At 41.0% G+C, this 60948-nt stretch overlaps 1 protein-coding gene across 1 annotated transcript; it reads left to right on the top strand.

The window, feature by feature from the left end:
• Positions 1–261: 261 nt before the first annotated feature.
• INO80C (INO80 complex subunit C) lies at positions 262–31955 on the top strand. Its single transcript, XM_074899426.1, has 5 exons — positions 262–496; positions 21569–21679; positions 24607–24718; positions 26424–26491; positions 31242–31955. The coding sequence occupies exons 1-5, from the start codon at positions 362–364 to the stop codon at positions 31371–31373; spliced, it is 558 nt and encodes a 185-aa protein (XP_074755527.1). The 5' UTR covers positions 262–361; the 3' UTR covers positions 31374–31955.
• Positions 31956–60948: the final 28993 nt, after the last annotated feature.

Raw genomic sequence — 60948 nt, 5'->3', positions numbered from 1 at the left:
GAGGAACCAGTGAGCACGCAGGCTGCTTCCTACGAGTTTCACCCCAGCTGCTAAGGCAGCTGGTGCGCACGCCCACGGTGCAAACCCTCACGAGTGGGGCACGAACCGCCGTGACGGCCCCGCCGGCACAGCCCGGTGGCGGAGGGCCGGCTCTCGCAGCTCCGCGGCTCTGCGCATGCCCGCCCGCAGCGCCGCAGCGCCGCTGCCCCGCCGGCCGGCGCACTGCGCCTGCGCCGCGCTGCCCTGGTGCCCGGCCCGGGGTGTGGGGGGGGGGAAGCGCGCTCTCTCTTTCCCTCTCCCGGTTCCGCCCCGCCCCCCCATCGCCGACGTGCTCGGCCCGGGCGCGAAGGGGCTGGGAGAAATGGCGAGTCTGATCCCCGCGGCGGCCTCTTCTCCCGCCGGCGGCCCGTCTCGTAGCAAGAAGCGCCCGGCGAGCCCGGGCACCGGCAGCGGCCCCACTAAGAAAAAGAAAGCGACGGCGCCGGGCGGCTCGCAGGTACTGGGCGCGGGGCGGCCAGCGCGCATGCGCGGCGGGACCGCCTCCTCCTATGGCGCGTGCTTGCGGGAGGCGAGCGAGGGGTGCGCGTGCGCGACGCGGTGCCCGCGAACGGGTCGGTGTGGCCGTTACGTCCCCCCCGCGGTGTGTCGTGTCCCCCGAAGGGGACTGCTGTCCCTCCCGGTACCCCCGGCCGCTCCGCGGCCTTCCGCCGGGCCTCCCACGGACCCCCTGCCTCCTGCTCGCCAGTCCCGCCCGTCCCGCCTGCGGCCGGGCTGGGAGCGGCCGAGCCGCAGGGAAGGGCTAGCCTGGCCGCCGGGGGCCTGCTGCTGAGCCGGGGGGTTGCGGTGGCCCTCGGGTTGGCCGTTTCCTTCCAGGCGTTTGGACGCCGAGTTTCAGGCCTCTTCTTTCATCCCCCTGTAACACGGAGGTTCTGCCCCCCCCCCCCCCGCCCCGTATGTACAGCTAAGCCGGCAGTACAGTTGTCAATGCCGTCTTCATTCGGGTGTGAAAACTAAGGTAAAACTTCACTGAGATTCGGTTACAGGCTGTTGTATGTGTTGGCACTTTCTGATCAAACCGTCTTGCAGTTGTTCATTTTTTCCCATGGCTTGCCTTCAGTAGCTTCCTTTGTACCTGACATTATGCCATACCTGAGCTCTCAGTGTGCACCTACATGCACAAACCTGATTGTGCGTGATGACGATTATAATTTGAGGTAGTTGATCTGTCGTCGAGGAGGGACTAGCACTTGAACGAGTAGAGTTTAACAGCTGCTGGTTCTGTTGTGTGCAGCTCAAATACAATTTTGTTTTACAGCCTCTTGGTTGAGCTAAGTGGACCTGAGCTAAATGTGAAATGAAGATGTAACCTCAGAGCCTGAGTTTTGGGGAACAGGATTGGAGGAGGGAGAGGGGCTATTAATGCGAGTTTTTCCTAACTTTCTACTCCCATTCACAGTGCGTAGTGCAGCCCCTATTTCTGCACTATGTGACACCACCGTGCAGCTGCACAGACGCATCCTCCTGCCCCCCTGATCATGAGGTAGCATCTAATGCTCCAAAACTAAGCCCCGGAAGAGGTTCAGAATCAGTGTGTAGGTGACATCTCTATAGACTTTAGATGCAGTATGTCTTGGATTACTTCTTTTAGAAAGATTTTGGTAGCTGAAGTGATCAAAAAAGAGTTGGAAAAAAATAGTTCCTCCCCAATGATTCTTCTCAGTAGTATTTAATGAACTATCACAGTTCTGTAGCTACAAAGTACGCCCTACTGCTAGTTAGGTTGCTTATTTTCAGAAGAGCTATCAGATTGGAGGAACGTTTCTGCATTTCTAATCAGATCTTGTCTCCAGACAATTAAAAGCCATTGTGCACACACCAGAGCACAGACACAAACCTTTCCTCATTCGGAATGATGCTCTTGTAACCCTGTGGCAGTCACATAGTTGCTTTTCCTTTTCTGGTGGGCTTATCCTTAAGAGAGGGAGTATGAACCATAGTGCTTAATGTAGCTAATAAACTGCACTGCAACTGTGAAAAATTACTGCCTGGCACGATCACATTTGACAACTTTTTCAAGGTCTGCTACAGGTAACAGTCTGGATTTCCCAGGAGGGGACTGCTCTGTGCATGTGTGCCTGTGTGTGTATGTGTATGCAGATATAAAACATTGTATACTTGTATATAATTTAAATGTGTATAAAGTATTTTATATTTAAAAAAAAAAATCCCCAAACCCTTCAGCTTCTAAAACTATTTTCTGAAGTTCACACCAAACTTAAATTTGTGGACAGCTTCCAGTATTACAAGACCATCCATGATTTCTTACTCAAACTGAGTTTTGATAGTCTGTGATAAACAGTTTTCGCAATTCTTCTCATAAGTGATTTCAGTGGAGGAAGAAGTAATTTCTCAACATTATGTCCAAGTCAGCATACGCGTTCACTGATTTCAGCAGTGCAGATCAATTCCATGAGGAAAAGCAAAAAACCCCAAGTCTCAGAAAACATGTAACCTCAGGAATGGGACAAGAAACAGCTCGTTGATCTTCTAGCAATCACATTCAATGTTGCTGACTAGCTCTGGAGCCAGCCAGTTCAAACAGAAATGAAATGGGGGGGTTTGCATTTTTGGAGTTAGAAACGTCGATCATTGGGCACTTTCTTCTACAGTACTTCATTTAATCTTAATCTCTGGAAGTCCTTATAATGGCCTTAGTTAATTGCTGAGTAATGTACTTTTTCTGGATAAGGAAACCTGTGACATAGTGAAATACTCTAGTCTGCTGAGCTCTTCAGAATATAGCCAGTCAACGAGCACTTAACGCTCTATTTTATAACTTAACCAGTCTTTAAGTGGCTCAGCCAATCAGGGACTAGGTCATCCATGAATTTTAAATACTTTTTCTGAATATATTATATATCAAGTATCCAGTCATTGTGGGATTTTTATTTTAGTTTAATTTTTTAACTCCAAACAAGTAACATTCATGTGGCAGTCTGACAGGTACACACCTTTAAATACACACCGCTTTCAGCACAGGTTTGGAGGTAGCACTTGTTACTCCTCTGACTGCTCACTTTCCTAATTAACCCCTCTGATATTTTTAACAGCCTTTTACAGCCTGTTTTCAGCCTTTAAGAAGACAAATATATAGTGCACTAAATCATTCCTATTTTAAGTAAACTGACGTTGTGAAATAAATAGAGAAATAGTGAATTAATTCCTACGTTAACTAGCAAACTATGGGTAAGAGGATCCCTATTGAGAGGTTTGTAACTACTTGGAGGGGTCAGTTTAGGATCTGGGTACTCCCCATTATATTAACCGGTAACTTCTGCCAAGAACCTTGTGCCTGGCCCACATGAAAATACACCTCTCATTGTGCCAACTGTGAACTTATCCACATCTGTGATTCTGTCACCGTGAAATTAAACAAAAAGGGGTTTTTGTAAATTCCACAAATCGTATGGTTTGTTTTTCTTTCACGTTCTTTACGTCACAAGTAGCTATTGCAGTGCTCGCACGGACAGACACCCTGGTCTGGTAAAACTAGATTAAAAAAATGCGATTTATTTTTTTAGATAACAGTTTTGTTGAAGTATAGCAATGTAATCAATTAGTTTCAATAACTGCGTGTATCCTGCAAGAGGGCACAATTATCACACAGCATACAGATTTTTATAAACCCAACTTTGATTATGTTTCTCCAACATATGAATTGGTACTTTCTCTAAGATACACTTTAGGAACATTACCAAAAAACATTCTTCATCATTTGTATGAGTTACTGACCCAAAGGTATTGAGTCATGTTTGTTTTGGAAGCACGTTGCACATAGGGCTTGTCAGTCATGTCTACAGAAGGAGACATGTGCTTATTGGATATAATGCCTGTATTTACCAAATGAGAAATTAAAAGCAAGTTTACAGGAAAGCACGATTGCAAATTGATTACATCACTTTCATTTGCATTACACAATTATTCCTCCCATGCAGTTGTGCCACTGAAAAATACCTCAGTTTTTGCTTCAGCAGAAGATTTTTAACGTTTAGGATTACTGTGTATATTAAATTATAACTTTCATGTAACAAAACCAGTGCAGTTTAGTGGTTTACATAGCACCGTTCAGTGAGGTGTCCTCGCGCTGTGGTTCCCAATAGCAGCTGTGCTGGTTCAGCTCCATCATGGGCTCTTGTGCAGACTTGTCTCCAGGTCTTCCATATTTTTAATTACTATCACTTAACCTGGGATAGAATCTTTGACACTGATCTGAAAATGCCACCAATTCCTCTACCTTAATGTTCATGCCATTATTTTTACACATTATACAGCAACAGGAAGCTTTTAAAAGAGTATATTCTACACCAGGATGTAATTGATGAAACGTAATGCTTGCCCATGACAGCTAGCAAGCTTTAAAGATAAAATTTGCAGAGAATGATTTGGGGGAGGGGGGGAAAAATCTCTGAATTTGTCAGAGGTCAATTAAAGAGAGAAAATATGCTAAATATTATGGTAAGTGTATATTTGCTTACATTACTTGTGAAACAACTTCAGACTTAGGTGATGAAGTAAATGCCTCACTTTGAGAATGACATCAGTCTTGATACCATTCAGAAAACTTCCTCTTCTGCAATGGTATTTAAGAGTCAAATTATTAAATATATTGATTTTATCTTTATTTGTGAATACTGCAGCAGTACTACTTGCAACCTTCATTTTATATAATTTGCTCTCATGTATACTTTACACTTTCTGTATTTCTTGTTCTGTGCTTATAAACAGAAGGTATACAACAATATTAGAAAATGGAGTGGTTTAAAGTTATCGTCCTCTTAAATAAGCTCCTCTCATGAATAACATGAATATAAAAGGAATGACTGATAGGTTTAGAACTCCCATTTTTATTTTAAATATAACTGAACGTTTTATATCATAAACTGACGATCATCAGATTAGAGTTCTGATAGACAGCTGTCAGTTCAATAAGAAGACTTAAATATATACATATTAACATGGTTACTATTATATACTCAGAAGCTGTCCACTAAAGACAGAGAGCTTACCCTAGTACATAAATGGCATGGAACTGGACTCTAAACCATCAGTAAATTTAATAAATTTTCCTGTTATGCTATTTTACCAAGCCCATTACTGTAAGTAGGAAACCATCAAATCAATTTTAAAGTAACTTTGTTTTAAAGAGTCCATTTGATCTGACTGTAATTTCCTGAAAAATGAGGTTAGGGAGAATGAGTTTAACTACAGAATCAGTGAGTACCACTACAACTAGTGAGCTGAACTGCTGCTCTCACCATGTTCTGGGAGAAGTACCTCCTCTAGTGCATCACAGTATAATAATTTTCTGATCTGAAATTAAAAATTGCCTACTTACAAATTCAGACCTTGTTTACTCCAATCAGTATAACACTAAATTTATTCTAATTATTTTAATGCTATTCCATGTAAGACTTTCTATAACAGCAGAGCATTATTTTTCTTTGTAGTTGGAAATGTAATAAACAAGTTGTGTTTCTCATCAGTCCACCTGCCCTGAAAGAGACAGCAGGACCCTTATACAGCATGATAGTAGGGAGATGTAAGTACATATGTATTTGCCAGTTTATTAAAAAACCATCACATCATTATGCTCTAGACTACACTTTTTTTTTTTTTTTTTTTAAATTTCTCAACCCTTAAGGTTATGACAGTAACTGAAAATACATGGTTAAATGAAGCAGTGCCAATCTGAATCTACTGCTTGCCTGGAACAGTATCTTTAAAAGATATAATGTGCTCTCAGGGGTTGTTAACTTAAATCAGACCTAATTAAATTGAAATGACACTTCCATTGGATAAAGTATAGATATCATGATACGGTGCAGTCAGTTGCTAGTTACTGATAAGAACTGCTGAGGTGAGCTCTTCCAGTTCAGCCACTTGTGCACTTATTCATAACCCTACCCAAGAGTTTTGGTTCTTATAAAACTAGCAGCCAGTTTAAAACAAATTGCCATGTCTTAACAAGAGTTTTAGCAGGTAGTGTTCGAATTGCTGTCCCACAGATAGGTAACGTAGTCCGGCATCACACAGCATGTCACCAGACCACAGAGCACTGAAAATCCCCCAAACTTGCAGTTCTTTATATAGAGCACTCAGAGGGTCACGCTTACATCTCCTAATCCTTTCAGACATGGTACTTTCTGCAACAAATCAGACTGTGAACAGCTGAAATATTAAGCATCTCTTCTTCCATGGGGTTTTTGTACTGTTCCAAAAAAAGGGCTTATTTTCAGGCAGTCCACTAATGAGAGCTAGGATTATCCTGAGGTATGAGTTTTTGTCACTTGCACATTTGAAGTCAAATCTGTTAAAGAACCAGAATCCCCTCCATCCCTGATGGAGAAAAATTATAATTAAAAGACAAGTAGCAGATTATGTAGGGAAATCTGGCAAAAGTTATGTGTGTTTTAAGTTTAGCTTTATTAAAAAAAAGGGAATGGCTTTTATAGAGCAATCTAGATTAAAAGGGAAACTGTAAAAACTGAGAGTTAAGAATTTACTTTGCTTGACATTTATCACATATTGAAGGCTGTAGATGATCTGTAATCATAAAAGTATGTGAATTTCCAAACCAGACTATGCCAGTCTCAGAGAATTACCAACCCCCCAACCAAATGTGATTAGATTTTAGATTTAGAGTAAACACAGATGTGTTATGTTGTCAAAAGGCAAAAGCATATGTGTATTGACTTTTACTATGGGTGTCAGTATGCTGGTGTCATGGTTTTTTTACCCTTCTCCCTTATCCTAGTAGAGAATTTCTATTTTTCCTTTAGCTAACAGAAAATGGAGAGTCTTACTATGATCACACTTAATTTCAGGATTCATAATAAACATGCAAGAAATTTAGGAGAGATAATAAAGATGGTTCTCTGCTTCTTTCATAAAGTGATAAAATAGGACAGGTTATTTTTTCAAAGACAAAGAGCAATCTAAAAACTGCACATACATACTTTAGTGTGACATTTTGTCTGAGAGGTAGTGCTCCTAAAAAGAAATCTCAGAATCTAGTTAGTGCATTAAAAGTTTCAGATTAACAAAAGAAAACTTGGAATAATTTAATTGTCTAGATATTCCAGATTTGAAGAGATTTCAGACTGTTTCTCACATTTTTGTAAAGTGTAAGGCTTGTGTTAGGTAATAACTTCAGTTCTTGCTTTAGCAAGGCATTAGCAGTTATATAAAAGTATTAAATTTTGATTAGAATGGCTAATAGAAATATTCATTTGGTAGCTTGTGTGGATTTTGAACACATTTTTTAAGCCTTGCAAGAAAACAGAACAGAGACATTGACAATTTTTTAGACCTGCATAAAGCCATAAAAGTTGTGATACTGTGTTGTGAAATACACCTGGCCCTCAACAGCAGAATTCATATCCATGAACAGCATGTCTTGTCTCACTGCAAAGCACACCTGCGACTTCAAGAGGCTCAATTAGGCAATCTATTAGCTTCTCATGAGGAAAAAGGAATGAGTCCCAGTCTCCTCCTATCTTCTTCACTCCTACCCACCCCCACAAGTCTCAGCTGCATGCTCCTGCTGCCTGCATCAATACTCACTAGACCTGCTCAGCCACTGATAGAGGTCATCAGCCAGAAGACTAATTTACCAAACCTTCTCCCTCTCCCAGGAAGCTCCCTTGTCTCCTGCTGTGCGGGTGAACGGGACTGAAATACAGGGAGATCTAACAGGTATTGGAGGTAGTACGAGGAAGAAACAGGACCATGTGGCAAGGAAAATCACTCTTCCACTACAAGCGAGCTATTTCATGAGTTTCGATACTCTTTAACTGTAGATTTCATTAATTTACTGTAACAAACTAAATGAAAACTGGAGCAGTTCAAGATCTGATTCATTAGTAGATTCGGTGTCCCTGCCTGTGGGAAGACCTGGAAAGAAACAGCTTCAGCTGTCATACTGCTTGTCTGTCAGTGTCTAAGTACCTTAACTGATTCTGTGAACTCCAGCAAGCTCTGTGAGATGCCACCAAAATACGCTAGCAGGAAATACTGTGGACTAGTCCTAGTTCTACTTCTCCCTGAAGATTTAGGCAACTTTTTTTACTTGGAATTCAAAACCATGAATGTCTGCCTTTCTGAAAGCAGATATTAAAAACTTTTCTTTCAAAAGTAGAACAGAAGTCACACTTACGGCACTGATAGTTGCTTTTTATATCATGTGTCCTTGCAAGTGCTTGCTGTGTCCTCCACTTGAAGTTAGTCCTGTTCCTGCCACTGCCTGAGGGGATTCAAACCCTCTGTTTCCCCGCACCCTAACCACCATGCTGGAAGCCAGTCTAGTGTGGTGGGAGGGGAGCGTGGAAATGTTTTCTTCTCTACAGCTGAGGATGGAGGCTCTCTATTCATTCTATTCTATTCTCCATAGCCTGCTACTGAACACATTTGTCAGAACAGTCTGCTTATGTCTTTCAGGTATTTTTTTTCTGTTACATGTTTTGTCTAATGATACTTTCAATGCAAAATACACAGTTGTGCAAACAGGGATCAGAAATCTTTTCCTGCCAAAACCCCTGCCAAAAAGTCATGCCATCTAATAACGTGTTTATGTTGTAATAAAAATGCATCACTTAATTCAAGAAACAAATTTGAAATGGATAGAAGGAAACTATTTTGTGAGTAATATGTAATTAAAATGTAGCAGAGTCCATCATTTTGGGAGGGGTGAATATAGTTACATGGTTTATAATCATCCTGCCCCAGGATGTAAGTGCTGTCTGACTCAGGAAGAAAAATTGTTCTCGCTGATTATAAGACCTTGCTGTGGGTAAGCAGCATTTTGAGGAATTAAAAGAAAATTCCTTCTGTAAAGCATTGCAGGCCCTTGCTAGGATTTACTGCATGGAGACTTCTGGTATCATATCTGTCCTCTTATCATTTATTAAACAGAGAAAAATGATTTAATGTATATCATATGTCCTTAATTTTCATTAAATAGACAAAATACCTCATTTCCTTGTGCTTCAGTGCACAACCTGCCTGATATGTGACTTACATAAAATCTGACATGATTTAAAAAGATACTTCATTTTGCAAACATCTACAGGCCTAGAGGTGAAACCTTCTAAAGAGTTTTAAGCAAGTTAGGTATTTTACTTTTCTGCCCTTACAGTGTTGGCATGCTTGTAGCACCACTTACCCTTGTGTTCGTAAGGATGCAGTGTGCCTATCACAAACAGCCTTATTTACTGCTTCCTTAGATTTATGTGTTTCTGAGTTAGTGAAAGAACGAGAAAGACAGAAAAAGCTGAGATGCCTATGATAATTTCTGCATAATAGACAAGGTTTTATGGTACGATAGTGTCATTTAAATGGTACAGCTGTAAAAATCAAGTAAGTTTTCAAGCATATTTTTTCATATCTGAAAATCTAGCAGCAACTTCCCAAGCTAAATACAGAACAACTGCTTAGAGTTCGGTTAGGTATGTATCAAGTAGACCATCTCTGAAGAAAAGGTTGGTGGCATCCCAGGAGTACAGGGGATGTTAATCAGGGAAGGGAGAGAGTATTATGAAAATACTTACCATCTAGGAGAAAGGAGAGAGTTAAAAACCAGTAGGAAACTGCTTGAAAGCTATCTGCCTTAAAAAGTCATTCTGTTGAGTCAGTGGTGTATTGGTATGCAGTCCATCCCGAAGCTTGTCTTAATTTTCCAGATAAACAGGTACATTTAATAAAAGATGACCCCTCTGCCCTGAAACTTTGTTACATTTATGCCCTGAAACCATCAGGACTACAGCAAAATACTGCTGAAATGGAACATGCAGAAATTAGGGCAGTAATTAATGTGAGTTATATGACTGCTCATGACCAAGAGAGCTTTTTGTTAATAAACCCAGTATTTTCTATTTTATACGATATTGATTTCTAACTAGAGAGATGGAAAGTTCCCCAGAGAGCTGTCGAACCTCTGTCCTTGGTGTTCAACACCACTGGGATAAAGCCCTAAGCAGTCTGGTCCAAGATCAGTTTTGACCTGCTTTGCACAGGAGGTGGGCTGCTGACCTCCCAAGACCCCTTCTGGCCTCAGTGATTCAGTCACCGTGTCTCTTTTCATACAACTGATTTATGTGATTAAGATGGGTGTGTCCTCACCCTAGACAAGTGGTTGTACACTCCTTCCATAGGCAGGTCAGGGAACCTCTGTTGGGTACTTTTCCCCATAGTGTATTTATGAAGCCCAAACCTCAATGACTGTATTGAGACAGTATTGATTCTCCCTACACTGTAATAATGGTTATGTTTTAGTAGAACTGCTTTTCCCTGGGAGGAACAGCACAACGTTCTTACAGCAAAATTAACTCTTAAAATCAACAAACTGGAATAGGAGAAGGCCATTTTTCCTTGGGATGTGCACAATGTGTTCAGGGTCCTCAAACCAAAGTAGTTAGCTGAAAGTTCTTATGCCTTAAGTTGCTTATCTTTGTTTACGTAGTCTAGAACTAGCAATGCTAGTTTGAGTTTCACGTTAATGACCTTAAATTTTCTCAAGTCAGAAATTTCATGTTCTCCTTAATTTTTGTTAAACCTATTTGTGGCAGCCACAGAATTGCCCTTTTTATCCTCCTTCTTTCCATCTGTCCAAAAGGTACTTTTTAATTTGGTAAATAATTCACTGTGGGAAGCCTCTTAAAATAACCTGTTAAATCCATCACAGAATATTAAATACTATGTTTCCTTCTCACCTACAATCGTGGATGTGGTACCAGAACTTCATTAATTCTAATGTAGGGGATGAGTCAAGTCTTTAATAGTTCTGTTCTGTTTCAAGTCCAGCAAAAAGACAGTTGGGATACAAGTTCGTATGCAAAACACTGAACTGTCTGGCGCTTTTCAGATGTGCTGCAGTTCCTCAGCTTCAATATATAGTATCAGGGTGAAGTGTATGGCCACAGAACTTACTATAGTTGAGTAAACAGCCACCTACTTGTACGAATTTTTCTGCAGAAATATTTCAGAAATTTCTCTTGAAATTAGCATTACTATACAACTCTCCTCCCTTTTCCTCCTGAGCAGCCTCAAAGTAGTCTACAGTAGATACTTGTATTACCTTATTTCATCTAAATTAGAATTTGCCCTATGTTTATTTTGGTTCAGTCATCAGGTTTTTTTCAGTATCCAGTTAAATGTAGGTATCCATAGGATAATGCACCTACAATTTTGCTGAGTACAGGAGACCTGGTGTGCTATTCAAAGCAGGAATGGTTGGTATTGAGTTTGCTAGATGAAGGGAATTAGATGTAGTATTCAGGGCATGTACAGACAGATTTTTCTGTCCCATGATATGAGACAAACAATAAAGATGACATTTCTAGTCTGAAGGTTTTTAAAAACTAAAATATAGTTTCTTTTCTTGTCCTCTTTTAAAGACCTTTGGCGCACCTGATACAATTACTGCTCTCTGATATATTATGCCTTTGATAACTTTTTGAAGGTTTGTAGAAAGAATGTTTTTATTCTCGGTTGCTTTAGAAGTGGAATGTTCCATGCGTCGGTGTACCTAACATTTGTCTTTCTGACAGTGTGTTTGGATATGACAGTCTTAAGTACCTGTACACAAATGGAAAAACCTCCTGAGTAACTTTAGACTGCAGCACTAAGGCTTTGCAGTATGACTGCTGGTATTTACTAATGCATCACAGCAGCAGTAGGTGTAGTTAGCAGAAACATAATAGAAATAGAATTTTTATCTACTTAAAGTGACAACTGAGACAGATAGAAGGAAGTGCTAAAATGTACAAAAAAATAGGGAAAATGCAAAAGTAAAGTTTTGTTTTCTTTATTGGTTTACCATTTAGTCCATAACATCTGAAAGTAAAATTTGCCTATTCTAATTCAGGTCTATTTTTCCTAAGAAAAATAAATAGAATAGGACCTCTGGAAGAAAGATAACACCCCGTCTTTACTTGAAACTGATTAATTGCCTTTCCTTGAAGAAATGTTTTGGTTTTGTTTGTTACTCAAATGTTTTTTCCTGTCAAAATGGATAATGTTTTACCGAATAAACTAGAATCAGAAAACTGAGTCTTTTTTGCAGAATGGAATTGCTTTCCCATCAGCCATAGGAGCTGATATCTTTTTGCTTTCCTTGTCCCTGGTTCAATCACATGCAGATGAATGGACTTGGATCCTTCTCCTACCTTGGCTGAAGCCTGTTATTCGACAGAGGGATTTTGATATGCTCCCTGAGCAGCATTACAATGTTAACAGCACTTGAGCACATTGTAAGCCTCCAGTCTTTTCTCCAGAAATACTTTGACCTTAACTCTTCTATATCAAATGAGGTATTGTAAACTTTAAGAAGCCGTTTAGCTGAAGTCCTTGACTGAACTGAATTTTTCTGATAGCGAAAGGAATGCACTGGCAGTTTTTATAAAAATTCAATTATCATTTACTCTGGTCTTTTTGCTAGTATGCTTCTATCCATTTTCAGTCTTAAGGCCCATCAATTTAGGATACTTTTTTTTTCTCTTGGGGAATCAAAATGTTCTGTTGGGCTCAGTTTTACCCTTCATGAAAGTATTAACTATCACATGCTTCTTCATTCCATACATACTGAAATTTTTAGCTCCAGCGCTGCTTAAGCATGCCGTTCAGCTCCTGAATCGGTCCAAGTTACAATTTTCTTAATAAAGAAAACTGTCAAATGTTATAAACAAGGAATAGTCCCAATCCACCAGATGAAATCTAAAAGTAAGAGATCCTTTGCAATTATTTAAGCCGAAGGGAGCTTTGTGGCAAATGCAAATTAAACCAAGCTTTTCTGGGATAGTGTGAAGCTATTCACAGTTGTGTCCCAATTACATTTTATTTGAGGCTTTTCCCCATAGAAAATAGTAATTTTTTTCCTTGAAATATCTGTAAGTTATAAAACTTTGTCTATCATAGTGCTTGAAAGTTTTTAAATGGAAAAACATGTTTGGCATCTGAAATCTCTTGAGAAGAAATCAAAGCTTTTCATTGAAGCTTGTTGGGTCTCTTTCTGGTTTTGAACGTTTAATCATTTTGAAGAGAACAGAGTAAACTTGAGTTTTTCTAGATTGTTTTTTTCCTTAAGTAAGCAGTATCAGTAAGAAAGGATTTCTTGTGTCATGAAATTGCTAGGTCTTTTTCCCCTATGTTTGCAAGAAATGTTTGAGAGGTGGGGCACATAATTAAAATCTTTTCCTCCCTGTGGCTGCATTTTTAATTTTTAATTCAAACCCTCACACAGCGTAATAGAGCTTTGCTTTAGGGTGTTTTATACCTCTATTAAAATGACTAAAATAATTAGTATTTTATACATTTGGTAAGTATTTTGTCACTGGAAGCACCAGTGCAGGTGAATGATAATGGTTTGAAGTTCAGGCAGTGACGGGACCCTAAATGAGAATGTCGCCTTTTAATCAAGAGCACTTGGAGTCTGTGGTATTGAAATGCCCTACAGAGAACATAGGAAAAAAGCCATCCATCACTTTGTGACAGTCCAATCTTTTAGTGCATGAGTAAAATTTTATTCAGCCTTTCTAAGGCAGTTGGAATGTAAGATGTTTTAACTCACCTCAAAACAGCAGTGTGAAAGTTCGAAAGCATAATGTACAGATTGCTTTCTGGACAGCATATGTGTCTTATGTATAATCTTTGTTTATTTAGTTTGCAATTCTCTATGTCCTGCTTCAAACACCTTCCCCTTCCCTACTGTACACCCAACAGGCGAGATTATTTCTAAATTTCAGTCATATGTTTGGAGATAATTGGCATAGCTGATTAACTCTTGATATTCAGCAGAAATACGCAGGAAGTTATTGGGAAAGAACTGCTGCTTTAGGAAGGGCAGATTTTGTGAAGTCTCGCACAGAAAAATAGTTTGACATGTGACTCAGAAGTCCTCTGGGGAATACTTAGAAGAAGCTGACGTACATTTAGTGACATGTACTTGGAATTATAAACTGTTATTATAATAATTCAACAATCTAATCTCAAGATTTGTGTTGTTAACATTTGTTTTTAAGAACCCTCCCTCAACTTTCTTGATAAGTGAAAGCAGCAGCAGCATCTGAGGATAATGTCATAATTTAAACAAAAATATTTTTGTTGTTGGGCATTTGGGAGATGTACTTTTTATGGAAGCAGAAACCTGTACTAGGAACCTTGTCTTTTAAGATGAGTTGGCAATGATGAAACCCATTGATTCAAATGGGTTTACTTCCAATTTGCACTGTATGCATGACTGTCTTGCCCACCCTACTAGCTGCTTGAAATCAAGGACATCGATCTGCACTGTACTTAATACCCATTTTCAGCTGGCTACTACTCAGTGGTTTTGTTTAGTAAATTGAGTTTTTCAGTACCCTGTTGAACAAAATTTGCTGTGAATATGCAAGATTCGTTTTTTTTCCCTGCCTGGCATTTCAACATTTTCAAGCTGAAATATTTTTTTGTCCTACTCCAAAACAAGGTAGGACCTTCTGTGAAGGGAGAATGTTCCTGAAATGCTACCATGTACCCAAATTCTGAGAGAGAAGAGGCAGGGGAACTTGTATTGGGCTTCATTTTAGTGAGTGGAAAGGAAGAGGGAAAAAGTTTTTCCTGCTGAATCCAAGAACAAGTAAAATGCAACCAGATGGGGAAGACATGTTTCTACATGTTACTGAATAAGTCTTTCCGGCAAACCTTTCTGTCACAGACATGGAGAGAGTTAATCTTGTTCAAGGGAGTGCTATTTCTTCAGTCTTACATTGTTATTGAGTCTTCATTGAGTTTGCTTTCAAAAATACACTATGCTAATAATGCTGGTGATGAGAAATTTTTTAGCCATCATTTTAACTTGAGCTTAAGCACGTCTAATTCTGACACCTTTCTCAGTGAATTGTTCCCAGCAATGTAAAGAGCTGCATTTTTGTCTGCCAGACAGTACGTGTTCAAGTTTTAATGACTCCTGTCATGTCATCATGCAAAGTTAAATGAATTAAATATTCAGAATGTGCAAGAGCCTATGACAGGCTTGTTATACAGTGAGAGCTAATATATTAATCAAACAGCTTAATATATGTTCCAGTATAAGCAGTATTAGCTGGGACTCTGTTAAATAGCTGACATTCACAGTCTACTCCAAATTTTGAAAAGTCTGCTTATATCATCGCTGCTGTCATCTAGTGACATTTGTGCTCTGTTTTCACATGGCATTCTCGCTCACTGTAATTGGCTGCTAGTGAAAATACAGGTATTATCTATTTTATAAATTACCATTTTCTTCCATGGCTGTATAGCACAGCTTTATCAGGATGTCATAGAACTTGCAAACAGCTAAAAGCTGAGTAAGTTGCTACGAGTTGGATATTGCTGCTTTAGAAGTAACCTACTACATGCATAATTGGACATATACCGTTATTGAGGCTGAGTTAAAACAACTGTGTTAATGAAATTAAGAATGTCATTGTAGGATTATTGTGATTATGAAAATCAGCTGCCAAAAGTAAGTAAAAACAGTTTAAACTATTTATTGAACTACTTATTGAAGGTTGGAGACAACAGGGTTCCTCAGCAAGCCAAACTGGGTGCTTGGGGCAAAATTATCATCAAGTGTGAGGCCCTGATTTAGAACCAGACCCCTCTTATTACTTATTTTTCAGTAGTGACATACAACCCCCTAGTCATCAGTGTAAGACAAAGCCAGAGTATAGGAAATACTGAACACAGAAATGAAACGAAACCAAAAAACTGTACTCAATATAGTGTTAATACTGACTTACGAATGATTTGCAGAAAACAAAACAGAGAAAGTCGATGTTCACAGTATTGGTTTGGAAGCTCCCTTAAATTAGATACTCCCTTTTCAGTTCTTACAGAATTTACTTATGCATTTAAGTTTTGCTTTACCAACACACTGTTCAGTTTAATTTCTATTTTAAAATTCTGTTTTACCATGTAAGTGGCCACTGCCGATAGTAGTTTACCTCCCGTGATGTGCAAATCCATTTTTTTCCTAAGCCATGACATGCATGCTATGAAGTGATAGAATGCCAGAAAAGCACAAATTTACATCTTTGACTTTTATGACTTCATATTTTTAAATGTTTTTTATACTTTGTAAAAGCCTGTTAGTTTAAAATCATGAAAAAAATACTATAGAATATAATCTAAAAGTAGATAGGTAAGAAATGATACTTCAGCATATATCATTCTGTTCTGCAGTTTTAATTCTAGGTGGGGGAAAAAAAAAAAGCCATGATGACTCAGATGAGCACTTTCATAATAAGCTAATTCCACCTGGTATTTAGTCCCATCATAGATACCCATCCCAAACCCCACAATGCTGATTCTACCTAGAAATAGCCAAAACAAAGAATTCAGCTTCCATGATATACAAATTTTGCTTGTCCTCTCCCTAAATAAAACCAGACAGATGGAGCAATATTTGGAAATCATGTGAAAACCAATACATCTGTGGTAGGGAATTTGGAACAATATATTGAAAAAATTAATAGATCTACCAAAACCTAAAACTGAAAGTAGTTTGTGAATAGTCAGCCTCCCAGTGCATGTTTTCTCCCACTACAAACAGCATATACAGTAGGGTCCAAACTAGGCTCATTCCTGGGGTTTGGCTTTATTCAAAAGAAACTATTGTTAAGGTAGCAAAGCTTAGCTCAGGTCTCTTTCCCAGACTTGGCTGCTCTTACAACAAACCTCTTAGGACTACCAAGTGTTTGCTGCATGTCTTTGCCCTCTCTTGAATTTTTGTTGTCTCCTAACCAACTCCTCAGCCAGCTTCCTCACTCTGTGACGGTCACCTGGTCCTAGTACGTAACAGGGAGGACAGTGTCCCACGCTGGGATGCACTAAATACTCAATAGATGGTCTTGTGAAAAGAAATGCAAAAAAGAAGCAGCATCCCTCACTATTGCTCTTGTCTGTCCCAGGAAGGATAGAGATTGCCAACCTGTCACACTGTGGTTGTAGTTAAAATTCAGCTAAAGCACATAAAGACAGCTTCATAGAGGGAGTAAAAATTGCACAAGTGGTCCTATAAGAAGCCTTTGAACTGCTGTCTAAAACTTTTAAAACATGAAATTCTAGTCAAGGTTGCTCTACGTCTGACTAAGGAGGATACTGGGAGGAGGAGAACAGAGGAAGGTAACATCGGAAAAGGTGGCAGCATGGATTTCTGTGGAGGTTAACAGAGGAAGAGTTGATGGGAAAGGATAAACATAGTTAATGATGGCTTAGCTGCAGTCTTTACTGTTAGGGTTTTTTGTTCTTTGGGGTAAAATTAGTGTAAGCATGTTCAGCTGTACTGAAGTCACACCTTCATTTGCCAGTGCAGATGTACCCTGTAAACATAAAGCCATTCCAAAGTCTTTGTTGTTATTTAACAGCTTATGGAGAGAAATCTATACGGCATAGTGACTATTTTAGCACAAATTTTGTGTAGCCCTAGTTACTGTGGTGGGTTGACACTGGCTGGATGCCAGGTGCCCGCCAAAGCTGCTCTGCCGCTCCCCTCCTCAGCTGGACAGGGGAGAGAAAATACAATGAAAGGCTCATGAGTCGAGATGAGGACAGGGAGAGATCACTCAGCAATTACAGTCACAGGCAAAACAGACTCAACTTGGGGAAACTAGTTTAATTTATTACCGATCAAATCAGAGTAGGATCATGAGAAATAAAACCAAATCTTAAGAACACCATCCCCCCACCCCTCCCTTCTTCCTGGGCTTAACTTCATTCCCAAATTTCTCTGCCTCCTCCACACCAGTGGCACAGAGGGGCAGGGGATGGGGTTGTGGTCAGTTCATCACATGTTGTCTCTGCTGCTCCTTCCTCCTCTTGGAGCTGGCTGGCATTGTCTGTTGGACGTGGGGAAGCTTCTAGCAGCTACTCACAGAAGCCATTTCTGTAGCTGCCCCGCTACCAAAACCTTGGCACACAACCCCAATACAGTTAGATAAACCACCACTTAAAAGACACAATTTATTTATAAGGTGCACATTAAAGGCAACTTCACTTGTCTCCCTCCCTGAAGCATATACTGAGCTCCCCATGAACGACGTTTACATTACAAGATCAGTTAAAAAGAAGTTATCTAGAATTTCAGCTTATGGTTACACTTTCTTTCTAGCCCTACTGCAAAACATTTGGGATTCTCCTAGGACGCTGGGGGTGAGGGAATTAGGTAGGAGACTGGCTGGGTAGAGAAAATGTGCTGGGGGCTGGCTTGGGCAGGAAGGGGAAGTTGCCCACATGTGACTGAGGGTTACAGCACACATTGAGCAGGACGTGTTCCCTGGTGACAGGCGCTTCCTCACTGTACTCACGAGACTGTCATCGCTTCATAGGACTACAAAGAGGATTTGGATTCATTACTATTTGTTTGCCCCAACACATGACAGTGAAGAATGAACTACTTTCCAAACTAAACGACCAAGCAAACAAGCACATTTGTGAGAGATTTGTTCAACTAATGTTAAAAGTTAAGGATTACCTTTACCATACAGTAATTGTTCACTAAGGAATCTTCTTTCAGCCTCTAAATTATGTTTTATATTGTCACTGTCTTATTCATCTTCAGGAAACATAGGTTTTGCAGTAGAAAAGTAGATCCACATTGGTTAAAATTCATTTGGCATCCCCCCCACCACCGCCCCTTAAAAAAGACTTTCAAACCTGAAACATTAAATGATGTTTCTTATGCTTTAGGTCATGGCATTTTAAAACACAGGCTGGACAGATTTGTAGATTGTTGAGACATTTTCAGTTTGTGGCTATAAAACTGCTGAGGATGTCTGCTGAGACTTTTGCAGGCTGCACAGAAAGCATTTCAAAGCTCTGTACTTGCTGAAGTTCTCTCCTCTTTGCAGTAGCATGTTATTCTGGAAGCAGTTTCTACTCAATTCTTTAATGTTTTTCCAGAAAGAAAAGCACATTAGCTGAGTACCTCTCTTCCACAGTGCTACTGCTAAAAATCCGTTTTCATACAAGCAGTGCTGAGTGAGGGAACTGGCATGCCTCTACAGTATGTCCTTATCTCAGTTCCCAGTATTTAACTAGGATCATAATACTCAAGTCTTATTTGCTTCCCAGTCTGTCACAGGGCTCTGAAATCATGGTTTCGATTGCATACCACTATGGTATGCAAGCTGCTTTGCAGTCCTGCACACCAGCCTGCACTCTTTGTCCTGGAGAGGAAACCACTGCTCTCCAATTATCCATGGCAGATCCAGAAGCTACTGCTGGCATTATGTCTCCGTAGGAATGGAGGATGGCTTGGGTGTCTGCATGGCCCAGAAAAGCAGCAGCTGCTGCTCCAGATCCTGCTGCCTCTGCCACTGTGCAAGGAATACTGGCACAAACAAAATTAACATCTGGCCTGTAACATGAGTTATCCCAACTCTTAGCAGCACTAATACCTGAAATCCCTTAGGGGTCAGTCCGGAAAAGAAACGACATGTAGAATTTACATTCAGGAATTGTCCTGCCAGGAACAGTCCTTACTTTCCTTCCCATTGTGCCAGCGAGATTAGCACTGAATCCACACAGAAAAACCCACTGATTTCAGTGAGTGTAATATGTAAGTGTACCCAGCTGCAGAACTTAAGGACTATATGTATAGGGAAGCTTCTTCCCCTTTTTGTGTAACCATTTTTATTTGCTCCATCTCAAAATACTAGATACTGTTTTGAGTTATTGTTGAAATGCTACTCAAAACCTGTTTCATAAACAATGGAATACTTAGAGAACTGCAGGATTGGATTTAAAACCGACCAAATGGTACCAACTAAAAGGAAAGAAAGCTTTGAAGAATAACTGTGTGTGCTGATTCCTCCACTTAGAGAAATTACACTGATAATGAGCAGTATCAGAGATAATTTATTCATAAAAAATAATCTTGCATCTTGTTCACTGCTGAAATCTGAAGTGCTGGAAGTGTGCATGTGCAAGGATATAGTTTGAAACCTAGCAACATTGTATAAAGCCACTTTACTCAGGGTTGCTGAAGATATTTTCTCTGCTCACTGTCACATAATGCACATGTTTCTAAACATCCATCTGTGTTTCTTCTGTTTCTCTGACAGTGACTGCCTTTTAATGTTGTCCGCAAGGGAATAATCAGGTTTAAGCTACAGACTTCAGCGTTGTTTCCACTGATGGCAGTATCCCCTGTACTAGGGGCTTACAGAGGACTGGCTTGTTTTGAAAATAGATAATCTCTATTCATATATTTTACTTTAATAAGACACTAGAAACATGACTATTTTACTTGAATGCTTCTTTATTCCATACTTTGAATATTTAAGACCTCTCTGCTATGTTAAAAACAGGCACTGTTCAACTTGCCTAGTTCCTAATCCTATAATTACGTATGCATGTAGTTAAGAATACAAACACTTCCCTTGTAATCACATGGAGAAGGATATGCTGAATCGTGGCCTTTGCTCTATAGTCCCAGTTTCTAGATGTACTCCCATAATTCACTAACAATAATGATCCTTTTTTCTCCTACTTAAAAGAGTATTGTGTCAGCACAGAAAGTTTTTCAGTGCAGGTTTTCACAGGAAAACATTTTTCTGTTCTAAGATTTATCTGTCTGAAGGCAAAGTAAAGAAACATTTTAACCACCCATTCAGTAAATATTGATTTAGCTTTTAGCCAAGCTTTTTGTTCTTCAAGAAAAAAAGAATGAAGGTATGAAATCCTATTGAGTGAACTGCCAAACTCAATGGTGAAATTCTCATTGACTTCAGTATAGATCAGGATTTCACAAGGATCATTTGGGTATGTAGCATGGGCTAGTTCTGATAGTATGGAGACTTACAGGGCACTCACAAAATAAAAAACAACATAAACTCAACCATGCAGAACTATCAGAAATTGGTTAGACTGCCACATAACTTTTTTAGCTTTCCAATCACACACACACCTTCTCCAACTGTTCTTCCTGCTAAATAAATAAACCATAAAGAAAAGCCTAGAAAACAGCAACTAGTAGCCATGTAGATTTTGTGAGGCTTGTATATAAAAATAATACATAATAAAATATTTTTTTCTCTCAGTCTTCACTCAGGCATGATTGAAGCCAAGATAGAGAATAAACTGATTAATCAATTTTTCTTTAGAACCTTGAAAAAACCCTTTTTATAAATTTTATATATTCCTGTTAATGCTTTAGTACAGAACATTCTGAAATAGATCCAATGTACGTTTCTGCTGGTTTGGGTTTCACATGCTGTCTTGCACTTTACAGAGATAGCTTTCATTAGTACCAAAATAAACACGATGCTGTTTTTGCTCAGTAGGCATTGGCCACTATTCCACTCTATGTGTCAATTGGAAATTGCTTGACAAAGACTCTGTTTCATGATTCCCCACTGCTGACATGCAACATCTTTAAAGATTCAAAACGGATAGGAAAGCTAAAAAGGCAACAGGTAGGCAATACAGCAGACGGCTCCATCTCCAGTTAAACTTGCTCAGAGTAACAAGCAGTAAGATTGTATTTTTTCTTCAGAGTGCAGGTGGAGAGGCCATGAATGAAAACAAATTTTTGAACACAGACTCCAGCACAGGATCGGTGGAAGCAACCATCAAGCCGTTACCATTTAAAGATCCGAACTTCATTGTAAGTATATTATTTTAACAATTTTAAATTCTAAACTCTTCAAATAAAACATTAACTAGGATTCTATTTCACTGTATTGCTCATGTAAATATTAACAAAGTCACCTTAACACCTAAATAAAAGGTCAACAATTTTTAAGAAATTAACCTGAAGTCCATGCCACCTTATGGTCCAGAGAGCATACTCTATTATAACATGAAAACGGTACTGGTCCAGAGGCAGAATGATATTAAATTCTGGAACAGAGTCAGAAAACCTGCTAGATCAAGGTAGGCACAGAAGTTTTATGGTGTGGTATCTCACAAACTACCACAGCTAGAGAGGAACAGTTAATACTGTTGTGAATGTAGGAATCCCATCTCCCAGTTCTTAGCCAAGGCAGGCCGCAAAGCAATTGAAATAGAAATCAGCCAGAGAGTTATTAGTAACTGGCATTTTACTCCTCTCCTGGTCCCTAAAATTCTTAACAGACCTGTGTTGTCTGTTCATCCAGTAGTTGCTAGATTTAGAAGCAAACGCTCTGTGCTCCCCAGAAGCGTGGCCTGCTGACATTCAGAAGTCCTGTAAACTCTTGACAGCTGACGAAATACAGTCTGCTAAAACACTCTGAGATTTAAACTGGGAGAGAAGGTGAAGGAAGACTACGGCTAGTAATGCTGTCACTGTTGGCTTTGTTTTTGATATATTTTTGTCTTTCTGTGCCAGGGCCAACTCACTGGCACACTCTACAAATGCTTTCTAGACAAGCAAACTTCTCAGACTGCTGGTCCTAAGCCAGTACTTAGAAAGAAGGATTTTATCCCAGTTTTCATTCTGTATGAATAAGATACAATATCCCACAGCATAAAACCTGAGTAATTGGGCATTGCACAGCTCACTAAGCACAGGTTTGTCAGGGGGGTATAAAATTAATCTCTGACTTTCAAGTTGCTGTATGTCTACTTTGCAGACAACTTATGTCATGAGGAGCATTTGAACAACTGCATACTTTGCTCACCATAATCCTCCAGTGAGCACCAGCATCTTTGACAAATGGGTCCTATTGGAAAGGCTCCATTTGCGCCCAGAGGCTTTCCATGTAGCTTCCATACAGGATTTAAATAGCCGTGAGGCCTTGTGCTGATCCTTCAGTTCTTAGAGGGATGTCACCATTTCCAAAGAGGCAATACTACTGTCTGCATGCTTGAAATAATAATGAATGTACAGGTTCTTTGGCAACTGCTGCAGAAATAATAGGCAGTTACAATAAAACCATGAAATTGTCCTCCCCAACACAGTAACTAATATGAGAAGAAATACTGAGTTTAACTTTTTGTTGGTATGAATTAGTAGTAACAATTTGGATGACTTTTTGCATCCTTCCAGCCTAGCCTGCCTCAAAAGGAAGAAAATAAATCAAATAATGTCTATGTCTCATAAGTATGCCCAAGTTTGAACCATTACCTCACTGCAGAGAGTAGACTTAAAAGCAGAGAATAAGGAAGAAATTGCCTTTTTCTAAACTTCCTGAATGGAATTTGCATCCCTTGGGAAAAGGAAGAAGACCTGACAGTTATGTAGATCAACGAATAGCTCCACCTATCCTTGCTCCAGCTTTCTCTGAACTTCACTGGTGCAGATGTAGCTTGGCTCATTTGCATTTATCACTCATTGCCTTTTGATTGCAGTTATGTTAGGTGATACCCAGCCCCATACCTAGGAGGCATACATTCATATAAACCCAATAGTTCCTTTTGAAAAATCTGATTACTGAAAAAAAAATCATTATGCAATGATTTGGGGGAAAATTCATGTAATTAATTGGAATTAGTAATGTGTAGTACATCTATTTTTCATCTCATATTCCAGCAGTCTTTAGGATTACTAAGGTGTTACACTCAGATCAAACATTTGTATGTGCTTTCTATATTGGATATCCATTACCAAAACCTGATATATCATCAGCTCATGAGCATCTTTCCTGAATATATCGTATGTCTACAGAAAAAAGTTTTCTAATTGAATCCTTCCTCCCACCATTCTCAGCAACTTAACATGCTAATTTATAAACCAATCACAGCAGAACTGTGTTTGCAGAACTTCGCTGAGTTTTGATGAGACTGATGTGGCAGGTAGTAATTATTAACAGAAATAGCAACAATTCCCCAATTGTAAGAACATTTTCTTTTCTAAAGTAAAGCTGTAAATCTGTGTCCTTTGATCATTTAGTAGTAGTACAGTATGTTGTGCAGCTTCTGTCTCTGGAGGGACATAAATAAATTACTCTGTAGCAATCACATTTGATAACTAAAACTACCATTATAGTACCTTTGGCAAGCTTTCCATTAGTGTACCTTTCAAAATGTAAAATTGTCTTGGCAGCCAACATTCTATTTATTACTCTTTTTCTATTTTTCTATCTTCTATCCTTTGAAAGAAAAATAAAATTTCCAGAAAGTTTCCCATAATATTCATTACATTGTGGAAGATCAGTTGTGTTTTCTACAGTCACAGATAATTTGTAAAAGAGCTAGAGCTGCACCTGTAATATGCCGTAAAACGGAGAGAGAAAATTTAGCTGTGTAATCACAGTTTTAGACACAACTTCATAGTAGTAAGTTGTAATATGATGGGAAGTACATACAGAATCCTGTAATCTCAGGCTAAACCTAATCATATTGATTTTCTATTTCCATGTAAAAAGCAGATTTTCATTTCCTTCAGTTAATAGTAAACATAGTAGCTTTGACACAGTCCAAAAAGCTTTGTTTTTCTTGCAGCCAAGATTAAAGCGTACAGTGTATTAGCCTGCTGATGAAATAAGTCAGGATAACAAATGGTTCATGACAAGATGAGATGTATCAGAAAGACTATGAAATAGAAGTGTCACGCTCTGAAATAGTATTCTTTCTTTATTTTTTCTCTAAATACCGTATTTTTAATTTTAGCACTCCGGCATTGGTGGAGCAGCAGCTGGCAAGAAGAACAGAACTTGGAAGAACCTAAAACAAATTCTTGCTTCTGAAAGGGCATTGCCATGGCAACTAAATGATCCTAGCTGTAAGCTGCTTAGACTCTTTGCATGTATTTATAAATAATAAAATCCACACAAATAATTTTCTTTAAAACAAATCTAAATTATTTCATCAGTGCATGCAATATCCTGCTTGAACAGGGTCCAGTAGTACATTTAAGACTAGTCCAATCATACTTGCCAGTCCTAAGTGTAAAGTTGGGGGAAGCAAATAATTTGGAGTATTGTGACCAAGTTCAAAGACATTTGGGGAGAGAGTTTAATAAAGGAAATTATTTATCCAAACCAGGTCAGAAAGTCCTTATTCCCATCAGGTTTTTGTTACCTCTTCACTGCTGAGGAGCCTCTTCCTCTGCATATAGCCCAGATGTCTTCTGATGGGTGGCTGCTGCTTGATTAGCTACATTTGAACAATTTTCAAATAGGTTCTGCTAAGCCACATACCTGCAGTAGCTTAGACGTCAGCCCAAGCTTCCTATCCAGCTCCTTATCCTAGATTCTTGGGAGAATTAAATCCTACATCCCCTGTTCTGTTCAGCACAGCTGAAACTACACTATTAGCAGTCCTGTTTAGCAGTCCTAGCTGGTGTACATCTACAGGAACAGAGCTACAGCAGTGATCTTAATCTAGATATACTTCAGGTCTACTTGTAAAGTAATGTAGCTGGAGGCAGAATGTGATCCTCAGGTTTTACTTAAGCGAGTGGAGCCATTTCAGAATTGAGCATATGCATGTACTTTTTGTCAGACTTGGTGCTTTATCCAAAAATAGTTTGCCATTTTTTGAAGTGTTTTAGATGCAACTGTTACGGAAGAATGCACACTACAGTGTGTTCCTGGCTATTGTAACTGACGATCTGCTGATGTTGTTATTTCTATTGCCTTCTGTTTGTAACTGTAAATTTATAGGAATTTTTTTTTAAGAAGGTGGGAAAAGAAATTCAGTTGCATATTTAAAACCAGCTGTCTGTGGCATTAGTGTCTTTTGAATTATGAGATGATGAGTTAGAAATTTGACATGAATGGAGCATTTGAATTGATCATAGCACCCGAATGAGGTGCGGGGAGATCAAGAAGGAAGAAGGAAAGGAGTCAGGTACAAGGTATTTTTGTAAACATCCAAAATTGGGGATTTAACTACCTAAACATTCCAACTGTATCTTAAAAATGTTTATGAATGAGAGTAGCTGTCTAAAGGGTACCAAAGAACAGTGATTTCCGTAATTTATTTTAAACATTCAGACAATTTTCTAGGTCATTGACTGGGCTTACAGTGGTACATGCTTAAAGATTTAACTGATTTAAAAGATTACTTTGCTTTTCTGGATTATGGTATTTCAGAGCTGCAATCTTGAGCAATGTTTCATGGTCTTAACATACAGCATGCATATGATAATGGCTATTCTTTGCAAATAACTGACTGCAAGGGAATTAATTAAGACTTGGAAGAAATCACATTTCAAATAGCTCTCACATTTTTCCTTTTGGGGATGGCAGATCTGCTTACTGAACTGATATTAGAGAGGTGAGCAGAATCAGGCTGTTGTTTACAAAGCTAATAGGCTAAATGTTTTCAGAGGTAATTCAGCTGCCTATTTCTTTGCCTTAGCGCTGCTAGTTACCTCAGAAAGTAAAGGCAACATTTTAAAGTATTGTTACCTATTTACAATTTCGAGTTTATGTTTTAAAATATAGGTAGCACACTGAATTTATCCCTTTGATTCTGTCTAGATTTTAATATTGATGCTCCTCCTTCCTTTAAGCCTGCCAAGAAATATTCTGACATTTCAGGACTTCCGGTAAGTATTTTATTTTTCTCTTCAAAATTAGCATCTCACTTTCCACAATGAAATAAAGCTGCTGCATGCTTTTGTGAAAGCTGTACTTGCTGAAGTTCCTATTCAGCCTTGTGCTTAATAGTTGTCCAGTGATTTAGGGCCAAACCCCAAATACATCACAGAATTCTGAAGTTGTTAATAGATGTCAGGACAGATAAAATACCTTTCCTGCCAAGTGGCTCCTATCACACCACTCTTCCAGCTCTAGAGTCTGCATTAGTCCTCATAGTTTCTGATTCTTTAGAGTTTTACAGTGAAAGCTGGTGGCCCACCATCTCCATGACTCCTAGCTTTCTCAAGCTTTAACCACACAGATTGAAACTTTCCATGCTGAGTGTTTGCCTGAGGCTGATTTATTTCATTATATCTTTTAGAGAAAGTTTCAAAAAGATGGCTCAGCAATTTCCAGGAATGTGATTAGGCAAAGTTATATTGATTGGCCCAGGTTAAAAAAAAAATCTTGTTATCATTACTCTCAAACTTTCCTTCAGAAAAATCAGCCTGACACAGACACTTGTCATGGACATTTTAAGAATTTAAAATAGCCCCATGCTTCGGAGATGGAACTTGGAGTTTGGCAGATGTATAGCCTGTGTCACAGATGGGCTCTTTTACATGATTTTGTTAAAGAAAAAAGAAAAAAAAGGAAAAAAACCCAATCACATTTGACTTAGATACAGTTTGCACATGCTCAAAAAAAGTCTCAGTAGTTACAATTTGGCAACTGAATTCCCCAGAGATTCTGTTGGCACAAAACGGGAGTAAAGTCATTGAATTCTGCTCAACAAAAATTTTATATCTGCTGATGACACTGTTCTTACGTGACATGAATAATTTTACTTAAAACCAAACAGGTGTTAGTAACAGCATATCTTTTCACCTTAAGCCCCCAGTGATTTATTTTGCAGAAGCCTATGCATTTATTACAATTGAAATGAATGGGAATACTGTATTTTGGACTATAAAAAGGGTTAAGTAATGGTTACACTAAATACCTACAATAACAAAAACTTTGTAACATCAAATAGCCTTAGACAGAATTTCAGGGTCCCTTCCCCAAGTTTAATCTGTTTCTCATCCATAGGGCACTAGCCCACCCCACAGGCTCAATATTACCTCACAGAAATGCCTGTAAATACAGACATTTGTTATGTTGATGCAGGTTAACACAGCACCTTGGATTCTGTACACTGAATAAGGTGAAAGGCCCCATTAGGAGAAAAAATGGGTGAGCACTTAATTAAGGATTGCTTTATAGTGGATCCTCAGTGCAAGGTATCAAAGAATAGCTATAGCGCCAAATGTAATCCTGCAATCCTGCACATCCTAACGTTTGAGTTCTTGATTTGGTAGCGTATATGTTTTGTTTGACTTTTTTTTTTTTTTTTTTTTTTTAAAGTAACACATTTAAATAAGACACCTAGGAGGTGGCATGTTTCCAGCCTGTGCCTTTGAGCACGATTTGGAAATGGAGAGGGTTGCTCAGATTGAGGCTGGTAACCCTTGGTGTTCAAGAGGGAATGAGAAAGCAACATCTCCCTTGCATCCCTTGCAGATCAACTGACAGACAGCAAATTCAAGACACTGCTCACAAACTCAGGGCAAATAATTCCTTCCAGTGAGGCAGACTTACAGTCTTGTAAGAGTATTGCTTTGATATAATAGCAACTTGTTTTCAGACAAGGAGCAGGGGTCAGTTGAATAAGGAACTTTGTATAAGGACCCTTACTCTCTATAAAGATACAGTGGGTGAAGGGAGGGAGGATAGGTGGACATGTGAAATTGTAATAAGTAGATTTCACAAAACAGCAAAAATTCCATACTGGGTCACTTAATGATGTTCATCTGTTTCCAATCCTCTCCCCTTAGAGTTGCTTTGCAAGTATTAGCAGCATTTACACCAGGTGTTATTAGAGCTGGTGCAACATCTCTGAGCTGTGAGGGGCTCGTGCGGGACAGAAAGCATAAGGGCATAAGTCCCTTTCACTGCTCCATCTCTGAGGAACCAAATAATGCTTTCCAGCACTGGCCTTTGATGCATTTCAAAACCAGTCAGTCATTGTAACTATAGCGAGATGATGATGCAGTTTACAGATGTGAGTGAAGACCATGTCCCTACCAGCTAGGAGTCAGTTTAGCCATAGGAAATAAGAGTCTTCCTCTCAGCTCCTCAGTTTTTCTTTACCAGCTCCTCCTTTCCATCAGTGATTTATGTACTCTTAACTATTCTAGCTCAATATAAATATTCTCCTTTCTATATGAATCCATTCAGTGCTGTTTTTATTTCCTTTTTTTGTCTTTCCACTTTCTTTTTTTTTATTCTTAATTTTTCATCCTCTAATTGGGTTGTGAGTCAAGTTTCCTATTTTACCTGGCCTGCAAGGTTTCTCCAGACTGTGATAAAAATACCGTGTTTAAAAAAATCTTTTTTATTAAGATAACTGAGACAGCGTGTCCTTTAATTTGCTAAGCTAGAAATGTTTCATAAGAAGCACTAAATATATTTTCAAGATCATTTCCTAGTAGGAAGATATGTCGTGTAATAGAATATTTTAGAAATCTAGGATAAGAAAAATGTCTCTGTATTTTCTGCGTAAAATCTGAAAGCATTTGTGTAAGAATATATTTTCTATGGGAATGCTGGATTTTCCATGGAAAGAAAGTAAAATATATTCCTTTGCATTTAAAAAAGAATTAATGTGGTCTAGCACGTATAAAAAAAGAGAAGTGTATTAAAACACTCTCATTAGTATACCTGCAGTTATATTAAATGCCACAATTAAATTCTACTGATCGTCTTCTTTTTCTGTGTGTAACAAATGGAATTAAATTTACCAATAGTCTAAGCAGAGCAGCCAATATGTATTTGTAAGGCAGCCTAGACTTCAAAAGCTATTATCTACTATATTGACACTGCAAAATAAAACTAGTATTTCCAAACTTGCAAGATGAGTATTTAGATATTTTAACATGCAAAACAAAGTAATTTATTGTAAAGCAGATTAAAAAAAACGCCAGTCCTTCAAATGTTTATATTGCTCTTCCTTTTCTGAAAATGGATCAGCCATGTTACTATAGAAACAGATTGAGATAACTAATATATTGTATTTGAAGAGCATGCATCTGTGGCCTTTGACTTAGTTTCTAAATATGACAGAGTTTTTTCTTTGCAAAATCACCTTACTTCACTTTTCTAATCTGTTTTAATTATTGCTGAAGTAGCAGTATCATTTGTTTTCAGACTGAAGTCATGGCATAAATGACTCGTTACCATACATCAGTGTCTGCAAACAGTACAGCCCAGTATGAAGTATCAGAATGGTGAGGAGCTGCTGTAATGTTTTAACCTACATTGGTGCGCAATATAAACTGAAGATATTGCTTGGCTAATTTATTACAGAATTAGGCACATTTGAAAAGCAGTCTACTTAGTTAGCTTTTTCTTACACGAGGCCAGATGTAAAGTATGAAATAAAAATTAATGTATACCTACTGTAACCATAAAGTTACTACCAGGGATAAATTTACTCCTAATGTCCTAACTTTGCCATTTGTTTGAAAATGAATTGATGGCTTGACTGTTAGCTGACTACATTTAATTAACCCTGTGGCATTTCTTTGTAAAGAAACAAGCTACAAATAATACTTAATTTTCTGCAAGGTCTTATCAGGCCAGACAATTATCTGGATTGTTACCATGGTCAACAGATCCTTTTTAACATAAAGATGGTAGAGGGCTCTGCACTTCAACGGTATGGATGGGGAGCACTCCAGCTCTCCCTGGCCTTTTCTCTTTCAGTAGCAATGTCCTAAGGGATCTCAACTGCCTGTGCCTTGCAGCCTGCCACCATCTCCTGTTAAAAAAAAGGTACAGAAGACCCTTTCAGAGCCTTGGCAGGCACTTGGTAATCCAGTGTTGAACAGACAGTGATTGTCCTGGAGGCTGAAGGTGGAGAGGCAGTACCCTGAAGCCTGCCGCCTTCCAGCCAACCCTCCTGTGCTTCTCCCCAGCTCATCCAAGCTCAAGGTTTCTGTAGCAACAGGGAAGGGGAAGAGACTGGAAGGACACTGGCACCACTCCCAGGCACCCAGGGTGCAAATACAGCAGAGGACACAAGCATAGCCCAGGGTTAGCTGGCCAGACGGCTATCCTGAAAGCAGGCATCTGCAGCAGAGCACAACACTGAGTTCACATTTCTTATCAGTTCAGTCACAGAACCATAAGCTGAGACTCCTTTGCTTTAACAACCATTTTATAGTAAATTAAAAGCTAAGTTGTATGCAGGAGGAGAAAATCAGTCCAAAGCTATCAGAGCTCCCATAATTCAGTCTCTTTGTGGGTAATTTATTGGCAGTAGACTGACTCTTTGGAGAGCTGCCTTGAGAGAGACTGCACAAGGCACAGAGTTGCTAGGGTGAGTTTAGAGAGTTGAGGAATTTCTTTTGCACTGTGTTTTTTATGAAACTATTTCAGACCTCTGTTGTGTTTAATGCATTTCTAATGTGATTTTTATAGGGGTCTGTTAACTTCTCATAAGTTCTGACATGAGGAGAAAGAAAAAAGTACAAACTTTTGGGCACAGGGTAGAACAAAGGTGCTGTTACTGAGAAAAGAAACTTACTATTTTGTGGTCTTGTAATTAGACACTTTTTTAGTATTCTGTTTTGAGATTTTATTTGAATAGTGTCTCTACCATTGTTTCTTTTTCAGGCAAATTACACAGATCCCCAGAGCAAACTAAGATTTAGTACTATTGAAGAATTTGCCTATATTCGGATGCTCCCTTCAGATGTGGTTACAGGATACCTGGCTCTAAGGAAAGCAACAAGTATTGTTTCCTGAAGAGACCAAATATTGTTGTATATCACTTGTGAACAGTGCTAATTTTGAAAATCGTGATGGAAACTGACTGCGGAACTGAGGTTCCTTAAAACTATCTATGGATTTTTACATCTGGAAGTAGTTGATGATACATGGATTTGAAGAACATATGGATTTAATTTTGATAAATGCTGATATTTGTTAGTTTGCCAATTTGTAAGCAATTTGGTTTGGTGAACAGAATAACTTAGACCTTTAAGATATGTATCTGCACCATGATGTTGGAGTTATATTAATTTCTGTAGAGACAGGATTTCATCCCCACCCTGTATATTTTATGTATGGCTCTGGCTCAGAAGACACAACCATTTGAGTTAAGGAAAAGGTACCATGATATCCTGACTTCTAAACCTGCCTTGCTGGATGCACTTGCCACTTGGCTATGAAGAAGTTTGTCCCATCTGTAAAATGAAGTTAAAATACCTAGCAAGTGCTGCTACTGTCATGACTGTTTATGGTACTGAGCACTGTGGAAATGAACAGCTTCAGTCAAATATTTGCATTGAAGAACTGTCAGCATAAATAAAGTTGGACTCAAGCTTGGTTTTGAAATATCCTAATTAATATGTGTAACAGGATCAAATCACCAAGTAACTCTTAATCATGGCACTTTGTAGTTTTTGAGTGCTTCATTTCACAATCTGACTATTCTTCTACCTTTCCTAGTTTGTACAATATTAGTACTAATTAGTACAAAAAAAGTACTAGTTTCCCATACTTTTTAAAAAAAATTATAAAAATAGCAGGAATTCCACTGTCCAGTGGTGTTCTGACACCCATATGGTCTTCAGCAAGACAAACCTTCTACCTCAGGACAGTGACCTTTGCACCATGAGGTACCAGAAGAGTAACCAATAGCAACTGAACGTTGCCACCCTTCAGAGGAAGGAGACTGAAGAGGTTTGGATTCTTGCTGAAGGCTGCTGACAAGTACATGCCAACATCAAAATGACCATAATTTCCTGAAACTTAGGTCTAGGGGCAAGGGGGCAGAGAGTTTTCTGCCCATTCTTTCTTTCTGTCCTCTTCCTTATGTCAAGCTGCTGATTTGTTGTCTTCCCACTTCTTCATCTTTGTCCCAGCCCTAGGGTCTTGTCAAGAGAGTCTTCAGGCTCAGCCATTCCTGGCCTTCAACCACACAGCCTTCACACCCCCTACTCCACCAACTGCCCTTAGCTGTTGCACTTACCTCCCTTAGCTCTCTGAGCCAGTGGATGTGAGCCAGAAAGGCTGCTAGGAGAGTTACCACTTGCTGTGGGAATGCTCTGTTCCCACATGCAAAACTGCCACATGGAAGGCTTGCCCCATAGCTTCTTAGTCCTGGACTGCTCAGGTCACAAAGGAGGTGAGATCACGGGACTGCAGTCCTATCTGACCCAAGCTCCATCATGGACATTGGGATCGTGCAAGGCACCTCTTATCTCTGACTGCACAAGCAATACGCAGAGGTGACTAGATAGTGCTTAAGCTGTACCTTGAATACACATTTCTACAGACATTATAATTAATAGAACAGATTTTTTTTTTTCATTGAAAGAATAGATATGCAAAGTATTATTAATGCTAGTTTAATTTCAACTCCAAAACAGGAAAAACAATAATGGGACACATTGTTTAATGAAAGTCTGTGGGACTCATTCCTCAGTTTTTGTGATCTAATATTTACAAAAACAAAGTAATCTAGAAAGCCTTTGACATGCTTACAATAGATCCTTCAAAGTCCTGGATACCAGATAATGCTACAACTGTATCACAGAACAAAAAAGAATAAGACAGGATATATCTTCATGCCAGTAAGCATCCAAGCCACATTCTCTTTACATCCGAGCTTTAGAATGGATGCTTTTAACTTACTTTACGTACTGAAGATGTGTTTATAAGATAAGCTTAACATTGATATGAAAAGACATAGTTGCTGTAAGATCATTTATGCTTTAAATAAGCAGGCCACAGCTCAGAAAGTTGTATTTCACCAGCTTGTTCTCTCCCACAAATATTTTTAACATTCTTTGGGAATGACTGTTTAGAAACCCAGGCTCCCTCACTATCAGAAGTGTCCATGCACTCCTGCACTGTATATTAAGATGTTGCTTCTCAGCTAATTTCTACTGCACACTGTTTATGCATTCCATTTTCAAAACCTAAATGTCTTACTGAATTGAAAAAATAAATACAGCTTAGATTTGGCAAAACCATTAGTGACTTCTCTCAATGCTCTCTATCTATACAATGGCTGCTAGATCCCCTTTTCTTTCCTTGTTTCTTCCTTTGTTCGCTACTGGCCCTTTTTCTTAGGCAGTAGTACCTCACTTTTACTCATTAGGCTGTGCAGCAGTCAAGCCAAGAGTGATGAGTCAGTCACCAGCATCATTCAGACTTACCCTGATCAACAACAGTTTATTATGTGGAACAATCAAAATGAATTTGTTTTAGCAGGAAGCTGAGGGCAGGAAAGATCCAGTAGCCAACATGCATGATGTTGTTCTGTCTAACTAGGTTCTTTTTGGGAACAGCATGTGGACCTTCTATGAGAGAACTGAGCAATACCTCCCTCACTGAATAGCAGAGAAAATAATGGATAAGCTAAGAACTTGTCTGTGCCACAGGGTAGTTCTAATGTATGTTTTACTGACAGCTTGAGAAGTGAAAATTGAGAAGTACCATTATATTTAAAAGTATTTATGGGATGTTATCTAGATAAACATAAATAAGTTAAATTTATATTGCAAAGAGGACAAAAGAGAAACATCTGAACAGAGAAACAGTGTTGAATACCATTTCAGACTTTGGGAGAATGTACTTTGACTAACAGTAGTGCCACATCTGTAAAGCAGAAAGCTAGCAGTCAGGGTGAGGACTAATTTGTTCAAGTACAACCATTACTATCTGTGAAGTATCACCCAAATGCATCACATGCATTTGCATTAATATGTTTCCCTGTCATCCCCCCTCCGTTACTCCTGTAACAGCTTACAGCACGCCAGTTGCTAAGCTCCCACAGAAATCCACTGACATTAATTGGAAGTATGCTTGTCCAGCAACTCACAAGGTATAGTCCAACTGGCAAAGCTTTACCCTTAGTCTCTTTGGCGGTGGAAAGCATATTTTCCTTGCCTCATCTGTCTTACCCCTCAGAAAGAATGAGGATGTTTGCCAGAGGCCAAGCTCATGTTTTCCCCTGCATCTACCTGCCCCACACACTGCTTGGAGTGTGTGTGTGTGTCACCTCCAGCTTACTGTGGGGTTTTCTGGGTTTCATTTAAGACTGCAGTAGCTTGTATTTACTCCATCCTTTGGATCTTGAAGCCTGGACAAAGCAGGCAACTGCCTCTACAGCTGTCAGCTCCCAGGCAGCAAAACTGCCATAGCTGAACTGCTGGGTATGGCCAAAGCCCTGTTGCTGGAAGGATGCTGTACTGCAGCTGGGGCAGGGGCTGAGTGGTGTGGGGCTGTTCCAGGAATGTGGGTCCTGATGCTTCCGCGGGAAGGGGTGCCATGAGAGGAATGAAGCTCTTGGCAGCTGCAGCTGCTGCCTCCATCCTTCCCATCCTCTCTAGTGAATGGAAGAGCAGGATGCTGGAGCTCCAGTGCTCTTTCCGTGATTATTCACTGCTGGTTCATTAAAGCAGGTCTGTACCCCTAGAAACTTCCTGCCACAGCCCTTCCCTCTGCTGCATCCGTGCTAGGAATGACTTTGGCCCCATGTCCTGGAAAGCAACAAAATTCAATTCAAAGAGGCCTTGGGCCAGCTCATTTTGGAAACCCTGCATTTCACTGTTCTGTAGTTCCCAGCTTTCTCCCATAACAGCATTCTGGATCCCTATGGAGTTGCTATATATGGGCTTCCATGGAGGACAGGGATAGCAAGCACGTGCTAGGAGAAGTGCCTTGATCTCCTTTGACAGAGGCCTGTAAGTGTGAAACCCCACCAAAGCACAAGGAAATGAAGGGAAGCAAAGGTGAGGGCTTCTGACTGGTGAAGAATATCAAAGTAAAAATTAACTAGTATAAGGTTAAAAAGGTCTTGTAAGTCCTCTCTGTTAAGAAAAAAGTTCAAACTCCTCACATGATTACAATATTTTTCCCGAAGGACTAAGTAATCTTTAATAAATTAATATAATTATTACTAGAAAACTTACCAATGGGTTTTAAAGCCTCTTACAATCTCTAACAATGTACATGGTTTACATACTTGTGACAAAATAGCAAGATTCTTTCTGAATCACTTCAGGGAAGAAGACTTTCTCAGATGATGTCAGGTTCTGGGAGAAAATCCCTGACATTGTGACTGAAGTGTTCAGCTACAGTACAGATACCACTTGACTCTTCTTGTTTAGAAAAAAAAAATATAATAACCACTAATACTAGAATTCCCTTCATATTTTTCTCATTTTAGTGCATCTCCCCCAATTAAAAACCGCTTTTGTCTGCCTGTTGGAGAGTGGATGGGTGGAACATAATAAAATAATATGGTTTCTGGCAAGAAAAACATTTTAAGTCTATTTGGTATCTGTAAGTATTGCTTGACTTGGTTTTGTATTCTCTGAGAAGCTTAACAAATCCAGTCTTTTCAGATGATTACACTACTGTAAATCACAACCTACAGATAGCAATAGCAGTAATCTCTTGGGAGAGATAACAACAACAGCTAACGAACACTGTTTAAACCACTGGTAAGTAGTGCTTGTGTAATTGCACATGGTTTATGACCTAGGAGATAACATGTTTTAAGTACAGAACATCCCTTTCTCTGACAACATAGCCTAAAATCAATAATCTCTACATAAAAAATTGTAGTACTAGTGGACTAGACAGTAAGTTGTTTCGGGGGCTGGCTGTGGTTACTGTTTGCCAGCGTATTCTCTAGGCAAGAGCTCCCATCAGCTGCTTGTGTTCTGGCTGCTGTGGCTCTGTTACTTGACTCTGGTATACCCAGCACAGCACTCCAGAAAACTGCATCTGGTTCATGGACTACCTGAAGTCTTCTCCAATGTTCCAAATCTGGGATGCAAAAATTACTCTTCTCTCAAGTGAAGAAATCATTTACAAGCCCCTAACCAGACACAGCACATGTGAACAGTGTCCCTTTTTTCTGCGAGTCTTGAATCCAAAGCATAGTGTGTGTTAAAGGAGAATAGGTGCCTCTGTGTGAGTACTTCTGTTTCAGCACAGGTCACACACAAACAAGTTCTCAGCATCAGGTTTTGGAATTTCTGAAGAGAGCTGCCTACCCATGCATGAGAAGAAAGCGCTTCCTGCCTCATCCTATCAAAATAAATTGGTATCCATGCATGTTCGGTGCCTCCGTATAGATCTGATAAATCTACACCAATAAACCCTCATGAGCAGAGATGCAGGTCTGCTTGGTCAATACATGGTGGGCGTTGGGCATTGGGTAAACAATGGTAATAGGTACTATTTGAATTTTGACTGTGGTTCCATATATATTCCAAGGGACAGCAGGTTTACAAGACAGCTTCTCTTGATTCTCTTCTCCCAGGAGGAGATGCCTCTAAAGGACACCATAAACACACATACATTGTCTACATACTGTGTGTCAGGTCATTAGTTTCCTGACTATCGTATCAACATGACATAGAGGGGACACAATTAAGGATCTTTTAATATAATTGTCTGTTGGCCCAAATCCTCTCTTATCTTCTAACTTAGATAACTTGGATGCTGGTAACCCCTTCTTGCTCACAGGAGGGCATGAAGGAGTGACCCCACACACATGGAGGAGTGCTCCTGTGGTCTGAACTCCACACAAACAATTAGTGGTTAATTGTGTGAAGCTTTCAGGTCATGGCTGCTTACTGAGACCTTGGAAGGCTGCCTGTACAGTGTGTGCCTCTCCTGTCTGTCCCATGTCTACAGCTGCATCCCTCACCAGCTGGCTAGGCAAATGTGGCAGGGATGAATACGTGCAGGCAATCCCATGGTGAGAGTCTGCCTTCAGCTCAGGACCAAACTGCAGGCACCTTCTTTCAAACTGGAAAAAGCCAGCAGCCTCTAGGAGTGTGTCTGAATAGCAGCTCTTGCATAGGGGACAACAGAAGCCATGTGGGGTCGGATAATAACCTTATTAAAGAGGAAATCTCTGGAATTTCAACAAGAGTTGGACTTAGACTAAGGTGAGAGGACTGGAAGCGGGACTGCAGAAGCCATTGACCTCACAATATAGTCTGTGCTGAAGAGAAATAATTTATAAAATACTCAGTGGGTGATCCTTAATCATCTGAAATAACACATATGGTATTATGGTGGTTTTATATTTGGAATAAAGAACATAGAGCATAACTCACTACTTCAAATTGTGCCTTTCTGGAGGGTATGTCATAGCCGGTGATGTGGACTCAATGGCTTCCATCAGTCTTGTGTGCACAAGTGACAACAGCTAATAGGCAAAAGCCTTGTTCTCCTCATACTAAATGGGCTTTTGTTACTGAAGCTCATGGCAAAGCACAGTAAACCAAATATTTTTGGCCTCTAACAACCAAGAATTTGTTTGTTTGTCATGCTTCATCTTTTGTGCGAGGCTGTACAAAATCAGAGACCTAAGAAATAAGTACCAACAACTCCTTTCCAGTGTTATGTGGAGCCCTTCCCATGGGCTTTGTAAATTGAGAATTATTACCACCATTTTCATAAAGTACGAGATGTTCTGTGTCAGTAGCCTGGTTTTGCCCCATGCTTCCTGAACTCTTGAGAAATGCCACACTGAACCCCACTGTGACATCCCCCTCCATCCCCCGGCAAATTTATTTCAGCAGCTGTCTCCACATTTTTATGGTTTACTTAATAATGAATTGGAAGCCAAATTCTTCGTGGGCCTTGAGATGTCCTTCTGAAGGGTCACACTGGGACAGTGCAAAAGCCATTCTTCCTGCACGTTTCCTGTATGCAATGCCATGGGGACACACAGACCTCTCCAGAGCCTTTGGGCAGTGACTCTCACCCCAAGGTCTGTTTATATCTTCCATAAAATTATACATAAGCCACATGGATGATTTTAGAACAAGCAGCGGAATCCTGCTCTTCCACCTTTCACACACATGCTCTCCTCACTGCGCTTAACAGTCTCTTGATTAATCCTTCCAACTCTACGAATCATGGGATTGCATCCACTGTAAAACAGTTATACAGCCCTGGTAGTTTGGACACTCTCCAGAGAATGGGAGACATGCTTTGAATCTGTTAGGTGAAACAGGAGACTGGGCCCATATCAAAAGGCCAGGGGGAAACATCCTCACCCTGGGCAGTTGGATAAAGAGAGCAGGAACTGCAGCAGCATCCCTGTACTGGCTGTATTTCAGACAAAGGCAATAGCCTACAATAGCTTTTTTTGCAGAGTGTGATCTGGAAGAGCACTGTATCTGCTGCTGCAGGACATAACATGGGCAAGAGGCTGGCACTGAGCTGCTCAGGTCTGTTGAGGCTGACATGTCTCCGGGCACACCCAAAGGCAGAGCTTCAGATGTCTGGGTAACCATCCAGGATCCAGTCAGCAGCTGTTTGAGGGTACAGAGGACTGCAGGTTTGGGCACAGACTGCCTAAACTCAGTCCAGAAGCCTTTTGGGGATCTGGTCCTCTCTGAAGACTTGGGAATGAGTCTTACCAACTCAGTGGATTTTGACTCAACACCCGTATCATCTGACCAGCTCACATAGCACGCAGTTCTTTTCACCAGAAGGTATTGCTCCCAGTACTGGATCTGAAGTGGTGGCAGCATGAGCATCAGAGGGGGGAAAAAAAATAATCAAGGGGATACAGGGGCCCTCATTCTCCCAGAACTTCTCTGCCTTTCAGGCCATGTCTCTATTACGTTCATGGCCTATTTATCACTACTCTCTACCTCCAGCTTTTTCCAAAATTGGAAGACATGCTGGACAGGTTAGAAGTCCTGTCCTACAACATACATTTCTAAGCAGTTCTCAAACAACATAATCAGAATCCAGCGGTTACCGGTGTCCTAAAAGCCCTCCTTTGCATCTCTGTCTCACTATAGGTGTCAAAGTTTGGGTAGGAGAAGGGCTGCAGGGATGACCTCTGTGGGAAGAAGTTCAGGCGCTGTAGGATGTGTAAGAATTACAGATGCAGTTTCCTGACCCCCTAAAAAAGAATATTTGAAGTAAAACCTTGCTTTTTGGGTCATACAGAAGGAGAGACTTTATTTTGTCCTAAATAGTATATACAAGTTTGCTCAAGTTTTAATTATATCTGAGCCACTAAGAAATAATCTCCAAGGCATAATTAGTAACCACCTTCCCTGGGAGATGTGATTTGCTCCACCTCTCATTTCCCCTCCCTGCTCCAAAAAACCCAACAACTAACCAAAACCTCTCAAACCACCACAGTCCTGTGATATTCATCTTAAAAATGAGGACTGAAAAATAAATGACCAAGTTAATCAAAGGAAGGTGTTTGTATAAAATCAGTAGAATTCACCTGCAGATCTGCAGAAACTGCATACTTAAAATAGAAAGAAGCACACGAAAAAGAAAAATTCCGAGTGGAAAAGCAAGAAGAAAAGCTGAAACCACAAGAGGAAAGCTAATGGCCTATGTTGCCAAAAAGGCAGACTTCTGCAAAAGATAGTTGAAATGCCAGGGTGGGCCAAAGCCAGAGGCATCCTCTATAGCAGTTCTTTTGTCAAAAGGGCCATTGAAGCAAAGCTTAAGATGGAATGAGCCCACCAGAAAATCAAAAATGGCTTGCCGTGAAGCCAGAGCTATCCTAATATACAAAGCATTTTCCACCAGCAAGCATATCTCTGTTTCTCAAACTGTAGGGCTACCCAAGCCTCCCAGTTACCACTTGAGAAACTTAAAACTGCTTAAGTAAATAAAGAAAAAGACACACACACATATGGAGACCTTCCAGATTTCACTCAAACAGGCATGTGGGCACTTCTGTTCTTAATACTGTCTCTTTCCTGCCAACTTGTTTAGATTAGGGATATTTGTCACACTGTAACTCTGTCCACAAACCCTGAGTGTAAATATATGTACAAAACCTTAACGTAAATATATGCATTGGAAAGATTTTTCCAGGAACTTAGAGTGCATGAGCACTTCTGGCTTTTCTCTGGATAATGACTTCCATTTGATTCAGCTAATGCAAATTCCCATCTAGATAAGCCCACATCCAGGGCCACGCAGTGGGCAGGTACCGACCTCCATGCCTTGGCCTCAGGCTCCTGTAGGAAGCGATGCTGGGGATGGCACAGTGATCACCATCACAGGAGTGCCAGGGTTTACCAGGAGGTTACTTTATTTTTCTTGGCTCAGACTTTATATACATCTCTATAAAAACCACCCCCTGCAAATGCATGTTTTGAATGGTAATCTGTTATGAAAACAGCCCATGGAAAAACTATTGCACCTGCATACACATGGGGGGGGCACCTTATAAATAATTTATTGTAGTTAAGCTAAAGCTAAGGGATAAACTTTGATTTTATTTGCTAAAATATAAGACCTAAAATTGCTAATAAGCTGCTAACAAGTATTCTATAGATTCCCTATTACAGGAAAACTTGCCAGGATGCTCAAGCAGTTTATGGCCATCTCAGATATCCGGGGAAGACTGAAATGGGTCTAATGTTTCTGAAGTTTTGTGGGGTTTTGAGAAATCCAGACATCTGCATCTTAATCTTTGGAAAACCCTGAGATCAGCAAGACTATCATCTGCAGTTTAACCACAAGCTGGACCCACTTCTTAGCAAGTCTAAAAGTCTTATGGTTGCTGTAAAAAAACCCCAAAACAAAACAAACCATTTTTTTTTAATATGTACACATAATGATGGGGTTTGTACTGTAAAACATTTGTCTTTAAATTACAGGGTAAGAATATGATAATTCATGCTTTCTGCATAACCAAGTTAACTGGATATATCTCTGACTGATTTAAGTAACTTCAGCTTTTCACCTGCTGCTTTGTCTGCAATATGTTTATTGCAGCTGTGTGTGTCAGCAACACAGAAGGGGGTAAGAGCAGCTCTGAGGCAGGACTCAAAGGCTTGCAAAGGACTCCTGCCTTTTAGATGGTCCTTTACCCAGCTACCATCACCTCTACCTTTCACATGGGGGGATCTTTTTAAAACATGGAGTATATGGTTCAACCAAGAGGTGTTGTATGTTCACACCAGTGCTTTTTGCTGACGGGCATGCTCTTTAAAGTTTCACTTTTCCTCTCTCATTACTTGTCCTTCTATATTTGTAAGTTAGGAAAGTCTGGATGCAGGCCCAACTCTTCATGATATTTGAGATTTTTTGTTGAGTGGGCTATTGAAATAGCTCCAACGCCATCAGCTGGGACCTCCAACAAAAAATGTAGTAACACAACGACTTCCTTTTCAATGTAAAATCAATCATGTCAAGTGCTCAGATATACACATCCCTCCATATGTACTAATCAACACCACTTTAACTGCTTTAGACATTTCTAGTATTTACTTTGGCTTCCTACAACCTCTGTTAATCAAGTCTTACTTTTCCATGACACAGGCAACTATCCTGAACTTTTCTAGAAGCTCATATAGCACACTGCCCTTTGGAAAATGCAATCCAGCATGGGTGCACACCTAGTGCAGTATCTACAGCAATTAGAGTCACTGCTCATTAAAAAGTGAAAATAGGTGGATTGTGCTGTGCAGTGCACCAGTGCTGTGGCAGCAATACTGCATTGCTCCATAAACAAGAGAAAAAAACACATTAAAGCCAATTATGGTACTTGTCTCCAACAAGGGCACTAATTCCAGGTATTTGGAACAAAGAATACAGTGTATTTTACTTATTCTTTCATCTTTCTGCTTCTAGACTGGACAAATTAATGTCATTTTCTTACCACAAACCTCTGGAGACACCATGGGTTAAGAATGTTTTTCTGAATACTCACACTGAAAAAAGCAATCAGCCAATTACTGAGCTTTGGAGGAAGGAGGTGGCATCTCTGTTTGTACACCTTGAAAACAAGTTATCCTGCAGGGTGCCAGGCTGGGTGAACAGGGGCTAGGCAGAAGTACTGGAAAACCTTCTCCCTTCCACCCAGAGCCAGCATAGCTCATCAAAGCTACTATTTTACATGTGTCATAGTGGTGACCTTGCGTGAAAAGACACACGCTTCTTCAGTGGGCCTTATCATTAACTATCACCACCTATATGCTGATTTAGACAAGTGGAGAGGCATGTTGTCCCTCTTCTCTCCCTCTCCATACAGGTGGAATGCAAAGGCCAGGTCCTGTGCCAGACAGCTCCTCTGCTGCTGGCTGTCCCAGCCCAGCCCCAGCACAGCGCTGCGTGACAGCAGTTGCCTACAACCGCAGTGATGGGAACCCCACCACGGAAGAAATGTGTGTGCACTGCTAAGAGGGACAAATACAGAAAAAGGGAAGAAATGTACTGTCATCCAATCTGCAACATATTTCTACAGAGAAAATCCATTTTGTTATATTAACCATTATATTTTTATAGCTTTTTTTTTCTGTGGTGGCCAAGTTTTAGTGGAGCAAAGCTTTAGTTAGTTTCTTAGAAAGGAACCAGAGGTTTGGTGCCTTGGCAGGGGGTGGGGAAGGGGGAAGAGCTGAGAAAATAAGTTTTAAACTTTTGCAATAGGCTCACGTGGGACTGTCCACCAAACTCACCCCAAGCCAAGCAGCTGGGGAGCCCAGGGGCTGAATCAGCGGTGTAACATGTCTATCTGAACTTCCCAGAACACACAGATGCTGGGCTTGATATCTGCCAGACAGAGGTTTCCGGGGAAAAACCGTCCCCCTGCCCCCACTTCCGTGCCTCTCTCCTGCCATCAAGTACAGGAACGAGCCAGCTGCTGCCATTAGCTCACACAAGCGATGCCTACATCCGAGCCAGTCACAGCGTGTGCTCTCCACAGCACCATCCGCTTTCCGCTCCAAGCCATGACGCACCGCGACATTCCCCTCCGGCTGGGGACTCCAGGAAGTCAGATGTTTGACTTGGACACGGACACAGTGACACAGACACAGGTGGCTCCATCTATTGCGACACAGGATCAAACCTGCTCTAAAGAGTCCTGCTTTCCCCGCTTGTTCCCCTAGGGACCAGGAAACAGGGTGAAAAGCAGGCCCCTTGCAGGAATTAAATTATATTAAAGTTCACTCTGTGAATATACCTGTGCAGCTCTCTGGTGTCGGTAAATCAGTCCAGGCCTCAACAACAGGGAGAGGCAAAAATCTCACTTCTGTACCACATTTGGGGAAAATGACAACCCAGACTTGGAAGCCACTTCGTGGATAACATGCGTTTCCACTGCAGACTTGGCCAAAATCCCACTCCTGGTCGACTCTAGTTGCAGGACATTTGGGTCTGACACAAAGTTGGATGGGTACCTATCCTCTGCAGTAAAAAGTCACTTCCAAGTAGCTGGATGAAAGATGTATTCCCTAGGATTAGGGTCAACTCAAGATGCATGCAGTTTTGATTTCAAACTCCCCTTCCTCAGCTGTTTTTTTTTCAGCTCTTGTTGATTTTTGATGTAATACCCATTTTAATGTGTTTGCTGCCATCTTTTACCAGGTTGTATTGTGCTCCAGTAGGAGAAAGAGTCAACATTTTAAGTGTATTTGAGGGAAAAAGAAAAACCAAGAGTCAAGCGCTCTCTCTCAACAATAGGGGCTCCTTCCTTTTCTAGACAGTCTACACATGCTTCATTGCCATTAATCCTGAATAAAATTAGATGGAGACCTCTACCCGCCAGGCCTGAGGCAAGCAATCCACTGGCTGACTGGGCCAGCATGTCAGATGTTGCTCTTAACACTGACTCTGCAGTGGCAGCACCCTTTGATTAGGATGCAGGAGGGAGATGCTCCAATTAATGATGAAAAATGCTGTATAAGGTGGTGTATCTCAGAGAGGGAAACAAAAAGCACAGTTCTTCCTAGCAGGGAGCAGGGGAGGTAAGGCTGCAGAGCTTGGCTTCAGTGGTCGCTTCCCTCCCCTTTCCATCTGCAGACTCCTTGGCCAACACAAGTGGTGATTCACAACTTGGAGCTCGTGTCCCCTTCACCCCCTCTCTCTTTTTCATCACTGGTCTGGCAGTGGAAAGGCTTCCCACACGATCTCCGAGCCAAATCCTGCTGGAACTGCAGTTGTCTCATGGTGCTTTCATCCCAAATAGCTCAGCTGCTATGCTGGCTCCTGCAGTTAGGAGTTGCTTAAATTTTCTGCTGCCTCAATAGAATATATTTCTTGGTAGGCATAGTGAATCTGGGACTGGGAGCAGAGCTATGATGTGAGGAACAGAAAGCCCAGTATTGCACAATTGGTTTGCATCTCTGCTAAAGATTTCATTTGTAATGCTCTTCTGGAGTTAAAGCAAATTCCCTGCCAAGTACAGTAACTGAAGTACTCAGTAAGAGTAATTTGTTGTACTTGATACTTCTTCTGACCACAAATGGATAACATTTTTTACAGTCTTTTCTTATAACCATGTAGTGAAGAGGTTCAATAAAAGCAATTTTTGCCTATGGGTTGCTGAACAGTACCAATATCTCCAAGCATTTTTGTTCAGGATTCAAATATGCTGGTCACCCATGTTAAACAATATGGTTTCTATTCCCTAACCAGATTCTTACAGAGGCCAGGAATATCTGGAGAAAATCAAAACGGCATTGAAAGGGGATATAGGGCAGGAGACAAATTTAGAAAATTCAGCAATCTTCTCCCCTCTTGCAAAAGAAAGTACCTCATATAAGGCTGTACACGTGCAATTTAGATTTTAAAATACCCGCATTCTTTCTGTGCTTGCAGATACCCCTGTCTAGATGGGGTTTTACTCAGCACATCTACTCCAAGCCCTGCCTTGTGCGTGTATGCTTTGAGTTTCTTTACTGCAAAAGGTGCAGACAGGTCTCTGTTTGGCTCAGGTTAATGCTTTCAAATCTAAATGGCAGCTTGAAGGTTCACAGAGATGCTTACTTTCATAAGGCATGTACCTCATATTATCTCACATATTTACTGGTTCGATGAATGGGTGTGTCTGCTTTATAGTGTGATGTGGCTGGGTAAGTACAGCACTCCAGGTGTGTAAAGGGCACAAGATGGGTCAGGAGCTTCCAGGTTCCTGGGAACCTCAGGCCTCACCTAACTAGAAGTCCTCCTCTATCACTAACTTTTGCCATTACAAAGAACCACGATGAGATGGAAGCAATTGAGGCCCTTTGATGTTGTACCCAGAGAGAAGTCTCCATACTGGTGAGAAAGCCAAACAGGGTGCCTGTGGAAGGCACACTGTTTTCTCCTGAGCTTTTAGCCCTTGGCATTTGCTACTGAAGAATGGGTGTTTAACACTCAAGAGAGAGGAGACGTACTGTGTGCTTTTAGGCAGAGGACCTCTCTTTTTCTCCTCCACTACCACAACTCCTCTTGTCCTGCTTTAGTAAACCCCGGTACTCACGCTAACAAGTTTTATAACACATTTTGAGATGTATCCTCTAGATAGCAAGATTAATACCCAAATTCAAGCAGTAGCAATGTCAATGAACTAAACTGTCAGCCTGTCCCAAAGACCTTATCAAAACAAACTGCTTGCTGTCTGTGGCTTGAGGCAACTTTATATTTCATTTTGGAATACAGGCTCTGAGACTCATCGTGCTAGAGACTGCCTAGGATACTTAAACTCACAGCTTCCAGTAATGTAAGAGTTCTGTCTAAATCCACCAGTCAACTTAAAAGAAAAAAAAAAAAAGGCACCTATATTTTGAATGTTAAGGCCTGCGCTCTGCATTTATGACTGGTGAATGTGTTGTTTCTTAACCCTGATGTAATACAACTACTTGGCTTTCACACAGATATAACACAGGTTTCATCATATTTGAAAAGTTCTGCAACATGTATGTAAACAGCTAGCAATGCTGTATGGGGTGAAGTTTTCTTTAGTTTCATGGAACAGATATAAGGAGCAGTTCATTTTAATATAACCCTAAAAAACACAGTACTGTTGTTACTGGTCTTTAAATGGTAGTTGGCTCTGAGTGCTGACTATAGTAATACTGTGTCAAGCTAAGTGACTATGGATAGTGTTTAAAAGTCTATGTTTCATTTATTTAAACTTGCATAAGCTTACTAAAAAAAATGTATATTGGGCTCTTATTTTAGCCACTCTTAGCTTTTCATTTTTTATAGTGAAAACATATTTACACTTCTAATATATATTTTCCTCAAAATGTACATGCTGCTGCAGAACTTCAGCAATAAGGATGATACATGCAACCCCCCAGAAAACAAGACAAAAAACAAATAAGAAAATACGCAGTGCAGAGAGGCAAGTACTGAAAAATATAACCTCGCCAAACCTCAACTTACGTAACCAGCTGTTTGAGAGCACTTCATATGTTGAAAAGAGATTGAATAACAAAAGCTGAATCCTGGCTGCTTCTGCTACTTATACAGGTAATCTTCTGGGGGTGCTCAGATGACTTAAATACCGTGTTACATAAATGCAACTGGAAATTTAAACACCCTACATGGGTTTCAAACCCTCCATCACAGCCTCTACAATGTTCTAAATGGTTTCTCAGATAAATCATATGGTCATCCTAGAATATTATATCATGAAAAATTGCACATTTTAAAGGGGGATTTGGTTAAAAACTCAAAATCTCCTCTGCATATCACGTAACAGATTATATAAATTAAACTCCTTAAAAAGTGTGAAAGAAGTAGCAGCTAGTAAGAGTGCACATTATCTCTGCAGAAAATTCAATGACAATACAAAGCATAATATGAATGGAAACTATTAGCAAAACACATTTACTGGGCACCAAAGCAGAAAATATGTTATCATTTGCTGGAACCAGCCTAAATAAATATCTGCCAAAGAATGAAACAATTTACAAGGAGACCTTCCTGTGTCTAATGGGGCTATGTGTTTAACGCTTTTTTTTCTTCATACTGGTATTTGAACCAAGTCACATACATTCCTCTTAAGATGACATTTTTAGAACCTATTTATAGAAACTCATCCTGTCTGCCACATCTTGTTTCAATTAAAATTTGATCTTGAAACAAGACAGAAGGATGGACTTGAGGGGACCCTGTGGTACCAGCTACTGATCATCTATTAAAAGTTTATGCAGCACTTTGAATGAAAGGGAAGGTTTTCAGGAAAACACCAGCACAGAAACACTGCCCCAAAAACCTGCAAAGCCTCCTTCTGCAGCAGGAGAAGAACAGTCCCAGACACCTCCTCCTGTGCCACTGGCACGCCATGCAACCCCGAGCCTTTTTGGAGTTGCTTTCAGCTCTTGCAGCCCTGCTGTTCACACTTCTTTTGGCTTTTTATGAAATCCTTCTTGCCCTATTTCTCTAGGTTTCTCAGAGTGCGAGACCACTGTGTAGATTAGAGCAAGCTTTCGCATTTCAAACTTTTGTTTAAGCAAAGGTCTTTGTGGATTTCTATTTCAAATGTGCTTCTGGGACACGGATATATTCTGAGCATCACTGATCTCAGGAATCCTGGCCAGTTTGGGATATTTAATCAACTTCTGTGTCCCTCCCTTACACCCCAGTGGCTCTAGTTCATCTCTCCCATCCCGGGTGATCTCAGCCTCCGCAGTATTTACTGTCACTTCTCCTTTCCATGGGTCTTCTGTCTGCATTATTACCTCTGGCTGCCTCCCAAGTGCCCTGGGTCTCCCCCTGAGGAGGGCTGAGCTCTCTTCCACATTTCTGGCTGACTGAGAGCAATGCATGGGGATGTGAACCGGGTAAGTAGGGAAAATTGGGGGAGGAAAGACAGATAGGTTGAAAGGTCTAAAGACATAATCTGTAAATTTATAGCAGTTGCACACCTCTTGAAAAAGAAAAGTTCCTCACTTCAGGCTGTATATGGTACAGTTCAGACTTTAAAATATTTGTGCTCTTTTGAGAAAGTCAGAGAGATCTGCTGCAGGGCAACTGGAAACCTTCCCTGGTCAACCTCCTTTGCCATACAACTAGACAGCACCTTAATATCTGTGTGACCCTCTGCCCTCTCAACTGAAATCAGCTAGCTGGTTCAAAACCCACAGGAGAAATGGTGGAGAAAACTTGCACCACACCTATGTAAAATAAAGCCAACAATGTAGCTGTCAGTGCCCTCTCCCAGCATTCATGGTGGGAAGTGAGACGATTCAGGAACATTGCCCTGGGCTGCCAGAGCACAAGCTTGAAACCACAGCTGCACCTCACCACAACAGGCTCTCAGAGCTGCCAAAACATATAACACAAATTTCATACCTGGCCTGAAGAATGGAGACACACTGGGTCATCTCCACCCTCACCCCTGGGACTCCTGCTGCCCAGGGCCCCACACCTCTCCTTGGCTTGTCCTACCCACCAAGGTCACAGCAGCCCCCACGTGTCCTCCCTGCTCCTGCATCCCTCACATGTGTGGTCTCCCCATCCCAATCCTCCTCAGCAACTGCACCCATCTACAGGCTGACCTGAGCCCCTGATCTCCCCTTTCTGCCTTCTACATTAGCCCAGACTGCTGTATTCTCTCCTGCACGCACACACAGACTCTTACATTTCCTTCCTCCATTCTTCTGTCTCTGAAGTGAGACAATTTTAATGTTTTTATGTTAATTGCTTTTGAATAACAGCCTTTCTGGAAAACAAAAGGTTTCCAAGAGTACTGGTTTCTTTGGAAACATTCCCATGGCCAACTACAAGCTGAAATAATAACAATAATAGGAAAATTTCCACATAAATATAGAAGACTCCTTTTCAACAACTGGTGAAAAAGTTGTGGGGTTCTCTTTGGTTGTTTGGGGTTTGGTTTGGTTTTTTTGACATTTTTCAGGCCAGTTTTCCTCTCTAGCCTGCCAATCCCCCACTCCTGCCAGCAGAAAGGCATGAAGCAGAGCCTTGCCACAGTCTGCTTCAAGACATGGAGAAGCAGTGACCCTGTTTACCAAGAGCACCCTCAGTGCGTACGAGCGAGGAGCTGCATGGAAAGGCTGCCTTCCTTGGCTGGCATTCCTCTGTTGTTAAAGAGCACAGGAAATGATGAACGTTTCTAAACCAGAAAAATGTGCAAGCAAGCTTCGGCTAACCACAACAAACTAAAGCACACGGCAAGAATCACAAGACTTACGGCAGAAGGGAAAAAGCTGATGACTTTTGATTCATGGACTGTTAAAGGTTATGATGCTGCCATGTAGAATTATGGAAGTTAAACCACAGCTTTAAACACTAAGCAGGTAGCTGCTTCAGCAAATAAACCCAGGGTTCTCTCTTTTTCATATATTTGTATGTGAGGTGGTGGTAAATTTGGGCTGGTCTCAAAGAGGGAGTGACACTTTTGGGGTGAGTGAAAGGGGTTCTGAGGGCCAACTCACATGCAGAGCAGTACAACCCCTAGTTCACTTGCCTGGAACAAAGCCATTTGAAGTAGAAGCCTGCTAAAATCTGTCATAATCTGGCTCCCATGTCCCTACCTTCTGGAGTTTTCTAATGTCCCCTTCCACCTTTAGAAACTGAAGATCCAATGATAGTATATGGCAGTGGCACAAACTGAGCCAACAGCTACCTCACAGCCAGCGTGAGTGGATGAAAGACTAACAACCATATAGATGCAATCCTACCTCTGCCTTTTGCTCTGATAGTCACAAACTCAAAGATTTTCCTCTCCATTCATTCTTCTCAGCTTGTCCTGTCATCCTCTGTTATGCTCCAGTTTCACAGGCTTCTTAAAAAAAGAGAAAATCATTTAAAAGGTGCTGTAAAGGAAGGCATACTTTCTACACTATCTCATTTCAGTGTAGGATTTTTCTAACAGCATGCACATAATGTTTGTTAACTACTAAAATATCACAAAAAGTACCACCATCTCATATGTTGAATTGGCAGAAGGAGAGGAAAAGCAAATCAAAACCTAGCTTCCACCAGTGACTGGCACGCTTAGGGACTTGGCAAAGAAAGCTACTGCTGAACCATTTTCTGCCAGCACAGAGATTTCCCCTGTGGTGGCACTGGCACGGCTGTGCCTGGGGAAGTCTGCACATGGGGCTGTCGGCAAAGAGAGGGCACAGGGAAGGAGGTTTTGCTCATGGGCCCACTTTCATACCAGTGAACCCTGTGACATACATAGGGTGGAAGAAGGTAAAACAGAAGAGCACGGTGGGACTTGGTACCTTACAAATCTTTACCTTCTGACAGGGCTGAAGGGATTCACAAAGGTTTCCCAGCACACTGCCCTACAAAGGGGTGCTGGGAAAAATGTTTCTGGAGTCCTTCACCCAACTTTTCTCATGACCGATTTTTTGAAATCACAGAGGGCATAAAGAGAGAAGACAGGAGTCCAAACTAACCTCAAGAGGAAAAAAAGTAAAGGAGTACTTGCAAATTGGAAGAAAAAGAACCCCAGAAGACAGCAGCTGTTACAAAATAAGCCCAAAAGGCTGCAGGTGCTCGTTTCCTCCAGGTTTTAAGCAACAATTTGCAGCAAGGCTGCTGCAGCTTGCAGGAGACCTTAGAGCTAGGCAGGGACCATCAGCTAATCTTAGCTATACCTACTAGCTTGAGCACAAAAACTACAGTATATGTTTTTACTCCTTTCAAAAAATATTTTTTGTTTTCAGTGATAGCCTTGGTCTGCCTACTAAGTAAAACTTTCATGAAGTCTTTGAAGCTGACTATCTTAATTCCACCTGTAGTGGTAAAATAGCTTTCATTGTAAGCCAAGTGAAAGTATGGTTACTAAAAGAGGATCCATACAAACAGTATTTTGAGTCTGAGCCAGTTATTAGAAAGGAGTTTCCATTTCCTTAGACATGCAGTGCTTGAACTGTGTTAAAAAGGAGACAAACAGCTTGCTATGAGCCTGTGATGCTTGTTTGATACCCACTGCCTGTGCATGCATACAGAGTTAAGCTGCTGAAAGGATGGTAAGACACAGAAGGATCACAGCAGCTACTGCCTGGAACTGTGTTATTTCAGATCAGGCCCTGTTCTCTTCTAATACGTGGAGTGTGCATCCAAAAGCTGCCTCTAAAAGCCCTCAGTAAAAAATTCCTCGCCCATATCCACTGATGTATGTAGCCTCTGCTTATTCCAGTAGAGCTGGGCACGAATGGGCAGCCAGATGTGCCATAGACCCTGGTACTAGTATTGCAGCAGACCATTTACACAGACACCAGAGTTCCTATTCCCAAAGGTACTCAGGCATTTTGTACATGCTGCAGTCACAGCTTTTGAACTGCTGTGGGCCCCTAGTCCTGTAGTGGCTTTCTCCTTTCAGGGTTCCCAGCAAACAGGGGGATGGTATCAATGTATATCTTCATTTTATGTCTCAGACTATCATGTGGAGTAAAGTAAATCCCCAAGGTATGCAACAGGTAAGTGAAAGTTGGAAGGAAGAGTCAACTGAGAAGACAAATATTGGTGAGCCTGAGGTTATGAGCCTACGGCTGCTGAGTGAAAAACATTTACTCATTCAGAGATGGGAAAATAAACAGAAAAATCAATATGCTGTCCCTCTATGCTGCACATATACAGGTGAAAATAATTAAAGTGCATCTCACTCCCTGTCGTGCAGATGTAACAAAGCATAAATGTACTGTGCTCCTCTACGAGTCTGGAGGCACGGAGGAGGGACAAATTAATGTCAGACACTGAAATGGGTGAAGTAGCCCCTTTGGCTTTGCAAACTAGCATGAAGAAGTGTGAGACAACCACCAGCTGTGTGTAAGCACCACCACGGAGCACAGTCTGCCTCTTGGCTGAGCCAGGGTCCAACATCAAGAGAGCACAGAGGGACAGGCTGCTCCTGCAAAGGGGTCTGCACAGTGGCAAAGTATGCCCACTGCAAGGCAGGAAAATGTGGAAAGCGGTGATCACGCCTAAAGTCGTGTAAAGATCAACAGCAGAGAGGGAATTCAGTGTAATGATCTTCATCACGGGAGTATTTTGCTTTTAATCTCCCCTGCTTGCCAAGAGAAGCTATAACCATCTTAAGTTATTTCAACTGGGGTTGTCTAGATGCTGTCAGAAAACTGAAGTTCTTGCAATTGAGGGATAAAGAGATTTTATGCAGAAAAAGCTGGCACTTCAAAATTTTTCAAAACTAAATTCAGGGATCAAGCAAGAAAGTCTTTAAAGCTGCTGCTGATGCAGATTTTGTGTAAAGAACAACTGCTTTTCCCTCAGCAGCAGAAAGGTGAAATGGCATTCTCCGCTCTCAGTGTGCTGAAAGCAGCTATGGGCTAAAACCTGTCAATTCCTACTCAGTTTAAAAAAGAACCAATGCAAAAATGTGTTGGATGACACACATGCACACACAAAAAAAATGTTGGCAATGCTTTTTACTAATAACTATTATATACAGCAAATAATGAATGCACAGCTAAGACTCTGTTACTGAATTGTCTTAGTGGTAACACCACCATCTTTCCTTTATGTTTCTTTTCTTTTTCTTTGTTGCCCTTCGTCATTGCACTGTACAGGCAGCACCAAGCTCCCCGCAGCAGTGACTGCACCTGGCAGTGCATGAGGTCTAGCCCGCTGGAGGGCCCGTGTAAACACAAAAAGGGATTGTGTCAATCCTTCATGCAGATTACTTTGTTTGGGACATCCACACAACAGTATTTTATTAACTGTTTGTTACAGACAACTTGAAGAGTGCCACAGTGCATATAACCCTGACCAGCTCTCCTGCACACTCAAATGCAGAAAGTGTGGAGTGTTGTATGTGGTGTCCACTGCACACAGTTACGTTATTGTAGCTGAACTGGAAATCAATCCTTTATTGACCTGGGGAAAACCCAAATCTTTTCCATGACACACCTGAATGGTGTTCCACCTGTGTGCTATATATGTACATTGATGTTTAATTTACTGCACTTTGACTTAGTATCACCAGCATTCACGTATTGCAAACAGGAAAACTGAGGCAGGAACTTTGGAAACTTCTTTTATCTCATGGATTTAAAAAAAAAAATACTTAAACAGCACATCAGTTACTGCACTGAACAATAGACTAATAAATTCTAGTATTGCATATGCTATATAGTAAAAGTTAACAATCCCTTCTTATTTAGATTAAGTGTCTTCTCTCACAAAGCACACCCTGAAGGACTCAGCAACAATATTTTTATATTCTATCTAGGTACTTATATGGCTCCCATCACTGCTGTACCTGCTTTTATGGTAGCTGTGAAATACAGAGCCATAGAATCTAATACGGAATCAGAACCAGGAAACATTGTTTGTCCAACTACTATATAAGCCAACAAAGGAAACAAAACAAGAATCACAATGAGCTTCAAGCTCTTTTTATGATGTTGAATCACTCAACTTCTAATTTATTGATCACAAATTGCTATTGTTAAGATTAAGTATGAGCATCACCTGAAAGCAAGCCACCACTTCTCAAGAGACAGAGGAGGGAAGAGTGTGGTTCCCATTTCTTCTCTTATGAAACCCTCAAAAGAGAGAATATTTGTCTTGCCGACAACAATCAATTGGTATGACTGACTCTTAACTTCACTTCTGTAAGAAAACAGGAAAGAAGAAATGAGAAGCCTCACAATAAAGTAAATGCACATACATCCCATCTGTTATGACCTGCCTCTTAGAACAAAAGGGTATTATCTCCTCAGGGAAGACCCACTTCATTTTGGTCCCACAGTCATTAGCATCTTCACCACATAAATACAAGAGACAGCATTGGGCATTGTTTTGCGCTCTCTGCAGTGATATGATTGATGGTACAAGACAGTTTACTGTGGAAGAATCAAGACTGTGAGAACATAAAGCTTTCATACGCCTTTTTTTTTTCTTGTGAACATGGCTTACTTTTAGTAATGAACATGCTCAGGTATTTTGATCTCAGACAGAAGCAGGAGCAGGATTTTTACTTCTGAAGAAAGAACCATTTGAGTGGACAGGCTGAAGCAGCCAATGCCCAGGGCTGATGTGTAGGACTGCTGGCAGCGGCAACACAGCACACAGTGACCTGCTACTGAGAGTGGAGGCACACCCGGATCCCATGTTGGGAGACTAGTGTGCAACAGGACAAGTACCCTCAAAGCTGAGGACAAACTGAATGAGAGGTAAAGCAGGCTGGTGTTCAGAAAGACATCCTTTGGGAATAGGGAGGTGCAGGGAGCAGTATGTGCAAGAGGGAGAGAGTTTAGGTAGAATATGGACATGATACAAAATCAGCTTAGGAACACCCTGAATGCCTAGAGGAGAACAGCTGCCATGCATATGGACATGTATTAAGACTACTCCCCCCATGAAAATTTCCCCAGGAACCTCTACAGCAGGAAGACTGTTGCTGGCAACTGTCTTACCAGTAGGTCAGTGGAAATGCAGGATGTTCCCCTTCCAGTTGCATCTCACTCAGCTACAGATGAGTCCCACAACCAATATAACTTTGTCAGGGACCTGCTTAAGCTTTCATGAGAGCCTCAGACAAACTCTCAGTCTGCAAGTCATGAGAAGTCTAGACAGCAAGACAGCAAAAGAGCCACCCACCAGAGAAAACGTGAGGTCTTGGCCAGGAAGTGCTTAGCAGGCAGCATCACGGCTGGCCAGAAACGTCTGCACAAGCAAATGGCGGGGCTTGAGACAGAAACAGCATTTGTGAAGTCAGTGTTGGGTTTAGGTCACTATTTCAGACAAGAAATCTCTCATATGCTGTAGTGAGGTCTAGGGCAACCAGCCAGTACAAGAAATTTGCATTACTTGATTAAAATAAAGGCCAGAACCTTCTTAGTTCGTTCATGGAAAAAGAGGTGTTTCTTCACAGAAAAGACATCTCTCTGAGCTTGCCACTTCAAAGCCATAGAAGTGACACAGGGAGAACACCTGCGGTGGTGTCTGTTCTCTGTTTCTGAGTCAGGGGCAGAGGGAAAGAGAAAGGATTGCCAGATGTCATTTTGAAAGCAGCTTTTCTGTGTCTGGTGTTACCAAACATATAGGGTTTCAGGCACCCTTGGATGTAGGTGATGCCTGTGCTGACAGATCTCGTTGAAGGGTGAAGCCAGGGAAGGAGTCACAGTTGCTGCAGCACCTAGGACTGCCCAGAATCAAGCACTTGGGGTAGGGAAGCATGTCAGAAGAGGTCCAGACCCACTGTGGCTGTAATGGTTCCTCATCTAAGGAACTAAGTCTCATCTCTGCTCCAGAGCTAAACCTAGGTTAAACCTAGAAGGGTTAAACCTAGAAACATCCCTGCACAAGCAAGGTGGCAGTGCACACAGTTTACACAGGCCCATAACTTCTTCACCATTAATGCTTGCTATTCTTGAGCTTGTTTTTAAGGGTGCATTGCAGCACCCCAGGTAGATGTAGATCTGGCTTCCTCCAACTGTGTAGGACAGTGTGTGCTCACTCTGTTTACCACGCAGCTGCTGGGTTGGTGCAACAGGGAAGGAGGAACTGAGGAATTACATCTTCATTGCAAGGTGACTGCATGTGTTGAGAAGGGAGCACACAGGGTTAGCGCCGTGGGGCATCAGGGTCTCTGGAGCAGGTAAGGTGTGGGTCATCATTTCTAGACAGGAGCCTGTTTCAGCAGCAGTGATCCATGAGCTCCCTCCCGCCCCTCGCTCGGTCTGGTAGCTCTCTCAGCCATGACAACTATGAACAGTCTTTTTCTGACCTCAGGTCTCAGCCTAAGTGACAAAGAGCATCAGGTGACAGAAGTACTTACTTCTTCCAGGCCACAGGTCAGAAGGAAGAAATTAAGTAGAAGTCCTGGGTCTCTCTCCTAACATCTGATGCCAGCTCCTCTCCTCCCTGGAGAATTCAGGGAGGAAAAAAAAAAAAAATCAAAATAGTCTGGCTAAGCCTGTGTGTCTTTTTACCACAAACACCTTCTGTTCTGGCCTATGCAGTTGCTTTCACAGCTGGAAAGGGAATATTTTTTTGCCTTAAATAAAAAGAAAAAAATGGCTGGACTCTTTTCTGTGTGCTCTGGGGAGCATCAGGAAGCCACATGAAACTAAAATGCTCTCTATCACACCGCTGGCGCCTTTCCACAGCTCCCTGGGTGTCACTGCGAATTAAGTTATGTTGGCTACACTTACAATTTTTTGCTGAACATAACTCATCAAAGGTAAACACATGGAAAAACCTCTGGCTTTGGTAGCAATTAACAGAGACGTCCTGATGACGAAACCACATGTTCCCTCAGGGCTGGCCGTAGGAGTTCTGCATTAACATGCCTGCACCGAATTTTGAAGTGACCCTCAAAAGACACTTTCTACTGCCTGCCTCAAAGGCTGGATGAGGAGATCTAGGGGGAAGCTAAAACCTGTTACAACAGAGATTCTGCTTTAACAGCAGGAGATAGCAGGCTCAGACCCCATGCAAGGACTAGGTACAGGCAGTAGAGAACAGAAAGTGGGTGCTCATTCTCTATAAAACAGGCCTCAGCTACTGAACATTTCCCGTGATGTTCTCCCAGCAGAGCAGCTAATCCCTCCAGCAACCTGGGTGACCAGCACAGTCTTTCCAGCCAGCTCTTCCCATACACAGCCCAGCCCCTTAGTCTGCCTTCCTTCAGAGGCACTGCGCAGGGGCCAGAAAAGTTTGTCTGAGTTGTTTTCCTTCAACACAGACTTCCCTGCATGGCAGTAACTTGCTCTCAGGCCATAAGCCACCCAGGCACAGGAGCAGCCTGGGTGAGAGCATGCATAGGACCCTGTTGCAAGGACTAAACATTGCACAGAGTGTCTCCGAAGGAATTGTGTGGCTTGTTCCTGAGGGAAGGGGAGGAGGGGAGAGATGTGGCTGTGGCTGCTCTCTCTCTCTATGTGAGGGTGGAGATTCAGAGTTGGTTTCCTTCCCCATGCAGATGAGTGGATAGGGGTGGTTAACGTGGCTTGCATTAAGAGAGGGCTGGAGGACTCAGCACCTTACATTTTTTCCTTGTTTCCACTCCTCCATTTTTAAGAGAAGTGTTTAATGTACTGAGGCTGACCCCAACCTTATACCAGTAAAACTTAGACTTCATTGACGTGCATTTCTATTTATACTGGAAGAAGAAAAAACAGAATCAGTTTCTACCCATAGCAGCACCACAAAGAAGAGAGGGAAAAGGACTGTGCATGCTATAAGGCTAAGTTGTCATAGCAGCATAATTAGATTTGAGTCTACTTTGTACGAAAGCAGACTGCCAGAACCTCATTTTGGAGGGAGAATCACTGTCAGGAGAAAAAGGGAGCGCTGCGTTGCTCTGTCTAAATTGCATTAGACAGCAAACAGCAAACTGGATCTGCATTTCCCTGCAAATGAGCCTCCTTGTATGAAACCAGCCAGGCCATTTTCATTTGTTGTGAATTCAGAAAGAGATCACATGAAACACTTCTTCACAGAATTTGAGGAAACTATATCAAATTGTAAACAACCTATTCATTATAGATGCAAACAGCGTTTTCTGGAGATTACATTTTCACTGAATTAAAATTTAAACAATGATGAATTGGTTAGGTCGCTTTCCTGTTGTATAAGTAATTTCAGTAATCATGTAAATACGGCTTCATCAACCATCAGTATACAATCCCTTGTAGATGCACTGATTGTATAAAAAAACCTGGGCAGATTATCCAGAAAAAGACAAATCAAAACAAAATGCACCTTAGTTTCTTATTCTCTAATATGCACCAGGCTAGCTGCTCAGTTCAGGTTTTCATGGCTTATCTCAGACATTTCTCGTGGATGCCCTCTCTGGGAATTCTGTACACTGCTTTCCCCCTTGGCAAACTATCTTGAGGAGAGATACTTTCCCATTGTGATGTGTCCATATTCACACACCACATTTACAGTGTCTCATAGCCATTAGCAATCTACCTTTCCTCCACATACCTAAAACAAGCATCTCAAAACCCTCTGGCAGTGGCTGCTGGGGTGGAGGTTGCAGGCAGTGCTGCTTCTCTTTGGAGAACCTCACAACCTCCTGCACCTGGGAGTAACCCTGAGTCAGCAGGGCAGGACAATGGAGACTTGCTGCTATCAGGGCAATTTATTTCAACAACTTTATGCAAGTTTATATTTTGTATTACTAATTTGTAAATTGATTTTTATAAAGAAATAGACAATAAGAAATGCAAAAAATAAATCATGAACGTTGTCCAGACGGCACAGGATTGCTAAGCAGAAATAGGCAGACACAATTTCTGGAACAACCTGGAGCAGCTACAGGACAAGGCAAAATCATACAAAGTTTTCGGTTGGTCAGAGAAGTAAAATAGGAAGACAGTGTCAGCAGGAAAGCAGAGAGAATATATATGCTAACAGAGCATTTATTATAGCTAACCAAAACTTTCAGCTAGAGTAAAATAAAACTCAGTAAACATTTTTTTTCCCCTTCATTTGACATTCTTTTTCAGAATATAAGGACTTTTTTTTTGGTTGATAGTTTGAGAAGTCTACGTTTTCGCTTGTGAGTAAAATCTTTATCATGAGAAAAGATGTAATTGATGTGGTGTCTGAAAACAGCACCTATCATATACTGAAATAATATTTCTGAATCATAAGCAGCTTCATTCATCTCCAGAAGACATTCACACTGAAGTTACACTGTGACCATCTGAGTGTCAACATCATTAAATATTTTGCAGCTCACATTGAAGAAAGAAGTTTCCTACCAATCTTTCTTCCTCTATTGATGGCTGTAGCAATATTTCTGAACAGTCAATATTGTCTGTGCTAAATTTTATTTTCCTGCTACAGGGAAACACTAGATAAAAAGAAAATGCTATTAGTTATCTCTGAATTTTACCAGTCTGGGAAAATACTCTCTCATAGACAGATTTCCTGTAAGATCCTGACATACTTTTCAGCTAAACACTCATGTTATAATACATCTTAGGGGCTCCTACTTTGTTATTCATGTAATGTATAACCATTAACATTATCTACCTCTGAGTTAAATGGTCTTTTCTTCTTAGGAGTGACATTCAAAAAAACCAAACCACCTTTAAAAGCCAAGCCTTAGCTCTATCTTTTCTGTTGTTGTTTCTTGTTTTTTCAAAACATGAAGCTGGAGCTTCCAGATTGTTAGGTTGGATGTTGTGCTGGGGTGGAGTAGGTTGACATTAAGCGGACCACACTAACAGCCAGCATAGCTGCCAAAAGAAGGCGAGACCTAGTTTTCAGCCATTCAGTTCTTTTTTCAAAAATACTGCAAGTCCAAGCTCCTCACAAGGGCTGATGGAAACCTCGGGAGGTCCTCAGAGCACCAAGGGTGTGAGGAGACCCCGTGGGCAGCACCCACATGTCTGCTGCCCAGTGCTGCCCCGTGGAACACTGGGGACAGAGCGGAGGTGGTGGCACTACATGCGACCTTAACACCAGACAAACTCCTCTCTAGATGAAAGCATTTGCTCCTATTCCTTCCTTCTGTTTTCAAAACCTTTCTCTGATCGTGTTCTCTCTCTCTCCTATCTGTTTTGCAGCTGAAGAGAGCACACTGAAACCAACAGCTGTGTGCCCTAGCAAGAAAGAGCAGCCCCCTCCTCACAGCCAGAGACAGCAGAAAAGCCACTGGCTGGCCACAGCCGGAAGCCATGGCACAGCCTCTTCTCTCACAGCAGTCCTAGTACCTCTAATTCTGCAAGCCCACAGCTGCGAGTCCCAGGTGGTGACACGGAGACCAGGCGGTGTCATTTAGCAATCATAATTGAGATCACCACCTCTCTGTTCATATCCACAGTTTCTCTGAAGACCTCACGTCTGAGCGTGTAACTATTATTGGATCTCTCAACGAGATCTGTGTCTGATCACAGAACTGCTCTGGGAGAGTCCCCTCTCATCCTGGGATGAGCCTGAGCTGTTGCAATGCCCTACTTTCTCCCCTAGCCTAGATCTGCTTCTAGCTCCAAGGACACAGCTCAACACACATGGCTTCAGGTTCACTTTGTCCTTTTCTCTAATGATCTCTTTCTTGCCCCTGCACTGTGTTCTGTCTGTAAGTGTATTTTCTCAGCAGTTTGGCACATCAGATTAGGAAAATGGTTCAGCTGGGAGAAAAACACAAGTGTGTTTTCCTGATTATTTTTCAGCTGGATCAGTTTTCCACCTTGGTCCACTTGGATGGCAACAGAAATACTTCTGCTAGTATTAGCAGAGGGGTACTCTAGGGACAGGATCAAGCAGCTGCAGGCCAGCAATTCGTTTAGAGACAGATCAGCTCCTTGAACCAGATCTCAGGATGCCCATTTCTGCACCAGTGCCTGCACAATGGAGGAAGCAGGAATACAAGAGGGGGGAAGAGGGCATGGCCAACAGCCTCGGCTTGGATTGATTTAATCAAACCAGCTTCAATTACTAAGAACAAAAAAGAGACTTACCAGTTGCTTAGATTTGTTCTATTTTCCAGAAAAATCACTTAAAAAGGTTGGGTAGCAGGACACCCTCCAATGAACATGAATTTATAAACTTTTTGTGGGTTTTTCTGCTGCTGCTTTGTCAGATTTGATAAATATCCCAAGGCTTGCCTACCTTTTCCATTTACATCACCTGGTGTAACAGAAGATGCTATACCTACATCCAAAGGTGGTATCTG

The sequence above is a fragment of the Athene noctua genome, chromosome 2, assembly GCF_965140245.1.
Source record: "Athene noctua chromosome 2, bAthNoc1.hap1.1, whole genome shotgun sequence".
Lineage (NCBI taxonomy): Eukaryota > Metazoa > Chordata > Aves > Strigiformes > Strigidae > Athene > Athene noctua.
Note: the sequence above shows the minus strand (reverse complement) of the source record. Positions and strands in the feature narration are given on the sequence as shown.

Bases quoted from the DNA above. Each gene is read 5' to 3' on its own strand.
- INO80C (XM_074899426.1), top strand. From the start codon at position 362: ATGGCGAGTCTGATCCCCGCGGCGGCCTCTTCTCCCGCCGGCGGCCCG. The intron at 21,680-24,606 runs GTAAGTATATTA...TTTTAATTTTAG, and splicing joins TTAAAGATCCGAACTTCATT to CACTCCGGCATTGGTGGAGC. The intron at 24,719-26,423 runs GTAAGCTGCTTA...GATTCTGTCTAG, and splicing joins GCAACTAAATGATCCTAGCT to ATTTTAATATTGATGCTCCT.